A 69707-nucleotide genomic window follows, 5' to 3' on the forward strand; every position below is an offset into this window, starting at 1 on the left:
AAGGTGGCGAGAATCGGGTTTTACATGAAGTGTGTAGCTGGAGACGGACATGAAGCATCATGGGTAGCAAGCTGACATCCTCCTTTAAACCTTTTCTGTTAAACCTCAGTCAGATTCTGATTGGCTGAGGTGATTTACCTCCAGAGCCCAGCTGAGACGTTCGAGGTTTGTGGGAGAGGAAACACTCATCATGAAGGAGGATGACCGAACAGACGAGTGGTGCGTTTTTTTTCCACGAGTCAAAACATTCAGGAAACACTACCGAGGTTTGAAAAGTGAAATCTGAACTCCACCAATCAGCTGCCAGAGTTTATTTCTGTCCACACATCAGCTTCAGCAGGTCCAACAGTGAAAACAGCTGCTGAGCTTCAGAATAAAAGCTTTATTTCCTGTCATAATGTTAATTTCAGGAACCTTCTGGAAGCGTTTTTTTTTTTAAAAGGATGGAGGAAGAACTCATATATCGGTATCGTACCGTCTCCCGCCGCGGCGTTTGATTCGAGGATCAGTCTGCACCAGAAACAGAAACAGTTTGAAGGTACTTTATTTTTTCCTCTCAGAGCGACAAACACTGACCTCCTGCACGGCCATCGCTCTGCTTCTCCTAGCAACAAACGGGGGAGCAGGTTGCCATGCCAACCACACATGACGGACAGAGAGCGTGGGACTGTTGCCGCAGCAACTGAGCAAAGGGGGAAGGGAGGATGGGGGTTGAGACTCTGGAGTCAGGACTCCCCCAGACAGACAGACAGACAGACAGACCGACGGGAACACAATACCTCCCCTCCACACTTCACAGTGTGTGTGTGTGTGTGTGTGTGTGTGTGTGTGTGTGTGTGTGTGTGTGTGTGTGTGTGTGTGTGTGTGTGTGTGTGTGTGTACACACTGTAGTACCGTGTGAGCACTTGATTTTAGGTTATTAATAGGTTATTAATAGAAATTAAATCAACAAATAGTGAATTCTGTATATCGAGACAATATTAAGTAACTTTTGTGATTCCTGGTGTTGCTTAAAGAATTACAGACATTACATTTCTGAAAGACAAGGCAGCAAACTGGGCAGCAGACACAGTTTATGTCTGATTATCACATTTAGTCACCAAAACAGAAAGATCTGAGTTTTTGAGTGAAAATAATGATTTTTGTGTTAAAGAAGCCAAACAAGTGAAGGTCAAGTGAAAGTGTAAGAATCCTCAAACTGGTGGATCAGTGCTGGCGTTCTGCTGACGATGCACCGTTTAAATGAGTTCACTCAGTGGTTTTGTCACTAACGAGCTTCCACAGTTTTTCTCTTTCTGCTGGAAACTGAATAATGTTTGAACCCGTCCACAGTCCTGATCAATGTGACCGCAGTGAAACATATCAGAGCTCCTTCTTCACTGACACTTCATGTATCTTGCTGGAATGCTCGTGTGTGCATTGATTGGAGGTGAGAAGTTTGAATCACCTGTTGGCTAACGTGACGAATCAAACGTCTCCATCGTGGTCTGACGACGTGTCGCTGATGGCAGACTGACAAAAGGAACATTTGCTTTTCAAATCCTAAAAGAGTCACTGGATCATCTTCACTGTCAGCACGACAGCATTTCTATGTCCTGAAATCGTCCACATGCAGTTACCTCTTGCTGCCACTCGGGGTCACCAGAGTGTGAAGTTGTTGAACAGTTGAGCAGAAAATGAAGCACAGAAGCAGAAAGGACTGATTGACTCCAGGAAATCCCAAAATATCCAACAGTGATAGAAAGGTCAGCGGTGGAAGAAGTACTCAGTAGAAGTACTTAAACTTCAGTAAAAGTAGTAATACCACTGTTTAAAAATGTACATAGTTACATTCCACAGTTGTGAAACAGTGAAACGTTTTAATAACCAATTTTTCACAATGTTAATGTTTCACACATTGTGCAAAACCAAAAGTCCAATTTTTTTTTATTTAATTTGCTCTGCAGCACTCAGCCCTGCGTCCAGGTCATTAACTTAATATTAATGTACATGCATATATTTCTGTAGTGTGTTGGCAGTCCTGGACTTCCGTACTGTGACGCCTCAGTAAACCTGAAAACGCTTCCTGTCGTCTGTGGTTTCCTGCTGGGTTTCTCTCATGTTGTTCATCATGAATAATAATGTTGCTTTGAAACTTTGAACAGAAGGTGCTTCATGTTTCCTGGAGACTCAACAGTTTGATGCAGGAAGAAAACAAATGTAATGACAGGAAATGGTCACCGGGTGGCAGCAGAGATGTTTGTTGTGGCTTCTTCAGGACTCTGACGGTTTTATAGGTGGATTAAAGGATTAATCCACCTTAAATTAATTGACTTCCAAAAGGACCAGGCAAATGTTCCTGCTGCACAAAAACACGTTTATCACACCTGTTTCTTTGCTGACACTGTGGAAATGAAACAGATTTCTGTGATTTTCCAGGTTTGTGATCAGAAACACTAAAAGCTGGAACCTTTTTAATCGTAAACGATCATCTATGTGCCAGATTCGCTGGAAACACTTACGGAAAACTTGAAGATTTGATCCCCGAAAGAGGGAAAGAAGAATGTTTTTATTTGTTGGGGGGGTCTGTGTTGGTCGGGTGGTTTTTGGTCGCTTCCTGTTCAGACAATGAGGCGTAGTTCAGTGGCGGCGGGAGCTTCGGGGTAGAAATCAGTTCCAAACTCCGATGCTGCTGTTTCTGCCATTAAAAGCTCTCTGGACTGATCATCCTCCAGGAATTAGTCTTGTATAGTCCATTCAGAGGAAAGTTTGACACTTTGAATGAAGCTGTTTGTGTTTTTGTCTTTGGTCCACTCAGCAAACAGAAACGTCAAAGGTTTCAAAGGTACTGAAAGAGGTGAAACTAACTTCAGACAATTTAAATGATATTTGAAAGTGTTGAATGTTCGTGCTCAGAAGAGGGTCATCACATGACCCTGCTCGTTTTCTGGAGATCAGAATCAGACAACCGTTTCTCAACACGCGCCTGCACACTGTGATGATGACCACCGGTGGTCGGCCTGGATCTCCTTCCTCATCAGTGGTCATGAGCTTCGGCCTCAGCTTCGCCCAGTTTTTGATGTGCGATGTGAATCCACATCATCTCCAGCAGACTGAGCCTGACGGTGTTGTGGAGGTTGGAGTCAGTGTGGATTGGATGGATGGATGGATGGATGGATGGATGGATGGATGGATGCTGCTCAGAGTACAACTGCTGTTCCTTTGTGCTGAAACACACTAGACAGACTTCATATCCCATCAGGCCCTGCAGCGCTTCAGCATCACCTGGAAAGAGCTGGTAGGACGTCTGGTTCACCGGTCTGACCTCGTGTTTGCGTGCAGGTTCAAAGAGTCCAGGTGTAATTGATCGACTCTGTTTGGTTCTCTGGTGCAGGCAGCTTGTTTTCATTCTTTCTCTTTATCGTTTTTCTTCTTCTTGTCCCGTTACTTTGTTGTATCCCAGAGGAAGGAGCAGCCATCGATCAGCTTTTCTTCCATCTTGTTTGTAGTTCTTTGATGTAGTTGAGTAGAGCAGAATCAAAAGCAGTTGGCTGGTTGTATCAGAGGATGTTTCCATAAAGCTGAACTTTCCTCACTGTGCCCACGTTGTTTCAGCCACCAGCAGGTTCAATGAGAGGCTGCTCAGTGCAGGTGATAGCCCGTCTGCACTGCACGCCATCCATCCATCCATCCATCCATCCATCCATCCATCCATCCATCCATCCATCCAGTCTTGGTCAGCTCTGATGCCATCAAACTGTGCGATGAAGGTCTACGAGCTGCGATGGGACCGTCATCGACTGTCTTTAATTGTCCTGATTCAGCCGGGTTTGACTGCCTCTCTCTGATTGGCTCCAAACCTCCAGTTTCACTGGCTTGATTTCTGATCTTCTTTGTGCTTTAAAGAGTCCACGATTCCTCGAGTACCTTTGAATTTACTCATGGATTTTCATACGTGAGGAGCTCAATAACGTTACGATCAGGCAGGATCTCTGAGATCATCCGTCCTTCAGCCTCTTTTCTTCATCCTACATCAGACAAATGTCGACATGCTGGTTGATGCAGGAAGAATTATTGAATCAGCTGCTGCTGAGACGCTAACGGACAGCAGGCTGTGCTGTCTGACCCTGCCGGGTCCTATTTACTCCCTCAAATATCCAGTAACACTTGTGTATTTCGGGTGTATTTGTCGCACTGTGCAACGTAAAACAGCATAGGATGAATTTGTCTAAAAATCATGGCCGCTTTCAGCTCTTTGTCTGTGTCCAAACCTTGTAAATAAACATACAAGTTCACATTGAGAAGCCATATTGTAGTTGGGCCGAACGCCTAGCTAGCGCTCGCTGCGTTTTAGGACACTTTGGTTTTAGATATTTTGGAGTGAAAGCAGGTGTTAGGCCTCCTCAGAGGGGTCGAATCCACCACTTTATTTATTCTGTTCATCGTCGTCATCTGAACGACGACGACGGCTGAATTTAGTTTCTGTGAAAGTTGTTTTCTTTCGGCTTCGCTGCGGCCTGAATGTTTGCCGCTGGCTCGCCGATCGATAGCTGTACATACTGTCCACATCCTGTGAGGTTTTGGTCGTAGTGAAACACAAACATGTTTTGAAGGCTTAGAGGCAAAAATAAAAACATTTTGAAAAGAAAACTCGGAGATCTGAGTCATTTTTATTCAAACTTTCAGAAACCTCGACAGTGCAGCGATTGCGTCTCGTTAAACACTGATTAAATATTTCACTTCCAGAAGAGACACCACATGAATACACAGTATTAGTAAAAACACACACAGCCTCTACTGGATTCTACTTCGACTCGACTGATGTCGACAACATAAAGGAGTGAAACTTAAAAACACAAAGCACAACATGTCTGAAAATAACGGAAGGACAATTGATCCTCATCAATAAAACAATGTGTGTCAATGTTGTTCTGCCCGCGAATCATTTTCAATGAAGTTCAAAACAAAATTTCACTTTTCAGGAGAGATAACGTGATTTTTTTTTTTAAGAAATCTGAATTGTTATAACTTAAATCAAGTTAAGTCTTCAACAAGAAATAACATTTTTTATTTAACTGGATTATTCTCTAATTTTGATGTAAAAAGTGTTTGTCATTATTTTGTTTTCTGTCTATTATAGTTATAATTTTGGCCAAAAAAAAACACCTTTGTAGCTTTTTATGATTTTGACCTTTGATATATTTTGACAAAAAAACCCCCCCCACATTTCGACTCATTTTGACTGAAATATTTTCACTGTTTGGTCATAATTTGAATCAACACATAACTTTTACTTATATTATTTTTATTTTTGTCATTGATAACATTTAAAATCTTTGTCTTTCTGGCACCACTGGGCTTCCATAAAAAGCCTAATTTTTACTGAAAAGAAAGAGAAAAGATTTGATAAACAGAGAAACAGGTGAGTAACAGCTGAGCTCATGTAAACTCGCTCTGATGATGTCTCTGCTCACAGAGACAGGTGAGACGTGCTGCGTTCCACACCGGACACAAAATTGGAAATTCCACTTTCCTTCAAGATGTTAAAACAGATCAGCTGTTATTCAGTGTCAACAACAACACGAACCAAACATTAACAAACACATCTCAGGTCCACTTTTACTTTCTGTGATCAATCATAAAATGTTCCACAGATAAAACCTGAAATTCAAGGACTCCAGATTGTCTGTCAGACATCTCACAACCTTCAGAAATAAACTGAAATTAAAAAAAAAAAAGATGAGAAAAACAAAATATAAATTAAATAAAAATGTAACAAAGCTGAAAACTGAAAATTTTCTGAAAGAAAAGCACACTTTCATGTCTTTGATGCAGCCTCATGGTGGAATCTTTCATTTTAAACCTGAAACGTGTTCTTAAAACTAATTTTTTTAAACTTCAAAACTTTAATTTTTTTTGGTAAAACTTTATTTACACTCTTGGTGTCGGTCTGGAGCGCAGCACTCATCTCCTCTGCAGGTCAACAAATGTTAGAGTCTGGAAACGCCGACAGGCTGCAAATTCAAGTCCTGCTTCCCGCACGATGAGATGATGAAGCTGCTCCAGAGGGATGACGCTTCTCCTGCTCGTCACTGATTGGCCACAGGCGGCTCCTCTTCCTCCATTGGCTGGCTGCCAAACCCGCTGTCAACCGTGGCGTCTGATTGGACAGAAGAATGTGAATGAGGTGAGTGACGCCGCTGTTTGAATTCACTGAGCAGGTTTCACTTCTGGCGGCAAAACTTTGTTTATAGTGACATCATTTTATTTGTAGCAACATAACTTTATTAACAGTGACAGGAAACCTTGAAGTGCTCCATAATATATTTAGTGATGATCACTGTTCTTGTTATTTGGGTTTCTGGAATTTTTTCTATCTTAAAATGTGAAGTCAGACTTCCATCTGAGTCCATGATGAAACGAAAGCCACCAAACACTTGAAGGACAGTTAAACGGAGCCGCTACAGTCAGGTGTGTTACCTGTGCTGTGTTTGTCGTCTCGCAGCTCGCTGTTTCTGAGCAGTCGAACTCCTTCTGTCAAACCGAGAGACTGAAGAGCTTCGACCAGACCCTCGACCGGACCTCCACCCAGCTGGACACAAGCAGACATCAGACAGGTCAGACACTGCATGAAACATCTACAGGTGTGTTCGTGCAGGTGTGGCGGTGGGTGAGTTACCTTGTAGTGCTGCAGCAGGTGCTGGCAAGGCGTTGGACTGTCCAGGTACAGGTGAGTCAGCGTCATCATCCCCAGCTTCTCCGCCAGTTTCCTCCAGGGGACGTCTCCGACACTTAACACCTCCACCAGCCGGGACAGAGTGTCTTCATCCAGCCCCGAAGCCTCCACCTCTGTGACATCAGCACAGGTTTGCTTCACGTTACAAACGTTTGTACAACGGCTAAAAGAGTTTTTTATGTTTTTACCGTCAAGATTTCTCTGCTGAGTTTTCCTGAAATCTGACCTTTAGTTTCCAACTTTAACAGGAATTCTGTTTTTCTTCCTGTCGGCTTTACTTTGAACATTATTTATACTGTGTTTGAACTGTAGAGTTGAAGTTTATATAAAGTTTTCAGTAAGCAGCAGCAGAGGGTCCATCAGTGAGACGCTCTGCTGGCTGACCTCTGACCTGTCGGGTGACTCGATAACGAACCTTCAGAGCTGCTCGGCTTCATCTTCTTACTGCAGTGACGACAACTCTGTCTGGAGTTCAACAGGTTCCTCACCTGAGGAGAGGAGAGGAGAGGAGAGGAGAGGAGAGGAGAGGAGAGGAGAGGAGAGGAGAGGAGAGGAGGACAGGAGGAGAGAGGAGAGGAGAGGAGAGGAGAGGAGAGGAGGAGAGGAGAGGAGAGGAGGAGAGGAGAGGAGAGGAGAGGAGAGGAGAGGAGAGGAGAGGAGGACAGGAGGAGAGAGGAGAGGAGAGGAGAGGAGAGGAGGAGAGGAGAGGAGAGGAGAGGAGAGGAGGACAGGAGGAGAGAGGAGAGGAGAGGAGAGGAGAGGAGAGGAGAGGAGAGGAGAGGAGAGGAGGACAGGAGGACAGGAGGAGAGGAGAGGAGAGGAGAGGAGAGGAGGACAGGAGGACAGGAGGAGAGGAGAGGAGGAGAGCCGCTTTGAGTGGCTGCAGTTTAACACACAGCTTCGCTTTGAGCTGCACGCTAACATCGACAGGAATAACGTTTAGCATGTTCACCATCTTAGCTTAGCATGTTAGCATGCTAACAGTCCAGCTGAGGCTGATGGGAGTGCTGCAGGTGTTCGGATTGGACACATTAACATGTTGACCTGATGGTGGCGCTAGAGGTCAGTGATTTTAGAGAATTTGCCGCTTTCATCCAATTTCTCTTTTTTTATTTACATTCTGGATCTTTTTTCTGGTTTGAAGCATCTGACTTCATATCAAACTGTCAGGATGAATTCTCTGCGTCGCAGCTTTGACGGGAAATTGTCTAATTTTTCAGCTCGTCTAATTTGACTCGTGACTCTGCTGGACGTATCTTCTCGTCCATTATGCTAATGATTACAGTCCCGCTCAGTTCCATTAAATCAGTTTAATCCTCTTTGTGCTTGATCGCATTCTGTCCCGTGCTTTTATTTTGAAGGGATAACTCAGTTACCTTTTGGCACTTAGCGAGGTCCAGGGGGGTGTGTCCTCCTGCATGTCTCTTGCGAGGGTTGATTGGTTGCGAGGCGGCCTCTCGCTCTTTGACCTCCTCTCTGATTGGTTCATCTTCGTCCTGTTCTTCATCTGAAGAGGAGCTGAAGAAGAGCGGCTCGTCGTTCTCCATGTTCTTATCAGCACCTGCAGAACAGCTTTTCATTAGTCACTCAGGTGAGTTTATGTCTTAATTGTTGTAAACAGATGTTTTCGTGTTGCTCTGTCACTTCCTGCCCTCCACCTATCAGACTTCAGCGTGTTTCACCTGCAGCGACGAGCATCGAGCAGAGAGTCGGCGAGCCCAGGCTGGCCGCCAGGTGCAGAGGCGTGTTTCCTCCAAACGTGCACGCGTTAACATCCGCCTTCAGCTGTAAACAACGCAGAGCGAATGACTGTGATGTCACTGATGACTCGCTGTACAGGTGTGTGTGTGTGTGTGTGTGTGTGTGTGTGTGTGTGTGTGTGTGTGTGTGTGTGTGTGTGTGTGTGAGAGAGACATACCTCAGTGATGAGAGTGCAGGCCACCTTGAACAGGTTTTCTCTGACAGCCAGGTGGAGGGCCGTGTTTCCACTCTTCTGCTCAGGTGCGTTGATTTTGGCTCCTCCCTCCACCAGCAGACGGAGGCAGCGCTCGCCGTCCCTCCTCACCGCCAGGTGGAGAGGATGAAGGCCTGACAGAGAAATACAGGAAATACAGGTAACCACATGAGACATCGTAACACGCGCCTGCGAGCTCTTTGTCGATACCTGGATCTTTAAACAGATTTATGTGGACTCTCTCACCGTGGTAGTCAGGGGTGTTGACCAGGTGCGCGTGGCGTTCTCCCAGGTGAGCCAGCAGGGGGCGGAGTGTGGTGCTGTCTCCGGCCAGCGCTGCCAGGTGGATGGGACTGCGGCCGTCTTTGTCCAGCAGACTGGGATCGGCTCCTGCCCTCAGCAACACCTCCACCACCTTCACCTGCCGGGTGATCACCGCCAGGTGGAGAGGAGTCTGCAGGAGGAGGTGCAGGAGGTGGTCAGGTGAGATGGTTTTATAGCTACCTGGGACATTAGATACCTGTGACAAGCAGTTAGCGAGTAGCTACCTGTGAGAGGTGGTTGGCTGTGTTGAGGATGTTTAGCTGCTGGCTGTTGAGCAGAGTGTGGATCAGTTGCTGGATCACACCTGTCTGCTGGTGGATGATGGCCAGGTGCAAAGGACTGTGGGAAAACAAAAACCACAGAATTACACTTCGAGATGATAAAAGCCGCGACACGAAGAATCAAATTCGTGTTTTTGATCTCGGCCAGCTTGGAGGAGAAGAAGTAATACATTAAGTGAAAAAAAACTCACGTGTCTCCGTTGCCGTCCTGGACGCCACAGAGGTGTCTCTGAACTGCCAGAAGGACCCGGGCGTCCCCGGTGCTGCAGTACTGCAGCAGGGCGGCGGCCGTCTGTCGGGCGCTCTGAGAGGCTCGGTTGTGGAGCACAGCGGCTGAAACACACAAAGCAGAGCAGGACTTTCTAAGAGACCAGAGACCTCGAAGACGAGAAGGACACCGTGGACACGGTGGAGGACAACACAGAGACGTCCACACCAATTTAACTTCCTGCAGCGTCTTACCGATCTGAAACAGCTGCTGTTGTAGTGGTGAGCCAGTCTGTCCTGTTGTCTGTCCTCCAGTCTGTCCTGTTGTCTGTCCTCCAGTCTGTCCTGTTGTCTGTCCTCCAGTCTGTCCTCCAGCCTGTCCTCCTGCCTGTCCGTCTGGCAGTTGCTGGGTAGCCTCGCTCTGAGGGGCGGAGCCTGACATCTGAGCCCCTCCCCCTCCGCTGAAGCCTGTGAAGCCTCCGGTGAAGAACACGCCTCCTCCTGCGCCTCCTGCTCCTCCTCCGTTCATCTGCTGGTTGAACTGGAATCCTGCACGTGAAACAGAGTCCACAGTGAACTCCAGTCTGCGCGTCTCCTCTTCTTCATCTTCAGCGAATCAGACTAACGTGTTGTTGATCACATGCGCGTCAGATGCTCGGATCTCCAGCGCAGCTCGTGGTGTTTGCTGACGAGGCGTTTCTAAAATAACTCGTTAACAATAATTCTTCACTTTCCCTGAAACTTTCAGAATGTTTCGCTGAACTTTACTCGAAATAAACTAGAATCTTCATAATCTGTGTGACAGAAACCAACAACACACAAAGAGGACGATTCTTGTTGGTGATGATAGAAATCCCCACTCCTCACCTCCTCCTCCAGCTCCTCCTCCAAATCCCCCGGCTCCTCCACCTCTTCCTCCTCCTCCTCCTCCTCCTCCTCCTCCTCCTCCTCCTCCTCCTCTCCAGGGGTCATAGTGAGGCAGCGGCTTCTGCTTCTTCCTGAGCACCTCCTCTTTGTCTGAAACAGAGCAGAGGAGGAGACCACGATGACCATGAACCTCAGAAATGGACACTTCCTGTCAGCGTTTGGCCTCACTGACTGCTGAGTGAACGCGGTGCAGTCGGCGGGCGGTGGCTGACCTTGGACCTGCGGGATGTAGGTGAACTGTTTGGGGTCGCTGCTGTCGCCGGCCTTCTTCCTCTTCAGCTGCAGGAAGACGGTGATGGGCCGCTCGATCTCCGTGCTGTGATAGGGCGGCGTTTTGAACACGATGGCGTACTGAGGAGAGAGGAGAAACAGTCACTTCCTGAAGGCAGCACGACCAATCAGAATGAACTTCAACGCCTGGATTAAATCACAGTTTTCTATCTGATTCTTTCTGTTGATGTTTGTTCCAAAGATCAATGTCAGCTTCAAACTCTGACTAAACGACCTGAACCAATCCACTTCCTCGCGTTTTAAAGAGCTGCAGTCTGAAGGAGCAGCTCTGATAAAAGCTCCTAAATGGACCTTTAATTAAATTCTTCTTGGTCTTTAAACTCAGTTTAGATTCTTAATTCAGTCTTGGTTTAAATTCATCTCTGCTGCTTCTGAATCGTAGTTTAACGTTCAGCCTTTAAGGCTACATTGTGGGAACCTGCACTTTGTCCCCACAAGTACAGCGAGTCCCCACAGTGTGACTGTGTGAACACATTTATGTCCCCACAATGAGAGTAATACATACCTACACACACACACACACACACACAGCGTACCTGTTTGTGAACGTCGGTGGGTGAGAAGTCCCCGAACGCCTCCCAGCCTCCTTCGTCATCCTCCTCATAAAACCGGATCTCGATGTCATCTGTAACATGCAGCACAGATGCATGATGGGATACCTCTCCACTTATCAGATAGAGATATTTAATAGGAATAAATCTTCCACTTCATCATCTCTGAAGCTTTCAGACTTCCACCGCTGAAATGCCGTCACCTTTCTGGACTTTGTCGCAGAGCAGGAAGATCTCGTCTCCTCCGAGCACCGAGCCGCACGTCTTATCCATCCGAGAGATCTTCAGGTTGGAGGCGTTCGGCGATTCTGCAGCGCAAACACAAACAGCTGATCACCGACTGGTTATCTGAGCGTCCGAACGCCTCATTCAGTGTTGATCTATGACTTCACAGTCTGGGCTTTGGCACGCTTTGTGTTTTTGCTGCTAGGCGGCTAGCTACAAGGACCAGAGGGGGAAAGCTAACACACAGTACAAAACAGAAAATATTTAAAAAATATCGCGACGACAAATTTTCACTTTTTAAAGTCACAAGCTTCTCGTTTTGTCGGATAAAAGCTGCAAAAACCTTCAGATATTCACAAACGAAACGCAGCAGCTGGAATAAAAACATCGTCTTCACTGAACTGAACAGGTCGACACGAAGTCAGCAGGGTCGTCAATCCGAAGACTTAAGAAATAAAATCTGTGGGATGAACTTTGAAGCTGGTGGTGCTCGACTACGACAACAAAGATACTGACAACAAAGATGGCCGCCATAAACAACGCGTGCTTCTTACTTTCAAAGCAGAAGCCTGATGACTGACAGACTCACTTAAAGATATTAGTGAGAACAAACGTGACTTTGGATTCCCGGCAGCTTCCTGTTCGTCTTCATACGTGACCTCATAGCAGTTAGCCAAACGAAGCCGCTAGCTTTGACACCGGGAGCTTAAAACAGTAAAGCCTTCGTCAGGAAAACGTCAGGACTCACTGCTGTCGTAGATGGGGTTGGACACGACGGGTTTCAGCGCTCTGGTGAATCCTCCGTTGCTGTCCTGCAGGTAGGCGGTGAACTTCAACCTGACGATGTTCAGGTCCATCACCTTCCCCAGCTCCTTGGCCTCCTTCAGGATGGAGTTTTCCTCCGAATCTGAGGGGGGACAGACAGCAGGACGTCAAACCTGGACAGTCTGGGAGTTTATTTGACACTTTTAGCTCCTCTGGTCTCATAAAGAACCAAAACAGACAAAAACATAAAATCCCAAAGAAGCGATTAATTTTAACTAAAAACAAATTAACATCTAAAAAAAAAAAAGACGACATGTTGCTGCGACTTCCAGGTGAAATTATCCAAAACATACGATCAATATGAACCTTAAAATAACTGATAACAACCACGACGGCTCATTTAAGCTGAAAGAAACATGAAGAAGAAATGAAAGTAAAACTCTGCAGGAGGACGCTGCCGAAGGATTCAGGCTGTACGGAAGCCCGGAGGAGTCAAACAAACAGACGACATAAAAACACTCATGATGAGTCACGTGACCGAAGGATGAGCGTGAATTATCATTTTAAAATGTAAAAACATTTGATTATCGACAGAATGAGACATGACATCAAAACGTTAAATTACATCCTGATTCTGAGTGAAGACGCCAAAACGTTCGTCAGGTGAGCCGAGCTTACCTGTCAGGTGACAGTGAGCACCTTTCTGCTTCTTCCTCTCTTCTCTCAGCCTGCGGCTCAAAACCTCCACCACACCTTTCTTGGTCACGTGGAGGATCCCCAGGTTACTGAAGCTACAGGAAGTGACATCACCAGTGTTACTGACACTACAGGAAGTGACATCACCAGTCAGCACTCATCATTTGTGTGTTTTCTATTTCTTTGACTTAATTCTGCCTTATTTACTCACAAATATACTTTGTTTTAGATCACACTGAGAGGAAAGAAGTGTTTGTGTTTTTTAATAATAATAATATAATATTTTTAAGCAGCGTTCGATGAAAACGTGCAGATTTTTCCGTCGTGTTGTAACAACAGCTCGCTCATCTGTTCCCTTCTGATATTTCGTAAAGTCAAAGTTTCACGTCTTTCAGAAAATTCCCCTGAAGGTTTGAATTACTCTCATATTTCTTGTTACGGCTGCAGTGTGATATCATAACCTTTTATTTCACCATCGTCATGGTCGTAAATTCTCTTCTCTGGACTTTTAACTGTTGATGAAACATCAAACTGTTTCCTGAAGCTGAAGCTAAAGGAAAGTTCAGACTTCCTCCTCTGACTTTCCTGAATCTGCCTGACGTTCAGTCTAAGTGTCGGCGAAAACGCAGCGATGTGATTGGATACTGACGAGGCGGTGAGGTCGTTGGGGCCGACGTCCAGCATGCAGGTTCCATTCTCGGTGCAGTGACGTCCGACCAGACTGTGAGCGTGGACGCGAGGGGGGTCAGAGTGGGTGACCAGCTGGACCTCCACCCGGGCGTGACCCACGTAGTTACTGATCTGAGAGCGAGAGAAAACATCTGGTGATCACCCGCTGCAGTACAAGTACTACTATCACAGTACAAATACTCAGTCCAGCAGCAGCAGACACAAAGAAAAGTCAACATGTCCAATTAACTCGACTAAAACAGGTTTTCTCTTCAAACTGTGACACAAATGACTGTGAAGTGGACATTAAAATGTGAGCACCGTGTCATCTGAACACTGATTATTTCCCATGATGCTTTGGGTGAAGAAGGCTCCCAGTCGAACCTGATGTGACATTATGAGCTGAAACTTTCAGTTAGCTGAACATGAGCGCAGCAGCGGCTCAGGTGTCGACGCACGCGACAAACCCACCTTCACGGTCGGGTACGTCCTCCGGTTCTTCTCGCTGGAGGCCCCTGGGAGCCCGCCGTGGGACGGACCCTCGCACTCATAACGGAAACGAAAGCCCCTCTGAGGACACACAAACACACACTTTACTGAGCAGCCGACAGCTGAGACGTAATCCAAATACCTCACGACTGTAATCGATTAATTTTCTTGATTATGGATTAAAACGTGTTTGTCTGTCCCGTCTCTGCTCGGATCAGTGCTTAAGAGGACAGACAGACAGACAGACAGACAGACAGACAGACAGACAGACAGACAGACAGACAGACAGACAGACAGACAGACAGACAGGTCCACGCTGATCTGAGATCTGCTCCTCAAACAGTGAACTTGGCCTCTGCTTCACAGGCTGAATGAAGGAAATCAGTTTTTTTAATTATTACTGGGTGTTTCATTCCTTTTATTTTTGCGTTTATTTTTCTTTTTTGCCTCCTGAAACGTCCTGTCCTCTGCGTCTGTCTCGCCCTTCCTGCTGGTCTGACTCTTCAGGCTGCAGCGTCCGTTTGTCTTTGTTCACCCTCTGATTGCGTCAACCTGCTTCTTCTTTTCTCTTGGCAGCACAGCTGATTTGCATACAGCCAGAGGACTCGCCGCCTCTGTGGTCACATGACCTTTAGCTGCAGAAACTCCCTGCCGGCCCGCTGCCGTGTTGTTCTGACTGCTGGGAAAACCCTGGATGACAGGAAGTGACTGCTGCAGTAACACGTGGATCCACCTGATGACCTGGTGATTTCAGGTGAATTCAGGTGAACTCATCTGTTCTTTTTCTTTCTAAATCTGATTCCTAAAACAAAACACTGTCCCTCATTATATTTCCATAATCATTCATATATTTACATCACATTATACTATTTATATCACATCACACACAGTCAAAGGTTTGCTTTAGTTTTTAATGTCATTTCTCTTCTTTTTACTCATTTTTTATTCACTCCTTTGTTCTTTACCTCTTTTTCTTACTTCTCTCAGTCTGCTGAAACGTGTGAATTCCCCTTTGGTGTCAATAAAGTTTTATCTCATCGTTAATCTAAACTGTCATCCTTCATCTATCGCCTTCTGTTTGGTTTCAAAGCTGATCAAAACGAGGGCGTATTCAATGGAAATGATCCATAATCCAGCAGAAGGTCTTTCTAAAGGAGAAACGAACCGTTTTCCAGCATAAAGACGCAGTTTGAACTTTGAACTTTTACTTTCTGAATGAGCTGTTGTCTTAAAGGACGACCGGATGTCTGAATTTATGATCCTGTGCTGTAAATTTTACAGCAGCTTCCCATCGAGCGCAGGAAAAGAACATTACCCACAGTGCACCGGGACAGGCGACAGGTGGGTGATGTTGTGCTAATGTGGCGTGCAGCAGAGACGACAGGAAGTGAAATTTGGCTCTCACCTGTTTGGGCTCCTCGATGATCTGAATGTACGGACCGTGAGCTGAAACAGAGCAGAGTTCAGTTAAAGAAATGAGTTCACGCTGACGGAGGCTTCTGGATTTCACCGTCCGCTCTCACTGCGCCACCAGCGACACGCCGCTTCACGCCTGGCGAGGACGCAGATTCAGGTGTTTCCCCTGTTCCCCTAGCTGTAATGTCCCAGGTACAGTTTGTGGACAGACGGGGTTTCTTGTAACAGAGAATACAGAACTACAGAGTTCAGGTCGGGGGGTGCTGTGGTTTTGGAGAAAAGGCTCAGAAATGTCCCAGACCTCATTTCCAGGTTTGAATTCAAAGTTTCATTGAAAAGGTTCCAGGTATCAGGACTGTGAACTGAACCGTTCCACTAAAAAGGCCCAAAGGATCACTCAGGATAAGGTTCTAGAAACACTGGACAAAGGTTTTGAGATGTCTAAAAGAGGTTCTAGAAAGACAGAACCTCCTCTGGAGTAAGTTAGAAAAGGTTCTTGCAGACTCCAGATTTCTGAGTCTGGGAGGTTCTAAGATGCCTCAGCGCTTGTCTCCAGGTAAGGACACAGTCCCACCTTCCCACCTGATGGGAAGCTGCAGATGTTCATCAGACACTCACAAGGATCTACAAGGTTCACACTAATGTTCCAGAGTTCCTCCTGAGAACAGTCCCTGTTCCTGATGAGCTATTACCAGAGTACTGCGTCCAGGTACAAGAGTCCAAATGTTTTCTTTGGAGAATTTTAAGAAGCTGTTGGCCTCAACAAGCTCACCTGGTGGTTTACCTGGTTTACCTGGAGGTCCTGGACAGGCTGAACTCGTGTTTCCAGGTGTGAACTGTCGCTCTAAGTTTACGTCCCTGCAGGTAAATGTCCTCTGATGCAGTTTGCTTCTCTTAATGGAAACTTTACTGCTGATGATTCTCTAATCTTGCACGAACAGTTAATTATAGACGAGCTCCTCGTTTGTGTATTTTCTGACCAATCGTCATCAATAATGTTTTTTTTTTCAGGAGTAGTACTCAGAAGTACTGACGCCGTGTGGGTACAGATACAAGTATCACCCGTTTGACTCAAGCCTGGAAAATTACGCTGAATATATTTATCACATAATTATCAAACATTTGTTTAATCAACATGAGGCATAAACTGTCATGACTCCACACCTGTCGGCGTACCTGTCTCAGGTATGTAGGGCTCAGTCTTTATGTCCACTGGAGGAATGTAGTCGTACTGCATCAAGTTCATCTGCAGCTGAGGAAGAAAAAACTTTTTCAACATCTAAAACTACAGCAGAACACAGTCAATCAATCAATCAATCAATCAATATCTCCAGAGTCTCGCCCTGCACTCCTGAAACTGTGCTCATATGAGGCCGTCGTCACTGGAGACTCCACACTCTATGAGTCGTCACTATGACAGATCTGTGGTATCAGGTATCAATATGATTGGCTGATTGATCGGTCAGGTGATTACATGAATCATTTCTTCAGTACAAAAATTCCCAAATGTGATGCAGAGAGTGTGATGCTGCTTCTCTAATGACTGTGAATCTCTTTGGTTTTGGGGCAGTTTGTCAGATTTCACACTTTTTCATGAGTTTCTGGTTGAATATAAATGAAATCGAGTAAAAATCGTCTGTGTGAAAAGTGTTCAACAGCCGCTCGAGTTCAGATTCAAAGCAGGAAACTGAGAGTCAGCGTGGCCTCATGCAAATCACCTCTGATCTTCACTCCGCGGCGCAAAGTGGGAATTTTTATTTATTTTGGGCTAAAAGACGACAGCAGACTTCGTTTGAAATACAGCAAAGATTAAAATTCACTGTTCTTCCTGTTTGTGTCCGATGTTTTCTGCTTTCTGCTCAAAAAGAATTTCTTTTCTTCACGTTTACTAACTGAAATCTGTCCTGCAGGATTGTTCAACCGCAGGTTTTTAATCTAAGCTTTATTAACAAAGTAACAGGAAACAGACAAACGACATTCAAACAGCTTCACAAACGATCTGAAATCATTCACGAGGCGATGACACTGCTGCTCATGTCACCCATCTTGTTATGTAGAAATCATTTCTCAGGCACAGAAAGTCTTTTTGACCCTTCCTTGAGCCCATAAACAGGAAACACTATGTTCACCAAAGTCATCGATTGGCTGAAAAGGTCATTAATTATCAGTTCAGACGTTCAGAATGAAGATTTGAAAAGAAAAGGACTCACATCATTTTCGTAGACCATGAACTGAGCTTCAGTCATCCTGCAGCACAAACAAACAAACAAACAGTTAGAGTTCACGCGCACGCACATACACACACACACACACACACACAGGGAGCGCATGTGTGTAGCAAACATCATCTGACCTGAGTCACTTTAAACCCCCTCGTCTGTCGCTGCTGAAGAGTAAAAGTCCCAAAACGACAAAGCAGGAAAAAAAATAACGAGTCAAAGTGAAGAACAGAATAAAACCTGCAGAGTTTCACTTTCACATGAGCGACGAGAGAGCCTCGAACGCAGCACACCTCTCTCTCTCTCTCCCTCTCTCTGTCTCTCTCTCTCTCTCTCTCCCTCTCTCTGTCTCTCTCTCTCTGTCTCTCTCTCTCTGTCTCTCTCTGTGTGTCTGTGTTGTTCTACCCCCCTGTTCACCCCCCCTCCTCTGTCTGTTTTCAGTCACTTCCTGGAAGTGGCCGAGCTGAGGAAAACCCCCAGAATTCCAGATCAGCCCCAAGGGGGGCGGGGCCGCCGCTGATGATGTCACACTGCTGCTGCTGATAACACTCTGAGAAGAAAAGGTTCTCTGACGGGAACCCGAGAACCGATCCTCAAAGACCAGAGAGGAACACAGCGAGAAAGAAAAGAGGTTTGTCCTGCAGCGCTCTGTTCTTAATGTCAGTGAGATCGAAGACATCTCCCAGTACTCCCAGTAACACCACCATCAGAACCACCAACACCAGCAATATTCTGAGCAGGAAACAAATAAACTCTGGAAACTTTCTTAAATGAAAAGTTTGAAATTCTGCACACTGTCCTGCTGAATATGGTGCATATTCACACTGTGCAGTAAATATGAAGCTACAGCTAGCAGCTAGTTAGCTTAGCTTAGCATAAAGACTGGAAACAACAGCTCACCTGGCTCAGTCCAGAGGAAACAAATCCAGCAGCACATGTAGAGCTGATTAACAAGGATGATTTTTTATACAGAAAACTTTAACAATCATTTTAATACTGAACATTTTAACATAATAAACTTCGTAAACGCGGTTCAGACGTTCGTGCTCCCCTCAGGATGAACTCTAATAACTTAATGGATCCTCTGACTCTTCCTCTCACGCCATCATCAGCTCAACATGTTAATAATTTGGTTTATGACCAAACACCTGCAGAACCAATGACAAACAGCCTCAGCTGGATCTTATGCTAATACTGCTAATTAGCTAATGTTAGCATGCTAACACATTGAGCTAAGACAGCAAATATGGTAAACATTATACATGCAAAGCAACAGCATGTTATCATTGTCATTGTGAGCATGTTAGCATGCTGGTGTTAGCATTCTGATCCACTTTTTGCACAAGGGTTTAGCCTCTGGGGACAACGGATGACAGATGTCCACACCTCCATTTCTGAGCACCTCTCACTGTTTACAGTCCTGTAAAGTGTTATACGTGTTTTTAAAAAGCTAATACAAAGCTAAATCGTCGTCTCCATGCAGACTGTTTACCTGTATGCCTGCTCAAACACGATTGGTCAATACTTCTCAGACCACAAACGGAAACCAGAAGTCTTCCTAAACCTAACAAACAAATGGACTCCATGTTTCTTCTTCTGCTCCAGAAACAATAATTTCAGTTTTGTCTTTGTCCAATCAGTGATCAGTTCAGTGCACCTGCTCGGTGAAGCGTGTGAACAGGTGACACAGTTCTGTAAATGTGTGTGTCGTCTACATCTGGGATTATTTTACAGACGACAAACTGTTCGACTGAAAACATTCATGAAATGAAAAACCGTAACTTGTACTGACGACAGTATGTGAAGCTGAAAAGGAGGACCGCAGGAGAACTGCAGGACGGAGCCGTGAATAAATGCAGCAAACAAACCTGAAGTTTCATGTTCTGACCTCCAGCCGCTCTTCACTTCCTCTTTGCTCGTCTTTCTGTCTTTTTGGTGCTTTCTGCTTCTTTGGTTTGACTTCCTGTCTCTCCTCAACTCAACAACATCAGAAAATACGCCTCACTGCAGAATCTGACTCAGATCTGATCTGAGTCGTCGGGTTCAACAGAGTCCCCCAGCGGAGGGACGGCCCCCTTGATGCCAGCGGCCAATCGGGTCTCAGCAGAAAGTCTTCATTAGCATAAATCTACAGCAGGTACGGTGAGAGCAAGGCGGTCAGAGGAGAGAAAACCCGAGGGGGAAGTTTGCTTTGGGGTATTTCTGTGCGACCTCTGACCTCTGCAGGAATCCACTGAGGTGATTTCACTGCTGTTTCTCTGAAATATGTTTCTCTTCACCTGATGAAACATTTCTTCATCTTACTGTCCTCGTCTGCCACGAACTCCCCACACACCTGGTCATATGAGCTGCTCTGCAACAGCAGCGTGCACTGATGTGAGCTCTGTCTGTTAAATAAACCAATTCAATATGGAAATAAGTCGGCCCGCTCAGCCCTGAAGTGCTGAAAAAAACTGAAGGTCTGTGAACGCATCAACAGCCACAAGTTAAAGCAGGAGTTGACAACGTCTGAGGATCAATCATCTGAAAAACGCTCTGCCATTAAAACTCTCCCTGCAACAGATCTTCCACGATGTCATCGTCATCATGAAGCAGAGCATCATCTGCGTATGTGGCGTGATGAAGAGCTGGAGGTTAAAGTCCTCTCAGCCGCGATGAAGACGCTGAACTGACCTGAAACTTTCTGTTTAAGTTGAACAGCTTCTAGAATTTTTTAACATAAGGGACTAAACAGACGTTAAACGGTAACGAGACAGCAGGCAGAGTGTCTCTGACCTCTGTGATTGGCTGTGCTCACAAGTTTTACGCCTGTAGCCACACCCACGAGTGATGTCACAGTGCACTGGAGTACACCTACACATCACTGCTGCACGGTCACAGGTAAACGCTGGACGTCCAGTGTTCCTGGTTCACTCAGCTGATGTGTCACAGTGTCACTCATCTACAGCCTAACAAACAAACAGATCCAGATCAGACCGTCACCTCAGGGACGTCTCCGTATGTCCAACTATTCACGCTCCCTGAGAGGACGTGGAAGAGACAGGTAGCTAGAAACAAACCAGCCAATCAAATGCAAGCTCACATCACAACAAACCATGTCAGCAGAGCTCAGTTTCCACAGCCTCTGATCTCTCCTCCGTCAACACAGAAACACAACGTACCTGAGAGCTCCGGCCATGACTCAGCACAAACACCGACGAGGAGGATGAAGGCGATGAAGGTCAGCTCCCTGCAGGAGGAGGCTCTTCTCTTCTTCCCCCTTCCGGGATTTTCCTGCAGACACCGAATCAGGAGTTAATCACCACTGAGTGTGTGTGTGTGTGTCTGTGTGTGTGTGTGTTCTAGTCATATCTAAATACATCAGTGGGAATTTCCACTCCTCCTCCTCCTCCTCGCTGATTATTTGGGGACAATCCTTAATTTCCAACCAGACTGAACAAACAACAAACTGCTGTCAGTTAAAGGAACAGTCCAACGTCTTCCTCTGGTTAGCCTAGCTTAGCACAAACACTGGAAGCGGGGGGAAAACTGTCTAGCTCCATCAAAGGAGAAAAATGCACCTCCAACAGTCAGTCTCATGGTCTTCATCATCATCATCATCTCCTGCCAACTGCATCACCTTCATCTGATGATGAAGACCATGAGGAGCTGAAAGCTGAAGGCTGATCTGAGCTCAGATCGCTTCATCTAACGAATGTTTTTAAGGTCAGAAATGAAACACATCAGGCTGATTGTTGAAGTAATTCTGATTTCCGTTTTGTTAGTTCAGACTGTTTAAAGCTCAGATGAGCCACAGACAGCTGCAGACCGTCTGTGACCCGTCAGTTAACCAGGAAAGTCTATCTGCACATGAAAACCAGAGAATTAACAGAAAGATTCAGGGGAAAATTTCTGAAGGAATGAAACTAAAACAGGACAGAAAACCTGGAAAAACGCGACATCTCAGCTGAGATGTGGCAGCAGCGTCAGTAATTTTCCTCTCAGTTACACAATGTGATCAAACAGCAGCACAGACACTGATCTCAGGTCAGTTCTGTCGGTTCTGTCTGTCATCTGCATGTCAGACTCAGGTTCAGATTTAACAGCCACACACATCAACCGTCGGTCCTTCATCACTGGTTCAATCACCACTGAATGAAAAGTTTCAGGTTAAATTTACTGAAAATTTCAGACGTGTGAAGTTAAAGTTCTTCATCTGACAAGAAGAGAAACGTGAGGAAGAGGAGAAAAACTGTCTCTTGCTTTCCTCTTCGGGATCAAATTCAGTCACTTTTCAGGGAAAAATGTCCGATTTGAAGTCGCGATTGAGATTTTTTCAGTGTCTGCAGCTGATCGATTATTGATGAGTTATTGATCAGCAGCTCTTCACTTTGTTCAAACAAGGTGAAATAAAGAGTTAAAAGGTGAGTTTTACCTGTCTGCTGCGGTCTGTCTGTCCGTTTCCCGAAAAACACAAAACTCGACTGGTCTGAGCGTCAGAACAGCGTCAATGAACCTGAGACAACTTCCTGTTTGTACTTTTCAAAACAAATCATTTTCGTTTTTAGTTTCCTTCCTTTTTCAATTTTGTTTTATTATTTATGTCGTCTACTTTATTATTGTTTTCAATTATTGTATACCTAACGTCCCAATGATATAATAGCTAACCATACACAATCTATGAAAAGGAAACTAAGAAAAAAGTGAGAAAATACAGGGAATAGATGCACGAATAAAGAAGAGAGTGACGTAATAGAAGTTTCATAGAAAGAAATATCTTGTGACTTTTAGCCTGGAAAACAATTTGCCTCAAAATAAATTAGATTTTCAAAGTTTTATTTTAAGGTTAAGTCATCAAAGTGTTTTATTTTATCGAATTTAAACGCTGTGCTGCACAACCGCTAGTTCCGTAACTAAATACTTTTAATTTGATGGACAACTCTCTTAACCGGAAGTCCTCTCCCGCTGTAGTCCACAGCCTGACGCACCTCGGCCCTGTTGTCATAGCAGCCTGTCAGTCAAGAGTGGAAAGCCCCGGAGCTGCGGGGGAATTCCGGCGCCACGTGGCAAATACGGTGCGCTGATTGGTGGATGAAGGAGGAGAGGCCCGCCCATTTTACAGAGACCCACAAGACAAAAACAGAAAAATGATTAAATAATTAAAGAACAACATGAAAAAATACTATTAATACTGGCCATTGTCAATTAATAATCAGAAATACCGACAAAATATTCAAAATATCTGAGCTTCTATGTATAGACACTTAACTTTAAGTTGGTAGTTAAAAATAAAATCTTAATAATTAGGTCCCGGCTTTGCTCCCGCTCTTTACCCGGATGATTCATCACAAGCTGCGGGTCCAAGCACTCCGTCACACCGGCTAATGACTCGTCTGCGGTGGATCTCACCACCAACATACCATGAGTCCAACTGTGAGGTGAAGCAAGCGGCCACGATGTGCAGACATCTTTCCCTGAATGTGAGGAAAGCCACACCCAGCACCCCCTGCTGGCCATCAACAGCACTGCTGTGAACAGGCTGAGTGCCACCGAGGACCCTCCTGGACCACCGGGCCTCTGAGCCCGAATACGGCTCCATCCCTCAGGCTGTGAGGATGCTGAGCCCCCGCCCCTCTGCCTCCAAACAGGCTGGAACTCAGGCATCCCGTTTATTTTATTATTTGATCCATTTAAATAGTACAAGTCATAATGTTAGTAGTAGTCATAGTTGATAACAGTGACTGAAAATCTTCAGACTTAATAACAATGTTTCATCATCATGTCTGCTGATGCAGAAAGTTAAAAAACTGCCACTGTTGCCAAAACAAGATGTGAAAACTGAATTAAACTGAGATCACACACAAACACTGGACACGTGACAGTTTTTGACCTTTATTTTGTGTAACATTTGGTTTGCGTAAAAACTCCCTCTCACAGAATCTGAAAGCAGCTGAAATCAGACAGTTTGTCTGAGCTCACATTCAGCAGGTTCGCTCCACCCTGACAGGCTTCAGGCGGCGGCAGCTTGGTATTCTCAGGTGGTGCGAAGCCTCGTGTCTAAAACTCAACATGAAGATGTCAGCTCTCAGAGTCTGAGCCCCCGTGGGACGCCATGTGGAAACTCAGCGTTGTGTTTGCATAGTTCTGTTCATGTGGCCATCGAGCGTTCAGAAAGTTCAGCATCAGACGGGTCTGGAAAAGACAAACTCACGACAAGCTCCTCAAAGGGATCAGACGGGACGAGGGCTCTGTTCAGGTACAGGTGAGGCTCAGGTGAGCGCCTGACCAACAGCTGAGCTCCGTCAGCCTGTGGCTTTAATGACAGGACGTCAACCCGAACCCTCGACGTGTCTCCGTGTCTCTCTGCAGACTCAGTCCTGCTGTTTTTTGTCTTTCCCTTCTGTCTGATGCAGAACTCTGAGCAGCTTCTGTGCCTGCAGGCTGACAGGTCTGAGATCAGTCTACAGTCCTTTCTTTCACTGCATAGATTAGCATTAGCTTGAGCTGAAACTGTGCAGAGACCTGAGAGGAAAACAGCAAACTTTCAGGGGGGGTTTGGTTTCAGGTCAACCTCATGTTGACGGTTAGCTGCAGAGCTACATGTCTGTCAGCAGAGGAAGCAACAGTTAAAGGACCATCCCAGAGGTCTTTGTCATGTTTTAACCAACACGTTCAACTTCCTAAAAAAAACTCTGTAGTGTTTGAAATTTGTTGATGATTTTCAGGCGGGCGGCCATTGATTCACTGTTGTCAAACACTGACTGTGATTGGTCGGCGAAACCAGCGGCTGCCTGAAGGAAGGAGCTGGACGTGAAGCGCGTTGCATCAAACACACGAAAACACCAGAATGGTCCTTTAACGAAGTAACTCGACGCTCTAAAAGCAGTAAATATCAAAGTCCTGAGGCACGAGTGCACTGCATCATATAAAAACAAGACAATCTGTACAAGCTCTCCACCTGGAGACAAACACGGAGACAGTGGACACTGTGCGGCCAGAAGCATGTGGACACCCAAGAAGACATTCCCGTTCAAAATGTCCCAAAGCAAAAAGGCACTGACTCGGCGGATTGACAGAGAATTGATCAATTCTGAAGATCAATTAACTGTTTTTCATGTTTAAAGTAAAAGTTCTGTTTCCAGAGACGTCTGAGGACGAGTCTGTTGTCTTCACTGGACATTTTCCACCTTTTCCTGACACTTAATGGACTGAAATGATTCATCTTGGTAACAATCGGCACAACAATCGATCATGAATATAATCATTACTCGCCTCCCGGGTCAAAGACGTCATCTCTAACTCCAAAGTCCAAAGCGTGGTTGATTTCAGCTGATGAAATTATGTCTAGAACTTAACGACCCCTCAGGTTGGGAAACTCTTAACGAATTGATTTATTCACTAATGGGTAAAAGGACACTGAGGTTTGAGAATGAGGGCGTCCACTTACTTTTGGCCACAGCGTGTTTCGCAGGCTTTAAAGCTTTCTGTCTAAATATTTCTAGAAGTCTGCGTATATGTGTTGACGTGTAAAGCAGCACAGCAGTGAATCGGAGCAGCGTCGACTGCTTTAAAGCTACAGCTGAAGGTTCTGTGATTTATTTCACCTTCCACCAGAAGAAGAAGAAGAAGAAGAAGAAGAAGAAGAAGAACGTAAACGGACGAGAAGGAATGAACAGATTCAGACTTCATTCACTCTGCGGCTGTGCAAGAGAACCTGTAAACGCTGGATTCTGGTTGAAAAGTGACAGACAGGTGACAGACAGACAGACAGGTGAGGGACAGACAGATGACAGACGGGTGACAGACAGGTGAGGGACAGACAGATGACAGACGGGTGACAGACAGGTGAGGGACAGACAGATGACAGACGGGTGACAGACAGACAGACAGGTGAGGGACAGACAGATGACAGACGGGTGACAGACAGGTGAGGGACAGACAGGTGACAGACGGGTGACAGACAGGTGAGGGACAGACAGATGACAGACGGGTGACAGACAGGTGAGGGACAGACAGATGACAGACGGGTGACAGACAGGTGAGGGACAGGTGTCTGGCAGGTGGATGGAGGCTCTATGTGAAGATGAGTCCGGCCTCGCTGTACACCTGGAACACCTTCTCGATGGCGTTGACGTACGCTGCCGTCCGCAGGTCCAGACCCAGATTGTACTTGTTGGCTGTTCGCATGATTTGCTGCATGAGGAAGAGGAAGAGGAAGAGGAAGAGGACTTATTGTCTGGCGTCTATTGTGTGCACTAAACACTGTGTATTTGTCCTCAGGTCTCTAAATGGAGGCTCCTGGTCTTCATCTGAGTCTTTTTAGACATCTTTAATCTCTGTCTGTGTGTGTGTGTGTGTGTGTGTGTGTGTGTGTGTGTGTGTTTGTGTGTGTGTGTGTGTGTGCGTGTGCGTGTGCCTGTGTGTGTTACCCTGGCAGAGCGCTCCATGGTGAAGGCCAGACCGGAGTGAACAATGTCCTTCTCAGACGCTCCCTGCAAGCAAAACATGTGTTTACAACTCCACGTACAGCAGTGATGCTGGTGGTAGTGGAAGCAGTAGTACTAGTAGTAGCAGTAGAACTTGTAGTACTAGCAGCAGTGGCAGTATATGTGTGTACTCACAGCGATCCTGTCCTGGAAGTCAGAGGTGGGGACGATGGGAATGGCGCCTCCATGTTTGCCAAACTTCCTCTCTAAACTCTCCTGGACAGACACTGAAGAGGTGGAGACGATGGACAGACAGACAGGGAGGTGGAGATGATGGACAGACAGAGAGGTGGAGGCGATGGACAGACAGACAGACAGGGAGGTGGAGACGATGAAGGACGGGAAAGGACACAAGAAGAAAACACAGATGAGGACGAGGATGAAGTCGATGTTTGCTGTCCTCACACAGAAAGACGTCCTGTCCTGTCTGCGAGTCTCTGATACGCCTTCACACTCAGGGATCAGTTAAACTTCCTGGATGACATCATGACTCACCTGAACCTGTGTTCGCTCTGAATCTAAAGTCTCTGACGGGCTTCACGCTGACTTACTGAGCAGGTGGTAGTTGGAGTCTCGCTCATATTTGAAGGTGAGACGACCGTAACTGACGTGATTCAGATTCTTCAACCACTCAAAGTACGAAACGGTCACACCGCCGGCGTTCAGGTACATGTCCTGCAACGAGGAGGGAGCCAACAAGGAAACAGAGAGAGGAGAGGAAACAAGGAAAGGAAACAGAGAAATTAGAGGAAACAGGGAGGAAAGGAAACAAAGAGAGGAGAGGAAATAAAGACAGGAAACAAGGAGAGAAAACAGAGAGGAGAGGAAACAAGGAAAGGAAATAAAGAGGGGAGGAAAGAAGGAGGAGAGGAGAGGAAACAGTGAGGAGTGGAAACAAGGAGGAGACAAGAGTAAATAAAGACAGGAAACAAGGAGAGGAAACAAGGAGAGTAAAATAGATCCTTGATCAGCTTCATGTGTGAACAGAGAAACTGAATAACGCAGAACCTCCATTGACATTTTATCGTTTTATGAGCGGACAAAGAGAAACTCACCGGGATCACCATGACGTTTCTCTCCAGGAAGATGCGGTCGGCTTCGGGCGTGGTCGGACCGTTCGCTCCCTCAGCGATGATCTGAAAGCAGCACAGACAGGTCAGTTTACTGAGGCATGATGGGAAAACAGCAGCAAACAGCAGCGACGCTCATTAACATGTTTACATGAGACAACATGCAGCCGTCCACCCTTTCTGCATATAGACACAAAGATATCTGTCCCTGTGTGTGTGTGTGTGTGTGTGTGTGTGTGTGTGTGTGTGTGTGTGTGTGTGTGTGTTACCTTGGCCTTGATCTTGTGAGCGTTGCCCTTAGTCAGCTGTTTCTCGCTGGCGGCGGGGATCAGGATGTCACAGTCGGCCTCCAGGATGCTCCCTTCGTACGGCGTGGAGTTGGGGAAGCCCACGATGGTCCCGTTGGCCTGCAGACAGAAAACAAACAAAGGTTTAATTAGTTCGTTCAGTCGATTGATTGATCCCAAAGTGAACAAGCACAATTAAAAGGTTTGAGTATAGACGACTAAAACAGATCAACCAATCAGAAACCTTTAAAACAGGATCACATGACACAAACAGAACGGAGACAATAACTTGATGAGGCTCAGGTGTAGTACCACTGCTCTGCCAGCAGGTGGCGAACCAGCCTCTTCTATTCATTATGTAGCATTATGTAGCATGAGCAGCAGTACTGACCAGCTTGTAGTCCTCCAGCTCTTTGGGGTCGATGCCATTGGGGTTCCAGATGCTTCCATCCATTTCTCCGACTCCGACGCACTTTGCCCCAAAGCGATGAAGGTACCGCATGGAGTGAAGACCCACGTTCCCAAAACCCTGCAGACACGACAGAGCGGACATCAGACCTCCACCGATCCTCTGATCAGTCTTCTAGCGCCACCATGAGGTTCATTTTTTTTGTTTTTCATTCAAATATCTGAACAGGTGTTGGATGATTGACGTTCATGTTCCCTCAGGATGAACTGTGCTTCAATGATCCTCTTCATCAATGCTCGCTTAGAACTGCAGCTAATCTGTCAGTCATCTTCCCTCTTCATTCATCGATCGTTTAGTCCATAAAACAGTCCGACGAGATGTTTTGTTTTGTTTGAGCAAACCCAAAATATTCACTTTACTGTGACATGAAACAGAAGAAAACAGGAAATCCTCCGATTAGACTCAGTGGAATCAGATCATTTGGAAATCAGTTATCAAAAGCTGATTCATTTTCTGTCAATCAGCTAATCAATGAAATGTTACAGGTCCACTTTGGTTTATAATTAGTCATTATTGACGCTTTTATCCGAAGCGACGTACATATGAATTCACACAGCGATGGCGCAGCATCTTGTCCAAGGACACTTCGGCATGTGGACTGGGATCGAACCACTGACAGCCTGATTCATGGACGACCGCTCTACCTCCTGAGAAAACACCTGCAAAGCTAACGACATTCCCATCAGCCTCAGCTGCACTTTGTGTTTAGCGCTAATTAGCTAATATTAGCATGCTAACATAAAGTGTTGAACATTAGCCGAAAAACTTCAGTGTGTGCGGCGCTGTCACAGCCTCACACTGAGGCGCAGTGCAGCTCATGTCCACTGGGTGGCTCCACATGCAGGTCACTAGAGGACGTTTGGACACGTCTGTCAGTTAACTCAGCTGCTTACATAAGCCGGCCAACAATCACAGAAACTGAAGGAAGCTGAGCCATTACTCCTCGTTAACAGGCCGATCAAAGAGATTCCGCACTAAAATTAGCAACACGCCAACAAACGTGAGCAAATTAAGAGAAGAAGTTTGGCTCAGGCCTCAGTCTTCCTCTCAGCGCAGAGACAAGCCGCTGAAGAGTTTTTCAGTTCCTGAGGTCTGCCTGTTGTGGGTCGTGCTGACTGTAGCTGAAACTGTAGGAAAGCTTGTGGCTTCAGATGAGTCACTCATGACTCACCGCGGAGGATTTCAGGGATGGTGATGGTGGTGAAAGAGGGATGAGGAGGAAGAGCAGAGGGAGGATTTCATTCACGCAGTCTAAGGGCTGCCTACGCTGTTTTTCGGTCTCGAAGGAACGAGTGTTATTGAGGAGTTTCTTCCTCTGGACTGTAGTTTGTGACGACATGACGACGCAGCCTTCACGTCTGTCCAAACTAGTTGTTGTAAAATAAGCGTTTGACATTTTTCAGCAACAAAGCTGGTTAGAAAACCAAATCGTCTACATCATTTTCCATCCTCTGGGGGATGAAGACGACGGAGCGCACCTGGATGACGAAGGTCTTGTCCTGGAAGCCGGGACACATCCCCAGCTGGCTCATGTAGGCCGCCTCGTTGATGAAGTTCTCGATGCCGTGGAAAACTCCTCGGCCGGTGGCGGAGATCCGACCGTGGATTCCTCCCTGACTGATGGGTTTCCCGGTGACGCAGGCGTGAGCGTTGATGTCCTGAAGGAGAGGAGACAGAAGGACGGACGGATGGACAGACAGATGGACAGACAGGTGAATAAAAACAACACCTGAGGAGGATTTTTGACTTTGTCTACGTATTTAAAACACATTAGAAACACAGAGAGCAGCAAACACAAACACACAACAGTTGAGTCCTGTTTCAGGCTCCACCCCCTCACAGTCACAACTCCAGAGGTGAAACATTTACTTTGATTATTGATCAGTCAACTCAAAATTAATCAGCAACAACTCTGATGATCCCTTCTGATAATTTGATAATCCCTTCCTTCCCAGAAGTGAACTAAACTCGTTAGCTTTTGGGCCGTTAAGGACAAAACTGGACACCTCAGACGTCACCTCAGACTAAAACTGTTTACTGTGTGTTTGTGTGAGCTGCATCAACTCTTAAAGTCAGGTGATCATCATGTGACCAGGTGTTTGTTCAACACGCCGTTCATTAGACGTTAGAACCGCCCGTCATGTCAAACATCTCATCACCTTCCTGCTATTAACCTGGAAACTAAACTTTACGAGCTGACAATGAGCACCTGAATGCAACACTAACTTCAGTCAGTTTGGGACTCTTCTGACCACACCTTTCCAAGGAGGCGGAGCCTGAATCAGGACACGGGAAAAGACAGACAGAAGACTCCTCCCTATGTCCCAGGTACCAGCAGAGGACAAGACAAGCTCACAGGGTTTCCCACGGACAAACCCAAGGACTCCCATCTAGTCCAGACCAGCGATTCTCAACCAGCTGAAAGAGCAGAACGAGCCTGAACCTGAACCTGCAGAGCCCAGCAGATTTAGGGAGAAGGTGTTTACCTTGGACACCGGTCCTCGAATAAGAAGGACGTGGGGGTCAGTCTGCCGACAACCAACAACAGCAACAGCGGCAGTTTCAAATGTGAAGGAAGAAGACAAAGTCAACAAGACTTCACTGCTGTGAGCTCGCTAGTTTGCGCTAAAGGGTACAAGTACTACAGCTCCCATGAGCCTCGGGGTCGTACTCAGAAGACTTCCTGTGATCTGAGCACATGAAGCAGCAGCATCACAAACACTGGCACCAAACAGGAAATGAAGGCAGACAGGAAAAGAGCCACGGCGGGATGAAAGCGCTTCCTGTGTTGCCACGACAACGACTCGGCCTGGTTTGTTCAGGCTGCAGAGGTTTATTTCACGCTGAATTCTACAGACTGACGCCAAAACGAAACAAAAATGAACCCGTCGTTATGCCTCCACCTCTTCCTCCAGAGATGCTGTCGAACACGGCCTGGTGACGGATCGAGCCAACGCTGACGTCATCGGCCGGCCTGATCTGCTTCCTCCTCTTTCTCCTCATTATTTCAATATTTTGGATTTTATCTACCTTTACTGCTTGTCTACACTGTGAAGCACTCATCAGGCTCAGCGGTCACAGCTGACACTCACATAGTGTCCCATGGTGGTGGCGAAGGTGTCGGCGATCCAGGACATCTCCCTCTCCCCGGTGCTCATGTCCGGAGCAGGAACGTCGATACCAGGCCCTGCAGAACCACAGCAGAACCACATGATTAGTCCAAAGGCGTGAAGGTGCTAAACTCTCTCTGCTTCTCGTCTTCAGCTTTTCATCAGGGATGTACAGAAACATGCTGTCCTGCTATTGGCTGGAGGCCGCACATCACTGCCCAGGTGAAACATCCTGAACACAGTAAAGAGCATCCGGGCAGCAGGCAGCGTCTCTGTAGATACACGAGTCTTAAATGTGTTGAATTTTTTAGGAAAAGCCTCGTCATCCTGCTGTTAAATCTGCTCCTTATTCCCCTCAGGTTAGTAAAAACTGGGACATTTGATGGTGCGACTGGTTTTGGAGGCCGCTGACTCACCGATGAAGCCTTTCTTAGCGAGCTCGATGGTGAACCTCCGGGTGATTTTCTCCAGCTCATTGTCCTAAAAACAAAACAGAAAAGTCCCTTCAGTTAAAATTCCTCCTAAAAACAAAGTACAAACTATGTCTTTACATTTCTGTTTGAGTGTGAAATGCATGTTCAGCAGTGTTGGGAGGCATGTTTGTGATCTTTGGACAGAGGCAGGCTAGCCGTTTCCCCCTACTTCCAGTCTTTATGCTAAGCTAGGCTAACCACAGTCTGCACTGAGCACAGACATGAGATAATTTCCCATCTCGGAGGGAAGAAATGTGTAATTAACCCTTTAAACAATTAAGTTGTCTCCTGCTCAGATAATTACTTAATCAATCGATCAATAAACGAGACCTTGATTCTGTTTGAGGAAACAGAGTTTCAGACTTTTCAAGGCTCTGAATAAACGATGAAATCGCATCTCCGTGAACGACACCTGATTTGATGCTTTCTGATCGTTCACACTGAATCGAATTCGTGGAATTCCTTCATGTGGAGAGGTCAGAGGTCAGAGGTCAGCAGGCCTCAGAGCTGCACGTGTGTCAAGACTGTGTGTGTGTGTCATAGCAGAGAAAACAGAAAAGAGCAAAGGTCGAGAGAGAGAGAGAGAGAGAGAGAGAGAGAGAGAGAGAGACACACCCAGAACACATCAGAGACAGAGAGAGAGAGAGAGAGAGAGAGAGAGGTGATCTCATTGACTCATCATGTTGGAGAGAGAGAGGAAATCCTGGCGTCTCTGCCAGCTGATGGCTCAGCGTTTCCTGTCGGCTCTAACTCGGTGGTGGTTTTGGGGGGTGGGGGCTGCTGTGGAGGTGTAGAGGGGGCCTGTTGATAAAGTCTGACACCGTGGGTCTCCACCCAGCTGGATCAGGTTTTCCTTAGCACGCTGCAACTCTTCATGATCACTTCCTCCTCCACCTCTTTCCTCTAAAAGCTTATCGGCGAATGTTACATGAAAAACGTCGCTTTCTTTGGTTAACGGCTGCAGCTAATGATTGTTTTCAGTACTGATCAACCTGTCAGTCATCGTGAGGATGAACCGTTCAGTCTAAATGATCGGCTCTGTTAAACTGAAAAAACTACACGGCAAAATATTTTCCAGCCGGCCAGAAAACTGCAGGACGTCATTAAAGATTCAAAGTGAAGCGCAGCTCGCTGCAATGATGCTGCTGTCATCAAAGAGCTGAGCTCTGTGAGGAGCCTCCTCTGTCAATCATTCTTTCATCGTACGCCCACCCTGCTCCTCGGTGCTCCTCATAGGCTGATCTGCTGTCACGGCCAGACGCCGCCCAGCGTGCAGACTGGAGGTCAAACCAGGTCAGTCACAGTCTGAGCAGGCCGATGGCGGCCGAACTCGTGCTGAGCCAACAGCGAACGCACGCGTTTGATGTTTACTGTGTTCAGTGAGTCTCGTCTGCAGGACATAAAAGCCTCAGAGCTGCAGCGAGAGGCGGATTCAGAGAGCGTAACGAGAGACTGTGAGTGGACCAGGACACACGGTGATGATTGACAGGAGGCTCAGAGCTGGCTGATGATAGGCTGATCTGCTGCCACACACACACACACACACACACACACACACACACACACACACACACACACACACACACACACACACACACACACACACACACACACACACACACACACACACACGCTCACAGTTTAAAGCTGCTCCCTGAGTCTCGTTCATTTCTCTTCAGTCGAGGTTCCAAAACTTCTTCTTTGGCTTTCGAACACATGAATGTAATTTTTTCCAACCAGTTGAACAACACGTGCTGCAGTCTTCACGTGTTTCTCATTACTTCATGTTGTGCAGAGAAAGCTTTTCTGCACCAAAGACACGAGGCGGCGTGCATCGTGACCTGATTCAGATTCAGATTGAGGCGCTTTGATTTACGGCGCTGCAGAAAAACAGGTGACTCCAGGTGAAGGTCAGGTGTGTTTAAACTCACAGAATATTTCCTCGGGTTGATCTTCACTCCGGCTTTGGCTCCACCAAACGGCACATCTGGAACAGATCACTTCATTATAGCACCAGAACGAACAGCAGCTGCACCACATGACCAGTACCACACCAGTGACTTCAAAGCTGAGAGGACCAGTTCAGTTCAATCTTATTAAAAATACTTTAAAATGGGGAATAAACCAGTGACACCAGTTCATCGTATCATCACACCATCTACCCTCCAGCCTGAGATCAGCTTCATGTTTAAGTGTGTGTGCATGTGTGTGTGCGTGCATGTACTCACCGACAACAGCACACTTGTATGTCATCAGCGACGCCAGAGCTTTCACCTCGTCTACAGACACGTCTGTACTGTAACGGATACCTGAAACACACAAACAATGAAACTCTTCAGTCCGAGCCAAAAAGGGGACCTGACCCCTCCGGAACCAGGTTTCACGTCAACATCCAGTCCAGCTCAGCTGCAGCGAGGCCCTCCTGGTGTGAGCGCACAGCCTCCACGAGCTCACACCACTGAAATAACCGTCGAGCACTGCGGCAGCACGGCGTCTGTGTGCGTTCATCCCACGTCCAGACCTCTCAGGTGGTCTGGGACCAGGTCTTCTTACAGAGTCCACACTGAACCTGGAGAGGCGGCGTTCAGTTTCTAACCTCCGCAGATGTGACAGAAAGCTCTCAGCTCTGTGAAATCAGGACTTTTCTGTTCAGCTTTTATTAAATTTGTTATCAAACGTATTCATGTCTCGCTCTGCAGCTGCACCCTCGTCTTCATCCCGCTGTTTAATCGTCTTCCTCTACGTTAAGCTGCTGCTTTAATCCTTCAAAGTCGTACTTCTGTCATCTCGTGGTCTCGTCTTAATACCTCTGTCTTGTGTAAAACTCTTTTAATGGATGTGTTGACATGTTGGCCTCATGACAAAACCTCAGTTTGCGAAGTTTGAACAAATACGTTTAGGAGGAGAATCCTGATCCTGGAGGAGCCGAAGGCTTCAACACTCTGCAGACGGCCTCCCCGCAGACAGCACCCACTCACAAAATGTGAGTTTTTACAGAGCGAGCGGTACAGTCTGTGCCCTGTGCTGCTGCAACCAGCTGCAGGGAAAACAAACACAGCGACGTGAGCTCATAGTGTGGCGTGAAGCCAGCACATGCAGGCCTGTTCACACACATCGCTGCAAACTGCGCTGCAGGGAAGCCGACAAAATGGCTGCAGCTCGGAGAGACGGATGGAAAACAGATGAGGTGAAAACCAGAGAAAGACACAACCTCATTTCTTCTCCTGCGTTCCACTTTCAGACTTTTCCTCGCAAAGAAATCTTAATGACTTCTTCGCTGAGAGCTGCAGCGGGAAGAGACAAAAGGACGGAAAATAAAAAGAGGGGAAAAGGAAACAGGAAGCAAAAACTAAAGTGAGAGGAGAAGAAGAAAAGAATGAAGCGGGAGGGAAAGAAAGAAGTGAAAGACGAGGAGGGAGGGGAGGAGGAGCAGGAGCAGTCTGAGTGTGGTGATGAAGGCTCATTTAAAGGAACAGCACAAACTCTTTCATTCATGTCAGTGAGTTTAATTTGTCCTCACTCCATCATAACAACCACACCCTCCGACCACAGACACTTCTGGTATTTACTCATCTATCAGGCAGTTTGTCTGAGCATAAAAGAAGGAATCTGTGCCTGTCTGTCCGCCTGTCTGTCCGCCTGTCTGTCCGCCTGTCCGTCTGCCTGTCTCTCTGTCTGTCCTAAAATGATCTCAACAACCAATCATCTGTTTGACTTCACGCCTGGTGGGCGTACTGCTGAGGACCAAGGGACGTGCAGCGTCCAGTGTGAAGCAGATGGACGACCTGTAATCAATAAATCATTGGGAATTATCACATTCTGAGTGTTTCTGCTTTAACCAGTGAAGCTTTTCTCGCCTTCACCACACTGGTCTAACTCTTCACTGCATGCGTTGTAAATCATCTCATGTGATACTCCTCTGCCAATCACATCCGCGGCTCGAGTCAGAGGTAATGTTACACCATTGGTTCGTTCCAAACAGGCACGTTTCGAACGAGTCCTGCACTCAGAAACACGTCGTTCAGCGACTCTGGAGCACATTTCTAAAGTTCAGTTTCAGTACAGGTCGTCGTAACAGTGCAGAAATAACTGTAATAGCTTCTCTGCAGACGACTGAACTGCAGATGGAGGGCAGGAAGTGATTTTGCGCACAGGAGACGCTGGAACACACACTCAAAACGCTGATGTTCTGTGTCGTCTACGGTCGCTCACACTGATCAAACTGAGAAACCACGAGCAGCTTTTATCAAGTACCAAAGGTTGTTGTTCATCAGGGTGAAAAATGCAAGAAACTGACCGATTCACGGACTGTAAACAGTAAAAATACTCAACGAGTACCTCAAAACCATGCTTAAGTACAGCACTCGAGCACATTTCCACCACTAAGTATGAGTAGGAATACTACAGTTTTACTACACAATACTACACAAGCTGCAGGAACTGGAGTATAAAGAGTGTGGACCAAACTTCAACACCTGAGTTGACATCAGGGTTGACAGACAGGAAATTGATTCTGTCTCATCCATTACTACCTCTACTACAACAGGTACTACAGTACCAGAAGTACTGTTGGTTCTCCCTCACAGCCCAGGTCAGACACAAGCGGAGCAGCCAGACTTTGAACTGGAGCCAGATCTCTTCCTAAAACCAGAGCGTCACAGTCTGATGGGATTAACTCGTCTCATGTTTCTGCTGACAAATCAGTGTAGTTTGGAGCCCCGAGCAGTGCTAAGATTTCCTGGAAGCATCCCGCTGCTGCTTTTGAGGAAACAAACAAAGATCCAACCCACAGGGTCCGTGGCTGAATACAGCAAACGTTAACAGACGACGACGCTGTGGAAACTGGGTCAAAAACACTGGAACCTGATGCAGGTCCAGACTGACGGAGGCAGAGCGGCTCGTTCGGACTCCGTCTGCTGCCTGCTTTAATGGACCTACAGGTTTTTCCACTGCACAAACACACATCCACACACACACACATCCTTCATGAAGAGACGCTGAGACGACCCTGTGGTCTGCTTGTGCCGGACAAACCTTAAAGATTCACACGTCTGAACATAAAACATGGATCATGTGACGCCCAGCGCTGCGCTCAGGCTGACAGTAAACAGTAAACAGTAAACAATCATCACCTCTCAATCAACTCTGCAGACAGACTGGACTCTGACTACTGCACTTGATGGATGCAGTACTTACAGTAAGTACAGTACTTGTACTTCCTGCACTTGTATCTGTGTAAGCTGAGGATATTTGTCTGTGTCCTGATGTTTCTGGTGTAATTCAGGGCATCAGCTGTGGAAACTCCAGTTCTTTGATTCCTGTTCGACCAGTTATCCAGTGACTGACGCCAACAATGGTGCAGATATTTTAGTGTTTGCACAGTTCAGGCTGCAGATCAGCCGGAGCTCCACTCCTTCATCCTCCTCTTCTCACAAACATGTTTCAACTCGCAAATATTGATCATTAATATTAACGAGGAGCAGCTTCATGTTTTTCAACTGGAGCAGCTGTTTCAAACGCTGGTTTAAGTATAATATTGATTTTTCTTGTTGTTTCTATCCAGATGTTTCATATTAACATCATCATTCTTATTATTATTGTCATCATTATTGTCATTATTATTATTACCAAGTCCAACAGATGATGTTGGATTTGAGGTCGGAAATCAATCACCAATCAATTTTCTGACTCCTTCCTGACGGGCTGGGTATCGAACCTCAACACCTTGGTGCTACTGACTGACACGAGTCTGTAGCACCAAACGGTGACGAGGGAGAACCTCTCTGCAGAACAAGGTTCCCAATAAGCCTGAAATACGAGAAACCTGGGCGCTGTCGCCGAGGCTGAACTTCAAAACCACGTCAACAACACAACAAACAAACAGCCAGTTAAGAAGAAGATGAAGAAGAAGAAAAAGACAGGGGGAAAAGAAGAAGGCGGAGAGAGAAGAAGAAGAAGAAGAAGAAGAAGAAGAAGAAGAAGAAGAAGAAGAAGAAGCTGTTTGGTGCCTTTCATGCAGAGCTGCAGCTCAAAGTGCTTCCTGACCTGAATCTGCATTTCTTCTGGTTTAAACTGGATTTACTTAAAGTTTGACAACATTTATCGTTTCACAGTTTTGGTTTCTTTTGTTCAGAGAAAAGTTTGGCAGAAAAACTTTGATTTCTAGAAGTAAAGTATCGAAAAAAAGTACTTCCATCCTTAATTACTGCGACATGTATTACTACCACAGTCGTGTGTCTGCCTGGACATCCTGTCAACCAGCGGTGGGATGGAGCTAAGTACATTTACTCAAGTACTTAAGTACAAATGTACTGCGCTACATTTATCTGACAGTTTTAGTTACTTTACAGATTCAGATTTTTACACAACAAAGTTTAAAAAATCTGATGTTCTGTAATAAATGAAGTTTATATGAGTTCAGCTGAATCGATCAGTCCATTAATCAATTGACAGAAAATGAATGATCAAGTACTGAACAGTCACAGGAGACACTTTCCTGATTATATTTAGATACTTTTACTGAAGTAGTATTTTCAACGCAGGACTTTTACTCAGACCAGAGTATCAGTACTTTCACTGAAGCAAAGGATCTGAATACTTGCTTCAACCCCAAAGTTAAGAGACCAAACATCCAACAACACACACGCACGCACGCACGCACACACACACACACACACACACACACACACACACACACACACACACACACACACACACACACACACACACACACACGACCAGACTGTCAACATTCCTGTCAGAGGAGGAACCTCAGCACCTTAAAACACATCAAACCTGCCGACGCCCCATTCAACATGTACAGAACTGCAAGAATAACACAACCCTGTACCTGAACATACACACACACACACACACACACACACACACACACACACACACACACACTCCTCCCATTACCAATAATATGAAAACTCTTACAATCTGAACATTTGCTCCAAACTTGATGAAAAATTAAATTTAAAGCAATGAAGTACAAATATTCAGACAGAAAAGTCAATAATTCACTGACTCATTGTCTTCAGTGATGCTTATTGATAACTTATTGATTACTGATGAATCCAGAAAGTCATTTTTTGTCAGAAATGTTAAAGATTTGATGTTTTCAGCTTCTCTTCTTCACTATAAACTGAAAATTTGGGGTTTTCAACCGGACATTTTTTCCTGTTTTGTGCTGTTTTATAGAAAGTAAGCGAACTGATGAGAAAAGAAGTGGCAGATTAAAAACAATCATTAGCTGCGGCTGTAAAAGCATGCTTCATGAAATCGACATGTTGTCAGGCTGACACATTTATTCTGAAGGGTTTGTTAGTCTGTTACATCTTCTCCTCACTCCGGATGATGAAGGCTCTCTAAACGTTAGTGCTGCTAACATGAACATGAGGTCACTCTTTGTCTTCTCGTCTTGCTGAGTCAGATTATCGGTTATCATATTGTATTCAAACAGAACAGATGATTGATTGATTTTACTGATTTCTCTGAGGCGTGTAAAGAACTCAAACTTTCAAAGTCATCTGAGAAACTTGAATTTCAATTTATTTCATTCATCTCGATCATGATTTAACCTCAAACTGCTGAGATTTTAGTCATAAAACTAGACCTGAAACAATCAGCAGATCAAGAGAAAATTAATCCACAATTACTTTGATGATGGATGAACAACTCCTGTCACTGTTCACCCAAAAAGGTGAAACATTTGTGGGTTCAATGAGGATTTTCTGCACGTCTTCGTCATGAACGTCACGTGAGCACATGAAAAACACTGAATCTTTACTCTTGACTGCACTGCTGATGTTTTCCTTCATTACTTCTACAGCACATAGAGAGCTGGTCTCATGTTAATTTCTAACACTGGAGCATCAGTTTATCGATCAGTTTGATTACTGATAATTAGTAATGTTAACATACCATGATTTTGAGATCAGCTAATTGATTAATTGACCAAATCTCCATTATAACACTATAACATAACCTACAGGGTGGAAGAAGTACTCAGATCCTCTACTTCAGTTAAAGTGTAAACTCATTCATGTAAAAAGACTTTGTTACGAGAAAAAGTCCCGCATTCAATCCCTGAATATAAAGTAATTAAAGGCATATTGAATTGAATTGAATTGAATTGAATTGAAAAGTAAAGTACAGCAGTACTGTCAGCTTCACGCAGTAAAAGTACAGCAGTACTGTCAGCTTCACGCAGTAAAAGTACAGCAGTACTGTCAGCTTCACGCAGTAAAAGTACAGCAGTACTGTCAGCTTCATGCAGTAAAAGTACAGCAGTACAGTCAGCTTCATGCAGTAAAAGTACAGCAGTACTGTCAGCTTCACGCAGTAAAAGTACAGCAGTACTGTCAGCTTCACGCAGTAAAAGTACAGCAGTACTGTCAGCTTCATGCAGTAAAAGTACTGTCTGTGTAGTAAAATGCTGAAAGTGTCTCCACCTGCTGCAGGAGGAGATACTTTCAAATACTTCATATACTGTTTGGAGGGGTCGCGCCCCTCCAAAGGGTCAACAGATCGATGAGAGGGGTCATCAAACTCATCGACTCTACCTGAAACTGTTCTTACATGAAGGCTCACAGACGAAACAGGCTGGAAAGGACACTGATTCAACCTTTCTGAGTCAACTCTTACTGTTTTATTATCTGTAAAATCTTGTTTTGGGACGTAACTATACACATAAGTGAAGCAGAAGTTGGCAGAAAATGGAAATACTCAAGTGAAATACTTAGGCGCAGGACTGGACTAAGTGTGTTTACTGGTAAAGTTACTTTTCATGACGTATTGCTCGGATCCTCTCAGCATGCTGAAGGACCTCCCTGACACGGGTCCACCTCTCCTGTAACATCGCTATGATTCGGGTCTCGCTGTCCCGGTGCGGGTCTCACCTCCCTTGCAGGGCGTCCTGTGCTGGCTGTGCTGAGCCCGGTAGCCCTCGATCACCTCCCACTCTCCGTTGTCTCTCTTGATGGGGAAGCTGACGCTCAGGACGTGGTTACACGGCTTGATGATCCTCAGGATCCCGAGAACCCGCTTCCTCTTCTGCTCGGTGCTCTCCCGGGTCTTCAAGCTCTCCACCAACTTGTCCTCCACGATAGCGGCTCCACGGTCGAAGAAGCCCTCCACCATGGTGAAGAAGTTGGGGTCGTCGTCCTGGTCCACGGCCTGGCTGTAGCCGCGGTAGCGCAGCAGGGACGCGGACGCCGGGAGAGCCGAGTCGGCAGCGGCGGAGCAGCCCGAGGCCAGGACGCTGCCCGCTCCCCGGGTGAGTAGCTCTCCGAAATACCGGTACATTGTTTGGTGATAGAGTAGTTTACCGTCCCGGGGCGGTGAGTGAGCCGGCGTAGAGCTGGAGAGTTTGGGGGAAGGCGAGGAAACGCAGCGGGGGAAACAAAAACTTGCACCGGAGCAGCGGCTCCTCCTTCCTGCCGCCCCTTCCTGTTACACCGTTGCGTGACACCGTGCGCGCGTGCGGCTGCGTGTAGTATTTCAACTAAACACGAAAGCGTGAAAATGGCACGAGACGATGCTAACGACGGTTAAGTGTCGGTAACGTCGATAGCTAGCTAAACTTTAGCTCAGTCAAAGCGTTTACGAACGCGTTTCCACGCAACGATAAGACACAGCAAGTGGGAGTAAAGGTGAAAAAGTCAAGATTATGACTCAGACATGTCTATTTTTTTATTTTTTAACATATTTTCCGTAATTTTAGCGTTGTTTAAGCTAGTATCATGTGCGCAAGAATGGGTACAAACCAAACTTCCGGCTAAAACACTCAAAATAAAAGCATACGTCCATAAAACTTCTTTAAGTTCGAAAGTTAATGTAGGAGTAATATATTAGTTAATTTACTGTTCTCCAGATTTTGTACATCAGTATCAGTATGATTAAACAACAAATTATAAATGAAAAAATATTAATAAGAATTTTAGGAACGAGATGTTTATATATATATAATACCAATTATCATGTCTAGTTTTTTTTTATTTGATTTAATTCTGTCATGCCGAAATGTACACAGAGCACACGTGCAAATATTCAAAACAAAAAAGAAAAGAAAACCTCTCAGGGAAAGACTCTAACACAGGACAGGGAACTTTGTCTTAGTTTCAGAAGCAAATTCGACATTTTGTCATTTGAGACACTGTAAGAAGACACTGGGTAAGAAAAACACACAGTCAGCGCTTTTATTTTGAAAGCAAATAGTTTTTACAGCCTGTAAAACTATTTCAACTATCTAACTTCTCAGAATGCGGGTTCCCGGCATGGCCTCGGGAGCGCGCCTCGTCACAGTAAAACGTTTTATTGCCCATAAAGTGAATAATAAACTGTGTGTGGCCAGTGAAACATTTATAGACTAAATCTAATTTTTCTAAGTAATGTTTAAGAAGGAACTAATGCATTCATTTTATCTAAAAATAATGTGTGTGTGTGTGTGTGATGCAGGGGTTTTGAATGTCTTTTCTAAACTTGGAGTCCTCGGCCATTAAACGAGGAAGTTTAGATCATGTGTCTGCCTCTCAGTGGTTACGATGGTTCACATCACTGTATGTAAAAGCTAATTCAGATACACACCGAAGCTCATTTCCACATGAATAATTAGAAATGTCAAAAATAAAAATAGAAATCAAAATAAGCTACAAAGTCAAAATTATGAGCTCCAAGACAAAACATTGTCTTAATTAAAAGTCAGTCTTGATGCTGAATAATAACTTCTCTTTATGCTCACATACAATAAATAGAAGTATATCATATTTACTTCAGTACTGTATATAAGTACAGTACTGTATTTGTACTGATTTATATTGAGTATATCAAACAGGATCAGCAAGTTATCACATTCTGTTTACTCAGCATCCAAACTTCTTTTGGAGTCAGGTCTGTAGACGATGAACTGCAGGATGTTTGTCGAGGTGGGAATGAGACGTCCAGCTGATCGGAGTCACGTCTCAGCTGGTTCAGCGGACTGACGGCAGCAGGTGGAAAAAGCAGAGAGAAAGTGTTGGTAACTCAACCTGAAGCTGAGGAGAAACACATGACTGCTGAGAGCAGGTGTCCTCTGCCTCTGTGTGTCAGCCAGGGAAAGAGGCCCCCAGTTAAACCTGTGGAGGGGCCACACAGGTGTCACACAGTACAGGGTATTAAAATATTTGAGGAAAAAATCCAAAATTGTAGCAGTAAAATATACAAAAACTGTCAAAGAAAGCACCTGGAAAATATCTGAAAAATACCTCAAGTAATATCTGTAAGATGTCAGAAAAAATCTGAAAGATTTCATGAAAATATCCAAACTGTCAGGAGCTGTCAGCAGCAGGGTGGACAGGTGTGATGACCTGTAACACTGATGATGATGATGATGATGAAGGTGTCTGAACCAACCTGCTGAGTCAGTCTGTTCAGTCTGAAAACAGCAAACACTTCTGCTGAGAGTTTGTCTTGTAATTAAACACTTTTCGTGTTTCTCAAAGGGAAAAAGTCTTTGATGGTTTTCCAAAGTCCTCCCTCAGTGTTCAGTCGTGAAGTTTGTCCTCCGGCGGAACCAAAGTTCACTGTGGGCCGTCATTCAGTGTTTGGATCCAGGCTGAAGTGCTGCTGCTGCCCCCTGGAGGCTGCACTGCTCATCGCACCTGCAGCCTGAACAACAACCTGATGATTGACAGAACTTACCTGCTTTTTAAGCCAAGTTTGCTCAGTTGTCATGGAGATAACCTAGCTGTCATCACGTGACCTAAACCTACATGAGGTGTTTGTAGGCGGAAGATTATAAAATATGATTAAAAGCACAACAGTGTGAGTAAAGCCTTTTTGTCAAACGGCTGTCGGGGTTCAGGAGTGAATTTTCCTGATCATTTATCGTTTATTGATTCATTGTTGTTCCAGTAGAGGAGGTAAAACTGAGGGTGACTGAAAAGGTTCATGTTGAAATGATCTTTTTCAGACTCGCTTCATCATCACATGTGTATTTATTGGTCTACAGACAAACCAGACATCATATTCCAGTCTGTGGCCTGCTGACCAGTCTGAGTCTGAACCACATCAAACTGGTCTGAAACCACCAGCTTAAAATGGGTCTGAAGCTCAGTTTTCCCCGAGCTGACCCTCACTTCCACCGGCAGCCTGCCGTCTGATTGGTGGAGCTGTGGTGAGTCAGCGGCTCCTCCTGGTTATCATTACCAGCTGTGAAACCTGCATCATGACGGCTCCATGCTGCGCCTCCTCACTGCAGACTGTTTCTGCTGAGTCATGGTTGGTTCGGTTTGACTTAAAAAAAAACAAAACAAAAAAACAAAACATTTTTTGACATTTTGTTTTCCAGTGATTGTGAGCAGCAGAATGCAGCAAACAAGCCAGAAACTCTGAAACTCATCACTTTGAGCTGTGGAGTCATCTGGTCTGTTCTGTGTTACACATTCATCGTGTTCATGAACGCATCACCTCATCCTATTGAAGAAAATCTGTTATGATCAGTTCAGTTTATTAAAAAAAACCTTTATATTAACCTTTATTTAAAGGATGGACCTGAGCAAGAGGAGACATAAGTCAAAAGTCCTTATCAAGGACACTGAGATCTACTGACATGTAGAGACCTCTCACATCACCTTTAGACATGTCAGACAGCTGAAGTCTGTTTTATCTCCTGAATAAACTCCCATGATTGTCTCCTGCAGACATCATGTGTGACCGGCCAAAGATCCACATCTTCCTGGGGGCTCCTCCTCCCCCCTCTGACCCAGACTTGATATCTGGAGCTGGGGCTGACGGTGAGGAGCATCCCCCTGCTGACTGGAGACACCTGGAGCTCACCTGGCAGGATGGACGCCTGAGGCCTGCAGGTGAGGCGTTCAGGGACCCAACAGGAAGGACAGAGAAACAACATGTAAAATATGTTCAGACACTGATTTGGTGTAATAGTAGATAAATGTAATAAAGTTAAAGAGTCAAATTTATTCTAGACCAGAAATGTTTTAGCGATCAACAGAAGATTGCTAGCTGTTTCCCGCCTGTCTTTATGCTAAGCTAAGCTAACTGGCTGCTAGTGGTAGTTTCATATTTACTTTTACTTTTCAGATGAGGCTGAAAATCAAGCAGAGTTCTCATCAGAGGACGACAGATCCAGCAGGAAGAAGACAGAATCTGATCCATCTGCAGCGAGTTCACAAAACCAGGATCAGGATGGCTCGTCGCCGAACGCTGATTGGACCACTGAGGTGTCACGAGCACGGGGTGATCGAACAGGATCTGGCTGCAAATTTATTGGAGATAAGGAAGGCCGTAGCTCTGACAGTCAGAGATCTATGGAGAGATTTGTGAGCCGAGATGAAGAACCAGATCCTGGAGAAGATCAGTGTTCGTCTTCAGTTCATGAGTATCTGGACAGCTGTTTCCCTGCAGCTCAACCAGAACCAGAAAAACCAGAACCTGAACATCCACATTGCTCTAAAGGCTGGTCGTCACCAGCCGTCCCTCCTCTGTCCGCCCAGACTCAGTACCTCAGCACCTGGACTCTGAGTCAGGCAGTGATCCTGAGAGGCAGATGTAGTATCCAATCAGCGACAAGCCCTGAGAAAACCCTGCCTCCTCAAACGCCACCTAAAGATGCCCAAACACCACCATCCGCCTCCTCCAGCACCCCGGAGCTCTTCAGTCCTGTAACCCCGTCACCTGGAGCCTCTGCAGAGCTCTTCAGCCATCCCTGCCCAACCCAGAGGGTGGAGGAAGGCGGCGTTGTCCTTCAGGTCACCACAGATGGCGTGCTCTGCTCCCAGGACGCCGAGCAACAGGAGTCCATGGCCGCCCAAGCCTCCCCTTCCAAATCTCCTGATTTCAAGAAAGCTCGAATCTCAGAAAACGTCAGGACTGAAGCGTCTGTGGCGCCGCCTGATAGCACCGCCTCCACCGGACTCCGGAGTCCCACCACACTTCTGATCCAGTGTGACAAGCAGGGGGTGCGCTACTCAGTTCTGGTGGCGGTGGTTCACCCCTGTCATCTGAAGGAGGTCAAGGTGAGTGGAGATGTTAAGGTATGTCTTCCATCATGGTTTCATAAACCTTGACTTATGTGAAGGAGGTTCCTTTTCAAACTTTTTATAGCTTTTATTTTAATATTTCAGCCGAGTCTGCAGCCATGATAACAGCTCTGTGAGGCTGCACATGCTTTGCACTAAATGTTAAAGCTAGCATGCTAACATGCTCACAATGACAATGCTAACATGCTGATGTAATGCTGGTATAATGTTCTTAAGTTAGCATGCTAACATTGGCTAATTAGCAGTGAACATTAAGCACAGCTGAAGCTGATGGGAATCTCATTAGTTCTGCAGATGTTTGGTCATAAACCAAAGTCACCAGTTCATCCTAAAGGGACAATAATATTTGAGATATTTTACTAAAAACCACAAATATCAACCTGCTGTTGGCATGAGAGTAAAGTCAGAGGATCGCTTCAGTCAGCAGGATTCATCCTCTGGGGATCATGAACGTCTGCACGAAACCTTTTGCCAGTCCACCTCGTAGATGTTGAGATATTTCAGTCTTGACCAAAGTTGGACATGAAGTGCTCAAAAATCCTTCCCTAAATATTTAATGTTTCTCTAAATACTCTCTGGGTTAAATATGTTGGACTCTTTCATTTGTTTGATCAAAGGTGAAGTCTGGGCCGACGGCGGGGACCTTCGTTCCTCTGGCATCCGTTGTAGTAACAGACCAATCAGGCGTAGAGATGAAAGTGGTGCTGTGGCGGCGAGCGGCGTTCTGGGTTTTGACAGTCAGTCCTGGAGACATTCTGCTCATCACAGGTACGAAACACAGCGGAGCTCTTTAGCTCCTGATGCTGCGTCTGACACCTTCTGTACAACCCAACACCGACAGTACGACAATCCGGTGTGAGTTCCTCCTCCAGTGAGCTTTGGTTGTGTTGTTGATGGCGTCCGATCAGGCCTGCAGTTGAATGAGGACAGGTGGAGAGGTGAGATGGTGCTACAGTCAACCTTCAGCAGCAAACTGCTCAACCTGGGACAGATCACCGCCTCCTCCTCACCACCAGGTACCAGTAAACCCACCTACGACCAATCAGCAGCCTCCTCAGCTGAGTCCAAGCTGAATTTTATCTCTGGTTCACTTAACCTTAATCTCTCTCTCTCTCTCTCTCTCTCTCTCTCTCTCTCTCCAGTTCCTCAGCATGTTGATGCTCGTTCTCTCAGCACTTTGTGTGGCTTCCTTCGGGAGCGACGTCCCCTGCTGGTGTCTTTGAACCTCCGCCCCCCTCAGGACCTGAATCGCCTCCCCTATGCCACCCTGAGGTCACTGAGGGTCAACACGCTGGTTCACGCCGTGCTGCGTGTCACACACACGCACCTCAGCACAGGTGAGTGGGTCACAGGTATATATACAGAACAACAGTGGTGTGAGGACGGATCCCTGTGGGTCACCTGTGGACACTAGGACTGACGTTTTGATGGTGAAAAGTGTCTAAATGAAAAGGATCTTTGTTAGCATGGCGGAGTGAGGCGGACGCCCGCTGCAGGTCGGCGGTGCAGCTGCAGGCCGTTCTGACTGTGGAGCAGCCGGATGGTCAGCAGGGGGCGCTGCTGCTGTGGGGAGCAGCTGTGGACTGGCTGCCTCGCTTCAGGCGAGACAGAGGTACGCACACACACATGCACACACACACACACACTCATGCTTTTACACTAACCTTAAATCGCAGCTCAGTAACAAACCCTCTGTTTGTTTCAGCGGCTGTTTGGGACTTCCACGTCCTCCTGGTGAGAGACGGTTTGACCACTGACCTCCTGGAGCTGCACTCCACCCCCTGGAGCTCCGTCCAGCCTCTGGACGCTGCCAGCCCCCGAGCGCAGGACTTCTTCCGACCACGACGCAATCTCACAGGAAGCAGCAGCAGTGTGGAGCTGGACCTCGACACGCTGCTGTCCCAGAAATACAGCGGTGAGTCTGAGCATCGTTATTGTGAGATTAACTCGAAATAAACATTGCAAGCATCAAATCACGTCAATAAAAATCTTATTTCAGCTCCTGTGATGCATCTCTGAGCATCACAGAAAACCCACACTTTAGTTATCAAAGTGTTGGACTTCCTCTGTCCTCCTCAGTCAGTGCTGTGGACATGTCCTCATAAAGTACAGGACCTTGAAGTGAAACCTGAGGAACACGGCGTGTGGGTGATAACAAGACAAAGGCAAATCAGATTTGCTTCTCAAATCAGATCTTTAAGGCAGGCTGTCTGCCCTGTGGTCAGATCAGGTTTGTGTGTCCAGACATCACCAGCCGATCTGGATGCTTTGCTGCGGTAACGATGCAGTCGTCGGTAAATATGTGCAGCTAGTGCAGAAGCATGAGGATGGAGATGCATCATCGCGCCCTGCAAACAGTCGAGCCGCCACTGCAGAGGACTTGCTGTGGTCTGCTAGCTGTGATTCACTTCATCACTCTGGATTCAATGTCGTGCTGTGAGACTGAAAAACGTCTAGAAAAAGATCAGAATCACATTTCAGCCAACCTCCGAATGTCTACAGTCTGCAGCCACACCAGCAGCTCTGTGAGACTGTTAGTTCGATAAACCAAAGTACGAAACACAAACACCATGAAGTGCCAGGATCACTGCAGCTATCAGAGAACGTATCCTCTAGCCTGACTTTCCTGCTCCTCCACCAGGTGACGTGGAGCTCAGAGTCCAGGTCACCGCCTTCCGCTTCCAGGATTCTCTGCTTTCCCAGAATGCACGGCAGCCGGTCCTGGACAGCTCCACGCCGCTGGATGACATCCTGTCTGCGCTGGGCGGTGACATCACCTACACCGGCTGCGGTCGCTGCTCCGCCGAGCTCGATACTGACGCCAACGGCATCTACAGCCCCTGTTACCCCTGCCTGCCCCACACCGCCGTCCGCCGCTACTACAGGTACGCCAACGTGATGACAGTAGATAAGTAAATATATACGAATAAGGAGTATTCACAATCTGAGTACTCACAGGACGTCTCAGATTGTATTATTGCAGTCTTTCTTATTTCTGTCTTGTATGTTGTATTAAACACTTCGCTGATGGGTGGGACTACACTGTGTGTGTGTGTGTGTGTGTGTGTGTGTGTGTGTGTGTGTGTGTGTGCGTGCGTGTGTGCGTGTGTGTCTGTGTCTGTGTGTGTTTCAGGCCGGGTGTGCTGACAGTCAGTGGGCAGGGCAGCAGTCAGGTGTGTGTTCAGGTTCCTCCTGTTCTGCTGCAGAAGATCATTGAGGCTCCACCTGATAAACTCCACAGGAGCTCAGGTGAGACACTCAGATCCTCGACTGAAGTAGAAAGTACTAATACCACACTAGAAGTACTGTGTTACGTCTGAAACTTCAATGAGAGTATCTAAGTAAAATCAGTGAAACGATGCCGTCGCGGAGGTGCTTGTATGTAAACACAGTTATTTGATTAAACAAATGGAGGAGGCGATGTGCACATGAAAAGCAGGTTTAGCATCTAATCCCCGTCACGGCCGCGGCCCACCTCCACAGGTGTCTTCACTTATCGCTCCTGATTCGGCTCAGACCACCCAAAGGTGTGCAGGTGTTGTAAGATTCAGCTCAACTGTCTCTAATGACATTTCAGGACGTCCGGCCTCTGTAGTCACGTCCTTCTCCATCTGTCTCTCCACTGACTTCCTCTCGTCGCTCTCCCGTCAGTCACCTGTTACAGGTGGACTCTGTTCCTCTAGAACCCCTCACGCCCTGCGCTCAGTGTGATCTGTCTGTTTCACCTGTGTGACTCTCAGCTCCAGGTTCAGAAGTGAAGCTCATCCAGGTGGCAGCAGAGAGGCTACAGACCCTCCTCTCCCTCCCGAAAAAGATCGTCACCGTCACCGTCCGGAGCCACTTCCTGTGCGACGAGAACAGCATCCCCCTCAATCAGGACTTCACTCTGCTGGACCTTGAGCTCCCCGCCTGACAGACTGCACAACACCCAGACCAGATCCCAGCTGAACTGTTGGAAATCCGCCCTCACTGCTCACCTCACACGCTTACCGTTTGTTTACACTCACCTGTGAGGCAGAGCACCTGCACCTGCACAGCTGATGATCACAAGTGTATTGTGAGGTTAATCAATAAATACCCAGAGTGATGTTAACTGCCTGAACAAATCAAGCTGCAACTGTCTGCTGAGTATCTTAAACATAATCTGAGGAAAAGCCACAAGATTTCTGCACTCAGTTTATTTGTCAGGGACAGTTTACATCACTAAATATGGCAGAAAGAGCCAAGAGGGCGGCTTTCATCTCGACTCCATGATTGATGCTAATGTTGATATTCGCATCTCACCATCAGAAACAGAATAAAAGAATTTTCCTAAATGTTGATGTTCCTTGAAGGCCTCACAAACAAATCAGATATCTTCCTGCCCCGGCAGACCATAGTTTGTGGCGCTCAGACCGATGAAAGCTGACGGACAGATGCTGTCAGTGTGCACGAGGCAGTGCGGGACAACATTTCACTGCATGTTTGGAGTCTGTGAAGCTGTTAAGTTTTATTTTATATTATTATGTTATAAGAGAAATAACAAACATTAAAAGTGAAGGAAACAGATTTCTCAGTCTTAAAGTTGACGACCGAGGATGAGGATGGACTGAAGGTGGCGCTGATCGTCTCTTTAGCAGAAGCAGGTTTTCCTCACAGGTCATGATGTGGTTTCTGTCGTTTTATTGGCCTTTAGACGTTTCTTCAGCCACGTCCATCAGGTCACTGAACAAATCTGAGACACAACGAAGGACAACAGTCACTGGATGGACCAGTTTGTCTTTCACAGATAAACAATATGATACGGCACAGTCCTAATACTCACTGCTCTCATGGGATTTTACTGTGTGAGTGTGAGTATAAACAGGAAAATGTTCAATTCAAAGTAAAAGTATTCAGTGCAGGAAAACATCCCATGTGAGATTATGTAGTACACACGTGTGTGTGTGTATGTGTGTGTGTGTGTGTATATATATAATAAAGTACACCATGTTTCTGTATGAGCGTGAGCTGATTTTTAAATGTTTTATATTTTGCTGTCTCTAATTATTATTTCATTGTGATTCAATCTGCTGGTTATTTTCTCAATGAATCATTGATTGTTTGATTAATATCCGAGAATCAGGTCACAGTTTGAGTTAACTCAAAGTCATGCAGACCCTCTCAGACTCTCGCCATAAGAAGCTGAGCTGCTGAAACAAACATCGTTCTGCTTCCTTCTACCTTTACTGCTCAGTCACATGACCTCCAGAGGTCGCTCATCAGGAAAATGTGAATCTAAGGTGCTTTAAAGGTCCAGCTGGAGCATTCAGGAGGGCCGTTCAGCTGGTTGTAATCTGCAACTTCACCACTAGATGTCACTGAATCCTACAGACTGGACCTTTGCTCTGACTGCAGACCCACAGGGATCCTCAGTGTCCATACGTACCTCCGTCACTCACTCCTACACTTTGTCCTCCGCTTTCTCCTCCTTCACTTTCCATCTGGTTCCCTCCAGCAGCTCCCTGCTCGCTGAAGAGACCGTGAAATCCAGATTTCTTATCTTTCTCCTCCTCGTCGTCTTTGTCAAACATATTTGAGAAGAAGCCTCCCTTTTCCTCCTCTTTCTTCTTGTCACGTCCAAAAGAGAACAGTCCTCCTTTCTCCTCCTCTTCTTTCTTCTTATCGCCTCCAAAAAACGAGAAACCTCCTTCTTCTTCCTTGTCCTCGTCCTTGTCACCGAAACCCAGAGCGCTCTTCACTGCATCCTCCACTATGTCTCCTGCCGAACACACAGCATCATGTCAGAGGCGGGTTTGATTTAAACTAAAGAGGGCGCCAGAGGGGTGGAGTTTGTCTCAGAGGGCAAAGATGTGCAGATAGATGACAAAGTTTGTCTGAATCTTTGGTCACAGTGGTCTTAAAAAAAGATTATGCTAACTGCGAGGTTCTAGTACAACTGTTGCATGGTTTGGTTCAGGCGGTCACGTTCCCCTCAGGATGAACTGTAATAACTTTATTGATCCTCTGGCTTTTCACCAGGTCAAGACGTTAATATGTCCATTGCTTTGGTTTGTGACCAAATACTTGCAGAGCTAAAACTTTGTGTTTCGCAGTTTAGTGCTAATAGGTGGTTTGCGTTTGACGTCACGTCACGTCGCTCTTTTGTTGTGGCGCAAACTGCAGATGGAGGGCAGGAAGTGATTTTCTGCGTAGGAAGATCTACACTACACGCTCAAAATGCTAATGTTTTGTGTCATGTACTGTTGCTCAGATCGATCAAACTGAGAAACCACGAGGAGCTTTCATTGAGTACCAAAAGTTTTTGTTCATAATGGTGAAAAATGTAAGAAACTGACCAAAAAAACACGTCTTGCTAACTGTGTGCAGTCGGATAATGGTGGAAATGATGTAACATCAATTTTGTTTTAAATCTGTGTTGATAGATTTAAAGTAACAGCTACAAGCAACACAACTAACACTTATTGAATCAGCGTTAATGGTTTCATATTAGACAGGTGAATGTAAGGTCTTTTGTGGCGACCTTAACCTCGTGAACAACCGCAACATAAACGTCAACATTCAGCTCCGCGGCGCTAAACGTTTGGTGCTCGGCTCATCCATACAGCACAATAAAAGCTGCCCACTCTTAAAAAACCAAACGACAGTCATCCCGGAGCACTTTGGCACCAAGTTCGTGGACCCAACCGCTAACATGAAAGTTGTTTGCCTCCAGACTTTTGTCTGCTTTGTTTTCTAGCCTGAATGAGCAGCTAGCTGTTTTATCTGCTGACTCACTAGCAGCAAAACGTTCAGTTCATTTGAAAATTTGTTTCTCTTCATAACGTAAAGGTCACATCCAACACATGTTCTGATTTTCTTTTTATACCTCTCTCTCATAATTTCATCTAAACTAGGGCTACACAGAAACAATCTGAACAGAAAACACAAAAGTGGCGTTTATTCTGCGTTTAGACAAGCGTTTTTGGGGGGGAAATCTGCATATAGAGGGTGATGCAAAAGTGTGTGGAATCAGACAATGTAAGGGACGGGTTCTGGCAGATCGAAGCACACTTTTGCATTTTTACCCCTAAGACGGGGAGTGTTTTTAAGATTTCCACTCTGGAGGGGGTTTTTACTTTTTTGCGCTTTTAAGCCCCAAAAACACTGTCGCCGTCTAAACAAAAGGCACATCCGAAAAAATATTTTGTCATTTTCACCTGTGAACGTTGTCGTGTAAATGGGGCCTAGGACAGTAAGAACCTTCCTTCATCTCGTCCATTGCAGTTTACACTTCCTGCCCTCCGCTTGAATTTAATGTGACTGCAAACAACCTGTTACTGTAGCTAATGTTAGCATGCTAACAGTCTAAGCTAAGGTGGTGAACAGGTTAGCATTAGACCGGCTAAACATCAGCACTGAAGTGCAGAATTTTAAGGTGATTCGTGTCTGAGAAGATTCTCATTCATGCAGGTCGTGGCACCTTAAAAAGGCTCCTGGTTTTGCTTGAGGCTCTCAGGAAGGAACGGATGCCTTTTAAAGCACTTAGAAGCAGAGTATTTGTAAATGTCCTCCCCTGATTTGTAGATTAGTTATTTTCCTGTTTTTCTTCATTTTTTTAAAACTTAACCAAAGATGGTCAAACCAACTGTCAAACCAAACCATCAAACATCTGGAACAGGTTAAGACATTAAATAACATGGGCTACAAGAAGATCAGCCTCAGTTATACTGTTGTGCTGCGTCTCAGCCGGCAGCAGCAGAAAGTCAAAAGAGAGAAAAGAGCAACAACAAGGACCAACATGGACCTCTAAAAAGAAGCTGGACCCAAGACGTTCACACAGAAATACATTTAAACATGAAACTTTCATTAAAACCCTCAAACTCAGCTTCAACGTTTCAACATCTCCAGACTCTCTTCTTTTTTATCCATTTAACTTCAGAGAAATGATCTCAGTCCAGATAAAGAGACACAGGTCTCCACCTGACAGCAGGTGTATGTGAGCGCTGTGAACCAGGACCATGAAAACATGAATCAGTACCTCCCAGACTTTTCTCTACTCACCTGCTTTCTTCCCGATTAAGTTTATGACTTTATCCATGTCTGTCTGTCTGTTGGCGTTTCTCTGTCAGGAGTGTGTGAGAAGGCTGCAGTGTGTTTCCCGGCAGGTGGAGGTGAGACTGAAGCTGTCTTCGTCTCTGTCGGTCAACGCCTCTCAGGTTTCTCCCTGCTGGCCCTTGAGGAACCAGGTGTGTCTGCAGACCGGACTGACCTGTTCCACCTGCTCTGACGCCCTGCTTTCACCTCATCACGGGCCACAACCAACCAAAATTGACAGACTGAGTTGACAACTTTATGACTTCCGTGCTGTTATAATAATGTGAGGAACAGCCGAAGCCCCGAGTTTTGACTGCAGGTGTTTGTGTCGCTGCAGTGACGGGTATTCAGGTTACACTGAGACAATGGGAATAATGGTGTGTGTGTGTGTTCTGTGACGAACTATGACTCAATGTGATACTGTGAAACACACACAAAGAGCTGGGTGGGATCAGCAGTTAAAATTACAAACACATAAAATATGAAATATAGGTTCGTATTACTTGAGTGCATTATATGTATGTATGAAGGAAAAAATCTCCTAAATACTACAAAACGTTACACAAAGTAAGACAACCTGATATTAACGAGGTAGATTCTGGTTTTGGAAATTATTTCAGATTCTGATGATCGTCGCTTGTGTTTAGCGTAAAAAAGCAGATTTTCCTGTCAGTCCTGCACTGACTCACTCAGTCTGGTTACATGTGACAGTATGAACTGACTCAGGGTCAGCCAACAGCTTTCTGTGCGGTGAACATGGTGCAGCATTTAGCAGCTGAAGAGCCAGGTATGTCCCCCAGGAGCCGGTGGAGACCAAAAACCGAGCTAAAATAATAGTAATAATAATAATAATAATAATAATCAACAGTTTCTTCTTTTCAGAGGCATAACTCCTTTTTAGAGCTGAGACTTTCTGACCGTCTTTGTCTCTGATGTCCATCATGTTGGGGGTTGTAGCTCTCTCAGTTTTGTCTGAAGGGGGTCCACAGTGTCAGACGTGGTTTTGACGTCCAGTGTCACGCTGTTGTCCTGTTAGCTCACCAGCTCGTTAGCTGTCCATCCTGTAGTCAGCACAGCAAAGCTAAAACCTTATTATTAGCAAAGCTTCCTGTAGCGTGTTAGTGAGGCTACAAAATGTGTTTTCATAACCTTTATTTCTTCCCAAAAGAAGCAACAGTGAGCATAATTCAGATTTGTCATTATATTTATTACATTCACCAAAAAAGAAAGTGGAGAGTTTATTTTTTAATATTATTGTCTCCTGACCTCATTTGATTAATTATATTGACTCACACGACTGACACTCTCTGAAATCATCAGCATCTCATTTTATTGACTCTTAATTTATCAAATCTGAGACAGATATATGATTAGCATTCGATTAGCATAGCAGTCTTTTCCAAACTACGTGAGAACTCACACTGGTGTTTGAATACATTTAATAATAAGACAGTTTAGTGGTGCTTCATGTCTTTTCCATCAAACTGAACAGATTTCATGAGATAAAACATTTTAAGTGTAAAAGAAATAAATCAAAGAAGACATAACCACTGGTGAACTTGTCAACTGGAATTCAGTTATTTACACTTAATTCAATATTTAGTTATTAAATTAAACGCTATATTATTTTCTATTGATTTCATATTCCAAATTTCTGCTGCAGATGGAGGTGCTGAAGAGTTTTTCAGGGGATCAGGACGTGGTCTGCAGGGTTTCTGGACGTGGTCTGCAGGGTTTCTACCCGAGGAATCCTTTAGCAACTTTCAACACATCCAGCCCTGAAAACACAACATAAAGACAAAGACAGGAGAGTATGAAAAAATAATAATAAGGAGAATCATCCAAATGACATGGACACAGGAAGAGCAGATCAGCTGCGCATGACCGTCGCTGCAAACTCTGCAAACCATCTTTAACGGTGACTTTCTCGAAGTCGCTGATTCTTGAGGTGTTGCAGTTTAACGGAGCTGCAGTAACGTGTCCTTGTTGACAGTGAGCTAACTTTGGTGCTCAGTAATACTGAACCCACGTGCAGTGAACACAGATTGTTCCTCCTTCTTCCCTAACTTCTCTAACCCTTGTACCTACATGTACGCATCAGTATGCACTGACGAATCAAAGCTGAATGAGCTGAGAGTTTCATGAAGTTTATTGTTGTAGTATCATTAGCCATGCTAGCAGTGTGGCTCTACAGAGGGCGACACCAGTCTGTCAGTCAGTCCACCTCTTTGGTCCAGAAACATCTGTGCAGCTGTTGGATGATTGCGAGAAATGTGGTTCACGTGTTCAAAAATTCTTTACTTTAGATGATAAAATGAAAATTTCTCCATAAAGGCCTGGTCACACCAGAAAGTGTTAGAACAGATCTGTGGATCTTTATGAACTGTTTAGCGTAGAAGTGACGCAGTTTGTTTATTATTACTCATCACTCATTGGTTGAACTCAGATCTGCTAATTGCTCACCTCCTTCGTCTTCATCCTTCTTGTCACCAGTAACAGACGAGACGATATTTCCAATGTTTAGTCCTCCTTCCTGCTCCTCCTCCTTCTTTTCTTCAGATCCACCTGCAACTCCACTCAGCACCTTTGACACCACGCCCTTCACCAGGTCACCTGCAGAACAAACAGCACCTGGTGAGCTGACAGTGTGATGAAGAGGAAGGAGCCCCTGTTCAATGTGACAGCTGATGGTTTAGATGTCTGTAGGATCTCTGGATTTTCCCGTCGTAACATCACCTGCTCTGGTGGGTGTCTTTAACCTCACCCCAGTAATAATAATAATAGTTATCACAGTAATATTAATAAGATAGTGTTATTGACATTTTGGCAAACTGCACTTTTAATCTCCTCCTCGGCGCCCCCCTCAGGAGGCCTTCGTCCTGCTGATTGTCTGTTCCAGAGCAGATCCTGAACAATGAGTTAACTTACTGAGAGTCACCGTAAAGATTTCCTCCCTGACCTCCCCTATGCTCGATGAAAGGTTTGTTTTCTACTTTCAATTTCATCCAGAAATATTAATTCAAGGAAGCTCCTGCTGATTCATTCATTTATTCGTGTTATGCTGCTTTGTCCCAGTGCAAGAATTATTTTTATGAGCAGGGAGAGTCTCTTGACATTTGGCCAGGTGGTAAATTTACTGGACGAGCTCTCGTTTAGAACATGCAGAAGCATGTTTTATTGTTAAGTGTGTCTCTGTTCTGCTCTTGTGGACAAACGCACGGTCAAATCTCATGTATAAAGAAGTTACCTGTCAATGTTTTTCCTGAATGATTTGATTTACATGCTACTGCTGCTAATGTGGTGCATAGCACACATAATGTTACTGACATACTACACTACTGAAAATGTAAAAATACATGAAAATATGTCCAAAAACAATTGCTGATGAATTGATTGGTTGGTTTTAACTTGAATAAACTGGCGTGGTGACGCCTCCGGTCTGCAGGTGTTCAATCATAATATTGACAGTTCAAAAAGAAGTTTGTTTAGATTCATCTTTCCTGGAGCAGAAGACAGCAGCAAAACTAAATTAATTTAATCAGTTCACCTGATGTTACCTGAACTGGACTGACAGTGAAAACACAACCGCTCCTCCAGGACATTAAAACAAATGCTGTGTTTTACTTGCAAATACTGCAGGTGACTGCAGCAAATAGCCTGATCCCTGAAATTAAAAAGTCAGATTTCGTGCTGCTGCTTATCATTTCTTTGCATGTTGATCAGTTTTTGACTTGAGACGCTGAACAAAGACAGATTATAATTACTTGTCAGAATAAAATCTGTTTGAAGTTACTCCACCTTCAGTAGTGCGACAACGATGAAAACGCAGTGATCACCACAGAGCAGCTCAGATTATTAACATTAAAATCTTATTTTTTAAAAAATCTCAAACCCAGTTTTCCCTTTTCCTCAAAGAGCATTTAAGACATATTTTCTCCACATAGTAATATTCATATATCCCGTATGTTGTGTGTGACATTGTGAGGAAACACTCAAACCAAAACACACCAAATTGTTATTATAAATTGTATGAAATCATTTTCAATGCATTTTCCCAAAATTCAGCTCCTTTGGTTTCTCTGAAACATTGTACTAAGATGTGGACTAAGACCTGGACTTGGAGCCCGTTGAGTTCTTTTTGGTCCAATCAGGAGGAAAAATAACAAATTCTGCATCTTTAAAGTCACATTTATCTAATCTCAGATGTCATTTTTTAAGTGACACTCACCTGCTTTATCCCCACATTCGTCTGCAACGACCTCATTGCGCAATGATTTAAACATATCCATGGCTGCGTGTGTGTCTGTGTGCTTGGACTGTGTTTGTGGATGGAGGAGGTTCGGTCTTATAGAGGCAGATGTCCCTGCAGGTGAGGTCTCACCCTGTTCAGGAATCAGGCGTGGCTGCTGGGCCGACCCGTCACACAGGTCCCAGACGTAACTGCAGGAGAAGAGTGTGCGTGAGGAGCATGTAAGCACACATCAGCCTGCAGGTGACGAGAAACATGGACGCTGTGAGACAAACTTAACTATGTAAAATTAGATCATAAGATGAATGTCAGGTTTGTGTGTGTGCTGGCTCTTTTTTCGCTCTCCACCCCTCAAAAGAATTTTAAAAAGGCTGTATGGCTCATCACAGCCCTCTGACAGGCTGATTAGTTCTTATGCTGCTCAGAGAAACTCATCATCCAACAACATCCTTCTGCAAAGAGTCGCATCCTGCCTTCACACATTTTACATCCAGTGAAATCAGTGTTCAGTCTCTTTATTCAGGAACTATTTCAGCACTTTGTGTTCTTACTCACCGGTGGAATGCAGTAGAAGTATGCAGTACCATAAAATGGAAGTACCTTGAAACTGCACTGAGGTGAATACATTTTTTTAGACCTTCTTGAGGTTTTAAAGCCCCTCACAGCTCTGAAGCTGAGGTGTTTTAATGATGTTTGATTGGCTGCTTTTAGATCTCTCAGCTGCTTTGGACACAGTCGACCACAGCAGCGTCTTCTCTCACCTGGAGCACCGTTAAAGGTTCAGTGATTCTGCAACACGTGCTGCCTTCACGCCGGGTCGACCCGGCCTCCCTCACACACTTGCAGTTGGTCCAGAATGTTGGAGCTCATCCTCCTCACGGTCACTCAGGTCAGCTGATCAGTTTCTTCTGGGTGTCTTAGATGAAGGCTGAAGCACAGAGGAGGGAGTTGCCTCTGCATGTTAAGCTGGTCCATACGCCGCCTTTCTCATATCTTTGATCTGACAGCACTTTGGTCAACTGTTGTCTTGGATTGGAAGTGCAGTACTTGAGTAAATGTACTTAGTTACTTTCCTCCACTGCAGCTCATTATAAACTTTTCTTTTCTTTGTTCAGGTTATTTGGACGTATTGAGTCTTTTTTAATAATCTTTTCTTTTTTTTTTAAACTTAATTTTTATTTCGTTTTCAACATTTATACAACAATATGAACAATCCTTCTGCAACTCTATAATGTTCATATGGGTCGATCAAAAAATAGAATACAGAAGAGAAACAAGGCATAATGAAGACAAAAGAGGGCCAAATATATATATAAAATATGAAATAAAATGAGAGAAAAAAGCATTCAGATGTGGGGAGGAGTAGAGAACAATCACTGAGATAGTATGGTGGTGGCAGGACTCCATCTTTTGATAAATAAATGTCTTTGGAGTCTCAGAGAGTATGTTATACTTTCCATCTGATAGATTCCCAAGACCTTCCCAATCCACATGTTATATGTTGGGGGCTCAGGTGTTAACCATTTAACTGTAATGCATTTCATCGCTGCTGTTATTAATATTAGTAGCAGGTATTAAAATTCCCTCCATGTATTTTGTTAGTAACTGGTAACTGCATGTGCCTCATTACGTATTTCTCCCATTCATCCTGGAGAATGTCCGTATTCATTTCAGAATAATCTTTTCTTTGAGCTGTTGTGAAGCTGTAGTTTGGAAACATGCTGCAGAAACAAAGTCATGATCGTGTTTACACGTTGTTGACATCGTCACATGTCTGTCGTCGGACCGGTCGACCTGCTTCGTGACAACAGATTTTTGTGTTGTGAGGACGATCTGTCCTGCTGCAGGTGCCGCTCTGGGGCAGGTTTGTGCTTTTTGTGTGCAGTCGGCCCCACCCAGCAGTAATTGAACACGTCTCCCTGCCAACAGAGCCTCACCTGGAATTAAAAAAATTGTTTGATGTTCTGGAATGCAAATACCTGAAAGGTGATGGAAGGTTGCCATAGTTCCACCTCCGCCATGAGTCTCTGACACAGACGTAGTGGCTGCTGGGAGATCTGGAGTAAAAACAACAGAAAACACAAGCTAACTGATGTTGATCAGCAGCAGTTTTTTAGAAGTGCGTTCACAACAAAGACAATGTAATCGCCTGGTCCAGTCAGCAGGTGGAGCTTTCGGTCAAGTCACATGATCTTCCTCAGCAGAGGAGTGGACATCCAGTATTTACAGCATTGAAGGGAAGGTCTGTTTTCTTACGACAAGACTAATAAGAGAAGAGGGACAAACCTGAGGCGATACTGTGACCACTGAGTCACTTCATGGGTGGAGAAGGTCTCTGAAAAGCTCAGTGTAATCCAAGACACATTCAAGACTGCCTGAAACCTGATTGTTCAAACCGCTTCTGCAGGAGGTTTGAGGCTCGTTCTAACCAGATTTTGTGTGTAAACAGGTGTGTAACCTTTATTCCAGTTACAGTTTCACTAAAAAGACACTGAAGTGAAATGTGTTGTCTGTCTCACTAAAGATCTCTGATACTGATGCTGTGAGTCTGAACATCTGGATGAAGCATCTGAAGAACACTCTGATGGATGATGTACGCTGTGGGAACGTCTCAGGATCCACCAGAAGGAGCTGGACGACTGCTGCCAGCTCTGCAGAAAATGGATGCATGGAATACTACCCAATTATTGATTTGATGCATTTAAAATAAAATAATTAACTTGGCCAGTCATTAAATGTACATGAGCTGTAAGTTTTGCTTTCAAAGCTGTTGTGATTGTCGATTGATTGCAAACAGCCATCAGTTCATCTGACCTGAATAATGAAGACGAGATGGCAGAGAAAGTATTTGAGCTGCACTCAAATACAGGTTTGTCTTCTGTTACATCATCGACATCAGCCAAAACATCCAAAAACACTGCAGCACTGACACAATCACACCACAAACTACAAAACTACAGCACTAAAATAAAAAGCTGTTGCTTTTGTAATTGTGTGCAATTTTGTTTTCTGAGGGATTTTTATAAAGACTGAACTTTAAAGCCTAAACCAAATATCATATAACAAATGACTGGAGAAATAAATCTAAAATAAATTCAGATAAATCTGATACAAACTGTACGAAAAGATAAGACGTCCTGCAACGTGCAACCATTCATTAAGAAGAAGAAGAAGAAGAACAACAACAACAACAACAACAACAGTGGAAGAAATAATAACAGTAATGATAATAATGACATATGAAGCTGTGAGATAACGTTTGAATGCTTCATCCCGTGTGTCATGTTTCAGTCAGGGCGAGGCTGATTAAATCCGTTCAGCAGATTGTAAATGAGACTGTAAATTCGACAAACAAACCTGTGTGGATCATGAGGGCCGGTCTGCTCAGCTCACAAAGGAGCGGTGAGCTGAGATTACAGGTTGTATTCAGACAGAAGCACAGATTTCCTTCAAGGAATAAAAAGCGAATTAACTCTGATTATAATCAGTCAATGTGCCGCTGAGCCTCCAGGGAGTCACTGTCATGTCACACCCGTGACTGCATGAACGCAAACATTCAGATTCCTTTCACTCCCTCCATAACTCAACCACGGAGGATGAACCTTCATCATAAACCACAGCGAATGAGACAACACCCATCGGTTATCAGCCGAGCTGATTGAACTCCAGAACCAAAATACTCGTTACTCAACCAGCCGCCCGCAAATGTACCCTCAGGTACAACGCTGGAGGGTGAATATGATGCACACAGCTGTGAATGTGGAGCGACTGCAGACACGGCTTTAGTGTGGAATGTAACCACTTAACTCAAGTACAACTCTGAGGTACTTTACTTTCCATTTTAAGCAACTTCATGTTTCTACTCTGCTACATCTCAGAGGAGCATATTATACTACAGTCACAGGACGGCTGCGCTGCAAACCTCTGCTGATCTTATAGAATATGAAGCTTTAAACCAGCCTGCAGGATATAAAGTACTTCAAATGAGCTTCAACATCTACGGCAGTAAAACTCGTTAAAGCAGTGATATTAGTAGAAAACACTGACAGGGACACTTGACTCTATATGAACACTTTAAGTACATTCTGCTGATAACACTGACAGAGTTTTACTTCAGTGAGGTTTTAAATACTTGCATTGGAGAATTTAGCAGTGTGGTATTAGTACTTTTACTGTAAACACATGATGGCAGCACTGAGCCTGGAGACAGACAGCGGGGTCCTCATTATGTAGTCAAACAAAGTGTTCCTGTGAAACCTGGTCTGTGTTGACACCTTAAATGGGGACTTTTTTGGACAGTGAGGACATTTTGGACGTCCTTCTGTTTAAAGGTTAGGACTCAGCAACCTTAAGTAACAGTGTGTACTAATACCACATGGTAGAAATACTTGAGTCTGAACTAAAAATGTTTTCCTGAAATTGAACAGATGAATATTGTATGACATTTTTTGAGGTGGAGTAAGAAAACCGTCTGTCATCATCATGCAGTCGTTATAAAAATATAGAGTTTGTCTGGAGCTTCAGTGATGTCATTGGTTGTGGTTTTAATGGCTGGAGAATTGGCGCCACCTGCTGTTTATCTCCACCAATCAATGACTCTCACACACAGGAGGATGGAGGTCATGTGTTTTTGTGATTTGATGTGTGGCAGGATCACTGTTTCCTGCAGATATTAAAACTTCATGCTGGTTTCACTGGAAGCTTCCCAGACGTGAGCCGTGTGACAGCAGCATCACAGCAGCTGAGCGTCACCGTGTGGAGAAGCTGTAAATAAATCAGTCGACCCAGTTTGTGACAGCAGCTCCTCATTGTGCTGTAAATGTTAAAGAATTTGCAGCCTGAAGCCGCTGATGCTCCTCCAGGGTTTTACGGACCTCCACCACAGCAGAGCGTGATGACGATGATCATCTGATATCATCTGATCATCAGGATCTAAAGGCTCAGGACAGGATCCACCACAGCGATGCTTTGTCTCAACAGTGGCAGCAGTAACAGTACTCTGAAGCCTGACTGCAGTATTACAAACGAACTTGGTATATATGTGTATTTAAATGTGCTGGAAAGACACGTTTTCATCAGTATTGATGATAAATAATGACGATCTTCTAGTTTAGTTTAACTGTGAGCCAGTGAAGAAGAAACAAAGAGCCGTAGGTGGATTTAAACTCATTTTTATTTGTTTTGTAAAAGAAGAAATCAGCTCTGAAGCTCCGTTAATATCAGCAGCACAGACTGCAGCATGTCCGGTGTGTGTGTTTTCTACTGCTTTAAGTGTGTATCAGTACAGCAACATGCATTTAAAAAGCTCCAGATGTCTGTCTGTCGGGGGCGGGGTCAGCCTAGTGATTGACAGGGGGGGTGGGGCTTGTAGGACACTTTGCCTGAGTGATGTCATCCCTCACCGGCCAGGCCAATCGCCTGAGAGTGTGGATGCATACGACCTGATTAAATTCATCTCTGAGTGTTAAAAACTGTGTGTGTACGAGGATGTGATGCACAGGCAACAGGAGGGAGGATGAAGATGGTTTCTATTGGTTAATGAGGTTAAACACAGTAGATTAAGAATCTTTCAGGGTCAGGGAGGATCAGAGGTCAGACGTCAAAGGGTTGAGCAACAGCTAAAATGTAGAGGTTCCTCTCGTCTTGTTCCTCATTGGACAGGAAACAGGAAGTAACTGCAGGTCGGCAAGGACGAGAGTCTGAGAGAAAAGACGACAAAATGAAGTGAATTTAACTATTTCACAAAGAATTTTAAAAGTGGGAACAAAAAGTTGGAGATTTTACGGTTTCAAAATTCAAGGAGAAGTTCCTGTTTCCATTTTTCAGATCAATTTTACAGTCAGAAGGTAGAAAATAACCCATCAAACAGGTGTGAGAGTGGGAAGGAGTCTCATTAGCTCATTACAGTCAGCTGTGTGCACCTGATTTTTGCTTCCATTGCTACTTGGTGTGAAAGAGCAAACTCTTTTCTGTGTTTTCAAGAAAAGTGTGAAGAGACATTTTCAAGAGTTTGACAGTTTAATCCCACTGTGTGCGTGATGTGTGTGTGATGTGAAACCACCGTCACTCCATGTTCTTTCATACAGTCCTAAAGGTATGAACACTGAACCTGACTGTAATGATGTCCTAATTATGTTGAACGTTTTGACACCTGAATGAAGTTTACATGTTGAAGAATGTGAATAATAATAATAAATAAAAGTGAGTTTGGGTGTTAAAAGTTTCAAACTGTCCAGTAAGATGAGACACTTCAGAGTGGAGGAAGGTTCAGTGTTCACCTGAGGAGTCAGACGGTTTTAAATGTGAGTGCACAGGTGACGGACTGAGGCGGCTTGGTAAGCAGAGACCTTTAGCTGTATAAGTCTGGCGGTTTTCTCACCTACTGTGCAGCCTGCTCAGTCTGATCTCCCCCTGCTTCTGTTTTTGGGAGGTCAGCCTGCAGGAGAGACACAGCAGACGTCACATGACTGCCGCCAAACTCCACCTCCACACACTCCCAGTCATAATCAAAGCTCCAGTTCTCCCAGAACAGGTGCTTTTAGTGGCTCAGGTGCAGTTAACAACATGAATAATGGCTACTGCCCATTGGTCACACCTGAAGGCAGAGACTCACGTTATGTTCACTGAGCTGATGTTGGAGCATTTACATCCAACTAAAGTCCAGTTTTTCAGCCCTTTCAGCACAAATGTTTCACTGCATGTAGATGGTGTGAGCTGCTGGTTGGCGTCCATGTTTGTTTTGGTGTGTCTGGTTGTTGGTCTCACAGGACTTGAGGGATCTGGACCTCCAGAGCTCCAAAGACCAAAATGTGTGCAAATAAGCCATTCTTAATGTCATTAGTTACACCTGAGATTTACCTGTCTGAGAAGTCAAACTGTCATCGGGTCAGAGGGACAGAAACTTAAAGCTGGCTTTTCAAACTGGTCTCCTCTCAGTGGACCATTCAACAATCCTTCACATAGTTTGCTTTGGGAGAACTGAAACTTCATGTTAGAGATGACAGCAGGATAAAACCAGAGCGACCCAATGCCGTGAGGGAGCTGAAGCCAAGGCTGAGCTGAGCTGAGCTGAGCTGAGCTGGAAGAAACAGCCATGTTAGTCAGCGAACTGTTTCTACACCCTGAAAGACGTATTTCCAACCTAATCCTTGTTTTAGCTGCTGCTATTTTTCCCGAGCCTCATCAGGACATTAAGAACACAGAACTAATCAAGAGTTCCACGTTATCATGGTGAAATGAATTCAAAGTAACATTAAACAACAAACTACATCATTAGAAATTGTTAAGAAACCAGATGTTGAAGATAAGCAAAGAGACAAAGATGTGAACTGTTCTTGCTTCTTGCAGTAGCTCTTAGTAAAGGAGGGCATCATCAGCATAACAATGAACTTTAACTGGATTTTAGCAGAATAAACAATGTTTTTTACTGCCAACAACAAGCCATGCAGCCGTCTCCTTCATGCTTCGTTAGATTAAATTCTTAGAATGGAAACTATTGATTGATTGTTGATGTTTGCATCTCTCTTTTCTGTCTGTCTCTCTGTCTCTGTCTCTGTCTCTCTCTCTCTCTGACTGCTTTTCTGTCTGTCTGTCTGTCTGTCTGTCTGTCTGTCTGTCTGTCTGTCTGTCTGTCTGTCTGTCTGTCTGTCTCTGTCTCACTCTCCCTCTCTTGCTCTTCCTCTCTCACCCAACCGGTCGAGGCAGATGGCCGCCCACCCAGAGTCTGGTTCTGCTCGAGGTTTCTGCCTGTTAAAAGGAAGTTTTTCCTCGCCACTGTCGCCAAGTGCTTGCTCATGGGGGAATTGTTGGTTTCTTTGTAGATAAAAGAGCTTGGTCTGTACCAGCTCTATATGGAAAGTGTCCTGAGACAACTTCTGTTGTGATTTGGCGCTATACAAATAAAATTGAATTGAAATTGAATTGAATTCTTTTTTATTCCTGCCTTAAGGAAGGCAAAGAAAAGTCAATTGATCCAGACGAGGTTTTCCTGTGACGTCAGTGTGTCCTAGGTCTTATTGGTTAAAGCAGCGCTGAGGACACTGAGGTCATGTCCTCTGTACTGATGGTATTTGTTGTAATTATTAACAATAAAACTTGTTTTGCCTTATATTTTTCTACTTTTTAAAAAAAAAAATTTTTATTTTTACTATGAAGCATTTTGTAACAAATACTTTTACTGTGAAAAGAATCTGTACAGCCACTGATGACACACACGCACGCACACAAAGTCTCAGGAAAAGCAGCAGAAACGTCTGTGAGTCCTGAAAAGATCTTTAAAATCAGAATCTCTAATCAGACAACGAGCAGCATGCCATGCAGTCACTCAGTCACTCAAACCCCCCAGCCAATCAGGCACCTCCTCGGCCGCTGGTCCCGCTTCCTTCTGTTCTCAGCCAATCACCAGAGATTTGGATGGAGACAAAAAATGAAAGTTATCAACACAACACACGATTTGATATTAATAACTGTAGAATTAGATATATCATGACAAGACAGTTTGTCATTGATGGCAAATATATTTGTGAGTTAATAAGTAAAAATATAACACATTCATCTCATTTCATTAATTTACAAGAATAAAATCCCACACCGACAGTCGCTCTTGTCTGATTCCCACAGCGCTCATTCGGGGTCATGTGACATCACTCACCGTGCTGACGAATCCGCTCGCAACAGCTGCGTTCTCCACCCCCTCCACTGTCGCCTGGGCGACCTCGTTGGCCCCGGACACCGCAGTGTCGGCCACGATGTTGGCCTGTTCGTTCGTCTTCTGGGCAACTGGACACAGGACACAGGACACAGGAAGAAGACCCTAAATAAAGCATGGCATCAAAGACGTGACGGAAGCCATTTTCTTATGTCAGTTTGTTTACCTGTGTTAACACCTGTGACCACGCCCTCCATCGTCTTGTTTCCTGGAAAAGAGAAAAAAAATTTATTTGAAAAATCTGAACTTTTTATGCAGCAGCTCTGAGTCCAAATCACATCCTTTCAGCGTTCATGTCGTTGGCCTGCAGTGACATGAAGCAGCCTTATATTAGATACAGGCCTTTATTTCTCATCCTCCTGTTAGGACGAGTCCTCCCTGTTCATCATCTGACTCTACATCTCCTCATCTTTATGTTTTGGATCCTGGTTCAGCTGCTCTGCCCCAGCTTTCCAAATACAAATTAGAGTCAGCGTGATTTTTAATGCAAGAAGAAGAAAACAGATCAGAGTCACGTGAGGGAATAAATCTGCTCTGAGACTCTTGAACCTGCTTCAACAAGCAAACAGTTTGCAGCAGTTCAGTTTTATTCTGAGCACAATCTGACCTGCTTTCCTCTGCAGAGACAAACGGAGCTCAGCTGCTCGCTGAATTATTTATTCATGTCACCCAGTTTACGCTGAGCAGAGGTGGAGGAAGTACTTTCATCTTTTACTCACGTCATAGTAACAACACCACGGTCTAGAAATACTGCTGTTAGAAGACAAAGTAGGAGAATCGTCATTGTTCAGAAAATCCATCTCAGAACAATATTACATGACTGGATTATAATCAGTGATGCCTTCATGTGCTCACGATGCCTTCATGTGCTCATCACTTTAATGCTGCAGCTGCTAAATGTGGAGTTCATTTTAATGACTTTGGGTAGTTTCAGCTCTAATAATACTTCATATTTTATTTGTTGATTGTATTTTGTTTTAATAATCTGAATCTGGAGTAACTAAAGATGTCAGGAATGTAATGAGGTATAAAGTATCATAAGAGTGCAAGTACTTCAAAATTGTACTTGTACAGATATTATGCTTCCAGACTCTCATTGGTCGGTTTGCTGTCAGAGTTTTTGGCTCAGGGTCTCGTGGACATCAGAGGAACTGCAGCTGACTTCAGGTCTCAGCTGGCGTGCTGTTGGTCCAGATCCAGATCCTGAGTTCTGGTCCCGCAGTGGGCGGCGTGCTGCTCAAACATGTGACGCTGAACGGAGTCTTTGTCTGAGCGAACACAGTCTGTGATTCAGCGTGTGCAGCTCAAACAACAGAAACGGTCTGTGTGGAAGCCCAGCAGCTGTTTCCACACAGGCTGGAGCTCTGAACTGGACTCTCTGCTCCACCTTCAGCGCTTACTGGAAGGCAGCCTACAACCAGATACCATGCATATTTGATGAGCTGGCAGGTTTTATCTCCTCTAATGGATTTTTCTTTCTTTTGCCATCTGTCCAGAGCGACTGTGTGTCGCTGCAACGACAATCAATAAACAATTAGTATGTTTTAATCTTTGGAAAGTGTCCACGGTCCACATGAGGTGATCTACTGCGCCGACAAACCCAGTCTGAAATGAGCTGGATCGGGACAAACTTTAGAGTTTTACACGACTACCCAGCCAGAAAAAGTTGGTATTTGGTTGGTCATTTAACGTTCCTACACAACGTTCCCGAGATATTAATGCAGTAAAGTTCCCAGAACATTATGGGAAAGTTACCGAGTCAACCAAGTCGTGTGGCTTCCTTCATGTGTTTAACAGATTTAAACCAACATCATTTCCCATAAGCCCCAGAGCGTCGCAATAACGCACGCATGTTAGGAAAGTCCAGTCCACCCTCATGAAGACTAATGTCCGACTTGGAAATTCAACAAAAATGCTATTTAGTCAGACAACAGCATCAGACATTTGTGTGCAAAGATGACATTTCTTCATCCAATCCCCAAAGTTATGAAGCAATAATGATCTTTAACCTGAAGCTGTTTCCTTTGCTCTCGTCTGAATCAGTGGATAAACTTCCTGAAGAAAACTAACTACCGACATGATTCTCGTCTTCACCCACCTGTTCAGGTTCTGTATGCTACCAAACCACCTGCCTGCCGTTGAAATGAAGCGTCTCAACTTCAAACTGAGTTTAGCTTTGAGCAGCGCAGGTGGTGATTGACCCTCTGGGCTGACAGCAGCTGTCGGAGTTCGCTGCTGAGACTCCTCAGTACTACAAACGTATACTGGACCTGACCTGACTGGACTGGACGTGACTGGACCTGACTGGACTGGACTGGACTTGACTGGACTGGACTGGACTCGGTCACTGTCATTACCAGCTCTCACTCAGACTCATTGCCCTCCACACTTGAAGATGTTCTTCATGCTGCGTCATGTTTCAGATCCTGTAGATGTTATTAATGTTGCGTCATGTTTCAGATCCTGTAGATGTTATTAATGTTGCGTCATGTTTCAGATCCTGTAGATGTTATTAATGTTGCGTCATGTTTCAGATCCTGTAGATGTTATTAATGCTGTGTCATGTTTCAGATCCTGTAGATGTTATTAATGCTGTGTCATGTTTCAGATCCTGAAGATGTTATTAATGTTGCGTCATGTTTCAGATCCTGTAGATGTTATTAATGCTGTGTCATATTTCAAATATTACAGATGTCATTAATGCCGTGTCATGTTTCAGATACTGTAGATGTTATTAATGCTACGTCATGTTTCCTGCCCCGTTGTGGTGTTCTTCTCCACAGAGTTTTGCAGCCACTGGAGGTGCTCCTACACTCTTCGAGGATGGAGGATGAGGTGAAGGGTATATTGTTGGTTGTGACCTCACCACTAAATTATTCAGAACGATAAAATTGTGTTTTCCACTGAGTTTCAGTCTGGCCAGCAGGAGGTGCCACCGCCCATCCTGCACTAATGCCTCAACTACCTCGACCTCGCTGCTACCTTTCAGCAAAATTTCCGTGTTGGGACGTCGAAGATCTCAGATTTGAATATTTTAAGATTCCGCATGTT

At 45.1% G+C, this 69707-nt stretch overlaps 5 protein-coding genes across 12 annotated transcripts in view; 2 read left to right on the forward strand and 3 right to left on the reverse strand.

The window, feature by feature from the left end:
• Positions 1-1145, forward strand: part of psda (pleckstrin and Sec7 domain containing a) — a 46506-nt gene extending 45361 nt beyond the window's left edge. For both annotated transcript variants that reach the window (XM_070976849.1, XM_070976848.1), the window contains one exon: positions 1-1145. This exon is cut by the window's left edge and continues 322 nt beyond it. In XM_070976849.1, coding sequence (XP_070832950.1) covers positions 1-2 — 2 coding nt within the window. In that variant the 3' untranslated portion in view covers positions 3-1145.
• Positions 1146-4633: 3488 nt separating this feature from the next.
• Positions 4634-22201, reverse strand: nfkb2 (nuclear factor of kappa light polypeptide gene enhancer in B-cells 2 (p49/p100)). 3 transcript variants are annotated; one of them, XM_070976850.1, is made up of 24 exons: positions 22144-22201; positions 20891-21002; positions 17721-17757; positions 16687-16762; positions 15500-15540; positions 14077-14175; positions 13586-13737; positions 12919-13031; positions 12224-12382; positions 11454-11558; positions 11236-11324; positions 10621-10759; positions 10349-10498; positions 9737-10030; positions 9466-9607; positions 9218-9332; positions 8916-9123; positions 8634-8803; positions 8398-8500; positions 8092-8276; positions 7131-7203; positions 6659-6828; positions 6460-6571; positions 4634-6139 (listed from the first exon to the last, which is right to left on the reverse strand). In XM_070976850.1, exons 2-24 carry the CDS (start codon positions 20905-20907, stop codon positions 6069-6071), a joined length of 2820 nt encoding a protein of 939 aa, XP_070832951.1. In that variant the 5' UTR covers positions 20908-21002; positions 22144-22201; the 3' UTR covers positions 4634-6068. The 3 variants fall into 3 exon arrangements, with proteins under 3 accessions (XP_070832951.1, XP_070832952.1, XP_070832954.1); XM_070976851.1 differs by lacking the exons at positions 20891-21002; positions 22144-22201 and adding an exon at positions 19598-19738; XM_070976853.1 differs by lacking the exons at positions 20891-21002; positions 22144-22201 and adding an exon at positions 17864-18006.
• Positions 22202-24489: 2288 nt separating this feature from the next.
• LOC139340828 (glutamate dehydrogenase, mitochondrial-like) lies at positions 24490-41059 on the reverse strand. 2 transcript variants are annotated; one of them, XM_070976821.1, is made up of 14 exons: positions 40507-41059; positions 33832-33912; positions 33535-33590; positions 31547-31610; positions 31113-31207; positions 29499-29678; positions 27943-28080; positions 27534-27671; positions 27250-27330; positions 26746-26869; positions 26330-26421; positions 26138-26200; positions 25737-25901; positions 25670-25682 (listed from the first exon to the last, which is right to left on the reverse strand). In XM_070976821.1, exons 1-13 carry the CDS (start codon positions 40910-40912, stop codon positions 25782-25784), a joined length of 1638 nt encoding a protein of 545 aa, XP_070832922.1. In that variant the 5' UTR covers positions 40913-41059; the 3' UTR covers positions 25670-25682; positions 25737-25781. The 2 variants fall into 2 exon arrangements, with proteins under 2 accessions (XP_070832921.1, XP_070832922.1); XM_070976820.1 differs by having other exon boundaries at positions 24490-25901.
• Positions 41060-44288: 3229 nt separating this feature from the next.
• Positions 44289-49673, forward strand: shld2 (shieldin complex subunit 2). The gene is made up of 10 exons (XM_070977706.1): positions 44289-44451; positions 44687-45621; positions 46263-46413; positions 46554-46661; positions 46788-46982; positions 47111-47257; positions 47351-47560; positions 48287-48530; positions 48779-48894; positions 49386-49673. Exons 1-10 carry the CDS (start codon positions 44292-44294, stop codon positions 49556-49558), a joined length of 2439 nt encoding a protein of 812 aa, XP_070833807.1. The 5' UTR covers positions 44289-44291; the 3' UTR covers positions 49559-49673.
• Positions 49674-63105: 13432 nt separating this feature from the next.
• The window catches only part of sncga (synuclein, gamma a), a 7836-nt gene continuing 1234 nt past the window's right edge, over positions 63106-69707 (reverse strand). Inside the window, exons 2-6 of one of the 4 annotated variants that reach the window (XM_070977829.1) lie at positions 66823-66864; positions 66600-66727; positions 66306-66332; positions 64329-64385; positions 63106-63648 (exon numbers count right to left, since the gene is read on the reverse strand). In XM_070977829.1, coding sequence (XP_070833930.1) covers positions 64329-64385; positions 66306-66332; positions 66600-66727; positions 66823-66864 — 254 coding nt within the window. In that variant the 3' untranslated portion in view covers positions 63106-63648. The remainder of the gene's footprint in view (positions 63649-64328; positions 64386-66305; positions 66333-66599; positions 66728-66822; positions 66865-69707) is intronic. The other 3 variants (XM_070977830.1, XM_070977831.1, XM_070977832.1) reach the window with 3 other exon arrangements.

Source organism: Chaetodon trifascialis, chromosome 13 (assembly GCF_039877785.1).
Source record: "Chaetodon trifascialis isolate fChaTrf1 chromosome 13, fChaTrf1.hap1, whole genome shotgun sequence".
Taxonomy (NCBI): Eukaryota; Metazoa; Chordata; class Actinopteri; order Chaetodontiformes; family Chaetodontidae; genus Chaetodon; species Chaetodon trifascialis.

Coding starts and splice junctions, on each gene's coding strand:
- LOC139340828 (XM_070976820.1), bottom strand. CDS start 40,912: ATGTACCGGTATTTCGGAGAGCTACTCACCCGGGGAGCGGGCAGCGTC. Junction 31,611..33,534: donor TCAACCCGAGGAAATATTCT/GTGAGTTTAAAC, acceptor TTTTGTTTTTAG/GACAATGAGCTGGAGAAAAT. Junction 31,208..31,546: donor CGCTAAGAAAGGCTTCATCG/GTGAGTCAGCGG, acceptor GTGGTTCTGCAG/GGCCTGGTATCGACGTTCCT.
- nfkb2 (XM_070976850.1), bottom strand. Junction 15,541..16,686: donor GCCCTACATACCTGAGACAG/GTACGCCGACAG, acceptor GCTCTGTTTCAG/CTCACGGTCCGTACATTCAG. Junction 9,333..9,465: donor CAGGACGGCAACGGAGACAC/GTGAGTTTTTTT, acceptor GTTTTCCCACAG/TCCTTTGCACCTGGCCATCA.
- shld2 (XM_070977706.1), top strand. CDS start 44,292: ATGTGTGACCGGCCAAAGATCCACATCTTCCTGGGGGCTCCTCCTCCC. Junction 44,452..44,686: donor TGGACGCCTGAGGCCTGCAG/GTGAGGCGTTCA, acceptor TTTACTTTTCAG/ATGAGGCTGAAAATCAAGCA. Junction 48,531..48,778: donor GCCGTCCGCCGCTACTACAG/GTACGCCAACGT, acceptor TGTGTGTTTCAG/GCCGGGTGTGCTGACAGTCA.